Source organism: Centruroides sculpturatus, unplaced genomic scaffold (genome assembly GCF_000671375.1).
Source record: "Centruroides sculpturatus isolate CEXI.00-Female unplaced genomic scaffold, Cexi_2.0 scaffold76, whole genome shotgun sequence".
Classification (NCBI taxonomy): domain Eukaryota; kingdom Metazoa; phylum Arthropoda; class Arachnida; order Scorpiones; family Buthidae; genus Centruroides; species Centruroides sculpturatus.
In genome coordinates, this window is record NW_019384451.1 from 1,052,324 (window position 1) to 1,115,715 (window position 63,392).

At 32.7% G+C, this 63,392-nt stretch overlaps 2 protein-coding genes across 2 annotated transcripts in view; both read right to left on the reverse strand.

Moving 5' to 3' along the window:
* The window catches only part of LOC111620565, a 23,249-nt gene extending 17,848 nt beyond the window's left edge, over positions 1-5,401 (reverse strand). The window contains exon 1 of the mRNA XM_023362511.1: positions 4,899-5,401. Coding sequence (XP_023218279.1) covers positions 4,899-4,975 — 77 coding nt within the window. The 5' untranslated portion in view covers positions 4,976-5,401. The remainder of the gene's footprint in view (positions 1-4,898) is intronic.
* A 24,377-nt stretch (positions 5,402-29,778) lies between these two features.
* Positions 29,779-60,030, reverse strand: LOC111620566 (venom phosphodiesterase 2-like). The gene is made up of 18 exons (XM_023362513.1): positions 59,809-60,030; positions 45,397-45,502; positions 45,250-45,322; positions 45,019-45,184; positions 44,822-44,944; positions 44,633-44,742; positions 43,763-43,901; positions 43,567-43,675; positions 43,305-43,415; positions 41,132-41,285; positions 38,348-38,414; positions 38,177-38,264; positions 31,914-32,080; positions 31,647-31,838; positions 31,420-31,573; positions 31,140-31,347; positions 30,043-30,199; positions 29,779-29,967 (listed from the first exon to the last, which is right to left on the reverse strand). Exons 1-18 carry the CDS (start codon positions 59,845-59,847, stop codon positions 29,818-29,820), a joined length of 2,313 nt encoding a protein of 770 aa, XP_023218281.1. The 5' UTR covers positions 59,848-60,030; the 3' UTR covers positions 29,779-29,817.
* Positions 60,031-63,392: the final 3,362 nt, after the last annotated feature.

Here is a 63,392-nt window from a genome sequence, read left to right on the forward strand (position 1 = left end):
GTTTCGAATCAATTTTAACTCAGATGAGAATTGAATATTTTAGATTTATGACATTCGGGGATTGTTTTTCCTCTTTAGGATCTTATGCAAAGTCATAATATAAGCAAAAGTCATAAATCTTATACGAAAATTCTACGTTGCAACATTATATCCTAATATTACAAATAGCTTAGTTACGAAAAATGTATTATCCAACTAATTCTTGAAACATTATTACATACCGATTACTATCAGCTTTTCACGATTAATATTGCATTTTAATAAGAATCCATCGTCTTTAGTATCGTGTCACGTCTGAAGGATGGTTGTAATTCAACTCGGATATGCTATCAATCGTCTATTGTCAACGTGGCAATAACGTAGAGCACGTTTCGAAGAAGTTATAAAACAAATATAAAAATCCTTTTCTCTTTAATTCCAATTTAATATTAAATACCGCAGAAAAATATGTTTCGCTTATGCAGACGTCTTTTATTTTTACGACGTCTTGACCTATAAAAATTTCAGTTTTATGCCAAAAAAACTTTTTAAAATGCTTTCTCTGCCTTGTTATCAGAGAAATACTGTTTCGAGATAACATACTGTATATTCAGATATGGGAGGACGTTATGTGTGACGTTTGAAATCCTATAGCAAACTATGAGATTACAAATCGGACGATACAATTAGATCATATTATATAAATTTTTATCATCTTATTTATGTTTTCAATGGATATATTTTTAAAAAAATACTAACAAACGGGGGCGGAATTGAATAGCTTCGCTTCTTTGTTATTGTAATAACAGTTTTGAAATGAGTAAACAAGTATTTAATTTGTAATTCAATACACGACTATGTGACTAACCTTAAAAAATGGCAGTTTCCATATAATGAAATTTTGTATCTCGATACCGAAAACCTTCAGAACAAATTTCTTTAATTAAAAATAAATCGTGGCAATAGTAACAAGTTCCGTGTTAACATCAATAAATATATAATACTCCAAAGACGGAAATAATAAAATTGAATATTGGTTGATGTTGCGACATAATCGAGTACAGAAGTGTCACCCACTCTTCATTAGTAGTGATGCAATAAGAATTATTTTTACGGAAGATGACAAGAATACAAACAATGGCTCGGCAATGTAAGTAGGAAAAATTAAATATCCTTATTGTTCTTCCTAGAAGTTAAAATAAACAGATTAATAAGTGACAGCAGAGTAATAATTTCTATGTAAAGACGTAGGTGTATGTGTGTTTTTATGTATGGTTTGTAGGCATTGTGTAATGAGTTAATAATGTATATAAAACACAGAATGACATATTTAATTACTCCACGACATAATTTTTAATTACACATTTTCGATCAGTTTAATTTAACGATTATAAATTATCTCCGAATTCTATTCTGTGGGTGAGTTATGTACACGTATGACGTAACGCGACAGGTGCTTCAAAACACGCGAAACGTGAATGACGTCACATAGCTGTTTACATCAATTGAGTTTCTTTACGTTCGAAATATTTTCAACTTATTACCAGTCACGTTTAACGCGACGATTAAATAACACAAATACTTCTAAACATTGGAGGAGCGCATAAAAATTCCGACATATTCGAGAAGCGACTGAGAAGATCGCATTTTCGTTCTAGCAATGGTGTATATAAAAGATTAAGTACGTTAACCTTCACGATTTGACGTATAAACGTGACGAAATCCGATCCGATCTTCGTGTATTGCTAGAAGGAAAGGATGCGTTATCCCCTGGAAAGCGGTCTTCCCAGCGCAGCAGCATCAGCAGACTCCATTGAAATTTCCCTAAATACCAATAGGGGCTTACCTTTTTAATGTACCTTTTCCTATTTTACCATTCCCATTCGTCACACTTTTACTACTGCTGGCGATGCTTTCCGGTGTTCCTGCTTTTTTTTCTAACTGATCCGGTGGTTCGCCATTAACCATGATTGATTTGGGGATTTGTGACACGGCCGGGGGACTGTCACTTTCTTCGTTAACAACGTAAGGCGTCATTTCTTCGTCCGAATTATATTGACACACATTATTATCGTCAAATATGGAAGACTGTTATGATTTTTAAAGCACCACACAACACACACGAAGCACGTCTGCTCCCAATATCTCTGTTCGGCTCGTCACAGCACAGTTGAGATCGCAGCTCGAAGGACCAGTTCATTTGTTGCCTGCGGGGAGAAATGGCGGTCGACTCGGATGCGCCAGAGTCAGAAGATCGTTTGGTCTTCGTCTGCACAAATAAATTTAATGTATGAAATAAATTATATATTATTAACATTCGTATTTATATATGTAATAAAACGTATAATAAATTTATAATGAAAATCGCTAAGCGGATTTGCTACGAAAAATCGTTTGGTTTTCTTTTTATAATTGTGATTGACTCCGAATCACGTGCCACATTCATATTTTAATAATTGAATTAATAATTAATGAAGACGACTTATTAATAATTTCAATATTTTTTAATTAATAAAAAATATATTTTTTNTCATAATTTAAAAATAAAATAATTATTCGGAAAAAAGACATTTTAAAACCTCTACTGTGTTGCCATCTGTCGGATGTGAATAAAATTAACTCTTTATTTACGTATTTATTTTCTGAAATATTTGTTTTCGTTCACGTTCGTTAGATGGCGACATGAATCAAAACCTCTGGCGAAGACGAAAGTGCGTTGTAATTTTATTTTATCGTGTTAAGCCACATTACGTGGCACGAATTTTAAATAACAATAACATGAGATAAAATAAATATGTTATATAGAGAAGGGCGTCATCCAAATGCCAACATAAACGTAATAAAAAAGGAAGTCATTTTACCTGCAGACCTTGAACTCCACATCCCGTCTTGAAATTTGTCGGCTCGTCACGTGACCTGCGTTCACGTGATCCCAGCCTAGGAAACAAAAGATTTCACCGGAAACCGGAGAAAAGAGCAACAACGCCCCTTCTCATTTTTTTTAAATCAAGGCGACGTCTGGTGTCTTCTTCACGAATTTAATTTCGAAGCCGTCTTCTACAATTAGCCGCTGACCGGATGTCATTTGAAAAAGGTCCGGTTTCGCGAGGAACTTAAATGGAGGATTTGCATTTTACGAGTTTTTTTCTGTCGACCGGAGATATAACCGGTCGCTGCGTTTCTCCGCTCCATTCTGCCATTTCCGGTGCCCTTTTTCTTTAGTCGAGGGGCACCGAAGGGGGGAACACCATCGTAGACGTTGTACAGGGCCCCGACAAAGACGCAAAACTGTCGTATAAAATTGGCGCGTTTCTTCGAGATCTCGCCGCCATCCGTTAAAACGTCACACCTCCTAATTGCCAGCGCAAAAATAAACAAACACTCTAATTCGATATAGTAACACTAATTTAGCATATCGGAGCGAGAGAAATTATTTAAATGAACGAACAAAGGGTGACGTAAACCGAAGATAATGACGATAAGATAACCTTAACCGAAACCACGTGATCTATTAACCTTAATAAAGACGAGCAGCATTGCGCGCGCGAATGTACCGTAACGCATACGACTTCCTTCCCAGCGACCTTTGTTTATAGAAATTTCTGCCAACTGCGGCTCTGGATCCGTAATAATCTAGACAATACGACGTCTTTCCATAAGCGAATACGAGCCTGCATTTGTCGAATCGATAACCTTCAGGAGGAAGATAATCAGGAAATGTTATTCTGACTGACGTCACGTCGGTCAAACACGTGAATCATTTTAAAACGTTAACAATGAAACGAGTAACGGCTCGCCCGCTAGAATATATTGCTGACAGTGGTCATTCGCGTGACGAATTACTAAAATGGCAATTAACACCCACATTGTCTACCGGGGCGGTGGCGAATTTGCTTGTTAACTTAGCACTTCGAATAGGTTCCGTCTTTAAAAATTAGCTTCGTCTGTAGTGTTTGCGTACCGCAACACAACGAGATGGTTCTGGCTCGTTGCCCAAATCTCGGACTGAAGAGACTAGTCGATCGGTTAGACTCCTTCCTATTAGGATGCCAAAGACTAAAAATCGATCGGACGTGGACGAGCTCGCGTCGATAGGTATGCCACATTCATCGTGGCGATTACTCATCAGTCCATAAGCTAAAAAGTGGTCACGGAACCTTCTCGGGTTTATTTATCAAATAGGGGGGAAAGCTCTCCGTTAGTTTCGCGCGTAGAATTCCGGTTTAATCGATGGATGAGGGTGCAATTATCTTACGTCACGCGTAAGCGAATTACGCGCCGAGTTAGTCGAATGTTATTCCGGATCGCGAACAGAGAGGAAAGAGAGATTGTGATTAAGTCAGTCGTGAATCATCGACTCGATGCTCTTCGTCATTTCTTTTCGGCCCGCACCGTGACTCATGCCGATCTGTGGCATTATGGCATTGTTCGGTCGGCTTCCTAGCGCGTTACGGATGGACAAACGAACGAACGCCGGCATCCATCTTTACTATAGTCGTCTTCGGCGCGTTTTGCTTAACTTATCGTTATCGTTATACGTCGGAATGACACGATGTTTCTATTTCTGGACCGACCGAATAAAACTGCAGTGCAGGAGAGACGTATTGATTCTGGATACGACCGGTTTCCATGGTAACAACATCCTCGTCTCTTCCCGCCTTGACCCGTCCACCGGACACACTATTTCCAGCACCGGGTCGAGAACAGATGGCCTCGAAACGGACAGGGTAAACAGTGGACTCAGCTGTCACTTCGCGAGTATACCGGGGCAACGAACAATGGTCACCCTCGAAAGCCATAAACTTACGTGGCGTGCAACACGCGTCTATAGTAATATAGCAGCTGCGCGGATGATTCTAATGGCAGAGGTCCAACGGGGGTCGTGGAGTGCAAACTACAAATAAAAGATTGGTACTTACTTTTGCACCAATGCTGTGTTGAAAGGAGGCAAATATGGCAACTCTTCGTGATGGTCGTAGACTAGTGTTTCAACCATGGAACCCTTGGAACTACCGAATGACACCCTGCAAAAGACACAAAACAAAATACTTAATATTCATTACTCGACACAGATCGTTTACGTTCTTGCAACGCGTTTAACACTTCTTAAATTAGAAAGTGTGCAGCTTTGTCGCTAGCACGTAAACATAACAGTAAAGTAGACTATACAGGAGTTAGAACAGACTCGATGAGATAAAAATCTGCATAGCTAGTTTTGGCAATTTACTAATTAAAAGTAAGGAGGCGACGAGTCGAATATTAGGTATCCTTACTCATAAAATAGGCGTGGTAGTGCCTACGGCATCTTCATTTTGTGCCATTAGCTGCTGATAAAACACATAGAGGCTTATCGAGTCTGAGTCACCGAGACGAGATGGATTAACTGTCTGAATCATATAAAGGCCCATACTTATCACATTAAAAAGTAGACTCGAATTTTTTTATCTGACTTTTAGAGGGGATGTCTTTTGTTTCTGATCGACTTTTTTATTTTAATAGTGATTTTTTCCCTTTTGTAAATTAGAATTTAGAGTACAACCCCGACACGAATTCGGGATCGGTTATCGCGCCAAAGCAACCAAAAATATGAAGAATTCTCCGTGTTCCTCACAGAAAAAAAAAATTCTACCAAACAAGAATTACCACAATCGAAACGAAGTTGCAAAATAATTAATTCTTTGGCTTCTCGTGTCACGAGTTCAACGAGCCGTTGGTATGACGTGTCTATTTTTCGAACCATTCGGAGTCGGGAGGTCGAAAAGGAACGAACTTATGGGATAATTAGCATCCTTTCAAACCTGTTTAGGCACTTAACGAAAAGATCTTCAGATGATTTTCGGCTCTATCGGTCACGCGCTCGAACATCCTACCCACAATTTAATCTTCGACAAAATGTTACCTTCATGACAAAGAGAAATCTGATAACGCTTTACGAAACCGACGGTATAGATTTACAGCGTTTTTGTTCGGCAACATCGTTCGATACCGTCCAACGGTAGCGACGAATCTTCTCCTCGAATAAATAACCATCCCCCTAATGACAGCTATTATATTAGGGGGTGAGCTTCAGAGGTGGAAGAATGCATATTGAGTTCGAGCAACCGAAGCAACGTCGGGAGCACCCGCTAATCACTAAATTTCCATATTTCGTTATAAGGTGCAACCGGAAGGTTCATAAATAGTATAAAGGACAAAGGAAAAGGAAAATGAAAATGATGCGAAACACGAGATTTTCATATCGATCGATTTAATTAGTTTCGAATTCTTCCGAAGCGAGATTATATGATAATGGCCATTAAAAAAAACCATAGTCCTCGGATCTTTTTGATTCTTTTCTAGGCGTTTTGACCTTTGATCTGTAGTCGGCAATGCTTTGAATACGGTCTAACGATTTTAGAGAATATTTGCCTTAGGGCACGTACTGATTGGATTGTCAGAAAAAAAAGGAAAGAGCGAGTGTGAGAGAGGGTGGAGAGTTTTTAATGAACTTACAAGTGGAATCGAACTCTGTGGTATGCCTTTTGTTAGACCCCAGAGAATCTATCCGAATTAAGGTGGTTCGATAACCTTGATTTTCTTTAGACCAAACTTATTAATTAACCCGTCGATTAATCGATAGTTTTATTCTAATAATTCAATATGGGTGTGGGTCTACTTCACCTCAACAAATTAGAATGACTTTATGTAGGATCAATTTAAACCACGGGGAAACACAATATGTTGTGTCGCGGATTTTAATTAGTTATTTGTACTACTTTTAAGAAGAATTTAATACTAAATTAGTGTTACCTCTTCACACAGTGCTCGTAATGTAAATTTGTAAACACAACTAGAAAATTTCTCTCGAAGAGTAGCAAACTTCCCGCGAAGAGTAGAGAATTCGCTCTTCTAATTAAAGTTTTGGATATAAATAATGAAGGAATAAGAAAATTTTATATTAATTTCGATTACTTTCTTTATCAATTTGCAATGGTTGCGTGCGAACGGACTTCCTTCAAATGAAAATTTCCTTAAGCATTGATAACGCATCAGTTTGACAAATAGGAAATTTGTCACCATCAAAACGTAAAAAATGTGACTTTATCCGCGAAACACGCGCAATCAATCATTCGCAAAGCAGGAAAATAAGAAATGGCTTGTAATTAACGAGGGGAGGAGTGTAAAAAGAAGAAGAAGAAAAAAGAGACATGTCCCCCGCTTCTATAATTGACCGGAGCAGTATGCAAATGAATACTGCTAACATCCAGCTTCTGATAGCGACGCATTCGTGCAAAACAATCCATATAATGGCCTTGCGGTGGTTACTTTTGACCTCCAAACACTCGAAAATCTCTTCTCGACAGTTCAATGACCACTACAGCAGATCATACTCGAGTGCGTGCGAAAAGTATTCTTTCTCACTTCTCACTCCGAATCCGATTTTTAGTCGGGAAGGTCGCTTTAGTAACGTTTTAAGGAAAAAACAAAAAGATTTAAAGACGAATTCAAGTACTAATCCCTGTTTCGGTTGAGGGACTGATTGTCAATCCATTCGTAACTAATCGAAATCTCGTGCGACACAGATAAAAATTACACACAGCAGTTTCGATACTAAAAGCGCGAGGTCCTGTAACAAGAGATTCCTTCTTCTTGTTACCTCTAACTTCATAGTTAGAGGTAACAAGAAAATTAACAAAAAATTTGGTAAAAATTACACGAATTATTTAATGACAGTTATTCTGTATCATGATATTTACGGATTAAAGTAGAAGCTTAAAATCTCACCCTTTGCATCTCGTTACGCGAGTTTGTTTCGTGTTATAAGCTATATCATCTTATTCTATTACGCGTAATTTATTTTGTAATGGCAGATAGCTTTCATAACGATTCTCGTTATCGAGAAAAACATTTCCCTCCAGATAATTGCCTAATTGGATTAATTTGATAGATGAATATCGTATATATTCTGCTGTATTTTTAGAAAGGATTAACGAGTTAATTTTCATTTTTACTCGGTTTGCTACATTTTGCTCGGTTTTACTCGGTTTGTTAGGTTAGACTGACGCAACTAAAAACTACTACTAAAAACTTCACAACTAAAAAAATGTGCCATTAACTCGTGCCACATCAAGATAATTCGGAACATTCGGTGCGCAATACTTTCATTCTGTTAAAGAAATTCCGATCTCATACTTTTAGCTATAAAAAAACGTAATTATTTTATCACCAAATCACGCAATTTTAAGATAGTTTATGACAAACTCACTACACGAACCGATCTGACGATCGCATCACGCACATGAAATCTAGCACATACATACACACTTCCTAGTCTTTACAAAAACCAGATAAAAGCCATTATTGTATACCCGTGACTTTTAGATTCATTTGATTAACGAACTGCAAACGGCAGCGAGAGGTATTAAAATCATACAGGCAAAGAAGTGGGGAGAGAAAAAAGAAATTTATCAAGAAACCTGGTACAATGGTTGGTTTTATAAGAGCCCATCGAAAAAACCTTTCATTAATTATCTATAATTCACGGGGTGAACTTCGGTAGCCAGATAATGATCCGACTCTTCCACCCTCGCCGTGTAATGGGAGTGTACGTTTCTAGTCGAGTTCCGGGATCGTCAGCCGAGATATTCATTCTAGTGATTTTCGTGTCGAAAATGTGAAAAAAGAAGAAGAAAATATATATATGTATATGTATATACACATACATAACACACAAGTCAGTGTTATTGATAAGAGATGACACGAACCGGAAACTCTGGTATTCGTGTCTCGTCCCATCTCTTACCAGAGCAATCACCCGGCCGGTATCATGATCCATCATTCGAAATCGCATGATTATACATATATTTATCGAGTTTAATCTAGCAATTTTATAGAAGACCTTTCGGGAAAAAACACAAAGAATCGATTGCCAAAATCGATTAAGATCTAGCAACGTAAACGACATAAAAAAATTCTAGAAAAGTTCTTGAAATCTTCGTCGGGCTTCCAGACGTTAAGCATAAAACTTGTATATCAGATTAAGAACGTGATAGAGATGAAACTAGCGTGGGATATCAGCCAAAAAATATATCAAATCCTCTTTATTGCTGGAACTGTTAGAAATTTTCATGGGAAAAACAGCAATCGAGCTTAAAAACAGCTTTTAAATCAGCAAATATACGAGATGAAGACTATTTTTCTCCCTTATTTTCTGGTTTAATTAACGACGCATAATTTATTTAGCTACTTGAATAAATATGCTTTAAAATTGACTTCTTGAAGTACTCTTTTTTAATCGAACCAAATAAAAAATTAAATTCGTTTAATAAGATTTCAGACTATTAAAAATAATTCTTAAGATAAAACAAACCTAGAAAAAACCCTTTTAAGCAATTAACTGAAGGAAAGAAACAAATCGAAAAATAATTTCCGGTCTTTTAAAGCATTTTTTCTATATAAATGAATTAATTAAAAATACAACCAGTAGGCCTATTAGACAGAAAGATCTATTATATAATTTAATACACTATTTTCCTACTCTTAAATAAATTTATAAGAGAAGAGATGGGCAACAAGCAAACGTACTCGAGAGGATATTTTTTAATTCATTGTTAAATTAGGGCGTGGCCTCGTGTCGAAATCTTTTTACGTGTTTTCTCGTGTTTTGGTTTAAGAGTAAGGTTGACACGAATATGCGTGATCCGAGACGAATATCCCTTTTTAATGTCGGAAGAAGGTATTCAGTAAAGAATGTAGCCGAGTAAACAATAGAAAAGCTGTAAATATTCCATTAATATTTCAAACATTTTTCATTAACAATCCACTCCGGATAATTATATATATATATATATATAACACAATCATTTTTAATGTTATTCAAATGGTAAATAATTTACCATTCACAGGTACTTACCACATATTTACCAGTTTTTAAATTTTATTTTGCAATTTACAATTTATTATTTTTAATTAAATAAATAGTTCTACAAAACTTTCTTGAAACTTTTTAATAAAAATTATTTATTTAACTAAGAAAAACCCGTAACATCTATACTGTAAAAATATTTTTTAAATCTCGAAGAAGTTGAAAATATTTGTAATCGGTAAATAATTATAAATACAGTCAAACCACTGACAACGGCCACTGACAGGACATAAATAATGGCCGTTGTTTGGAGGTTATTTTGCATGTATTTTTGTTTTAAAAAGTTCCTAAAAGTGGCCGCTGTTTGTTATTAGGAGATTTGATAAGTTATAAATATGTGGAAAATTATTTATTAATACTATTCTACGGCATACTCGTATACAGCCACTTTCATCTTCACTAAATTGTTACAAAAAATATTTGAAATATTAAAAAAATATTATTAAATGTTATTTGAACGACTCGAATTACACAATGAAAGATGATGTACCATGTATTTTACACGCGATAGGACATTTCTTAAATGCTTTTACAGCATAGACTCCATTAATCTTTTAATTTAAATAAGAAAAAAATTGAATCTAGATACACCTTTTGCTAAATTATTACTAAGGTCTTAGTAAAATTGATTTTAAACGTTTAAAAATATAATTTATTCAGTCAACATGGCGTTAACCATTATCGAAGTTTGCTCATATCTTTGTATAAATAAATAATTTTTTATTATTTATTCCCTTTACAAATTTTAGTACTAATAAATACAAAATATAAATAAACAAATGAACAGACAAACAAACGAGTTCTTATCATCTTTAATTTTTTTACTTTGATAACGAGTTCTTCGGTTGGCAAAATATCATTAAATAAAACTAAATTAATAAAAATTTTATTCGCTTAACAAAATTTTAAGCCAAATAAAACTAAAAAAACGAATTTATAATTAGAAAATTAAAAAAAAATTCATTTTCTTTTAAAATATCGAAGTCATTTTTGAATTTAGCAAACATTCGTGTTGTTTTTTAAAACTTTAATAGCTTTAAATAAATAAAAATCATCAAAGTCTAATAAATATAAATCTATGTTTTTATTATATCATGCGAGATATTATCTGCAAAAATATAAAAATATTAGATTTTTAAAGATAACTTGGAATGTTTTATTACTTAACAAAATCGACAAAAAGTAACAATTAAATAAGTTTATATCTTAAATTAGACTTAAAGAGTATATTTGTTAAAAATCTTTAGATTTATGAGGCTTTAATATGATTTTTGTACATTTACCTTAATGATTGTGATAAATATTTATTTTTTAACTATCGATCATGCTGGTTTGCAGAAAACTAATCTTTAAAGTTTTAAAATATAGTATTTAAACATTAACTTCTAGTTCCTCCGTAGTTTTATATATTAAATAAATGGCATTAAATAAATTCGGATAGTTAATTTGCAACGAACGAGTTAAATTTAAAAGTTACTTTGTCCCAAATTTACTTGCATTGTTACTTCTCACCTTTAACAGGCTAACAGAGGGTTTGGTTTTTAAAGTTTAAAATGAGATTTCTTTGTCTCCCACCATTCATCAAAATGGCCGAGATTTTACAATTATGCTAAAGATAATGCAAGAAAAGACCTCGATAAAATAAACTGGTTGGTGAAGATTTTACTTCGAAATTTCCCACCTCGTTTCTCTTAATACTCTTGCATTTTATCTCACATTAATTATGCATTTATGGGAATTATTATTATTACTGTTATGAAAAGACACCAATGGTTCCTACGCTGCCTGAATACAAAATACTTTGCCCTCCAAGTTTTTAATTGGAGTGTCGAATTAAAGCATGCACCCCGCTGTTAAGTTATGCACCACACACCAAGAAATACAAAAAATTAGGAGCATTGACATTAAAAAAGGGAGACGGATATTATTGTTTTTAAATATTTTTTCTTCCCTATTACCAGAGTAAAATAATTTACAGTCATTTTAAGGAAGATCCTTCACAAATTTAATAAAGAAAAATTAATAATTAGAAAAATTCCATTGACATAAAACAGGAAATGACACAAAACGGTCTTTCAGAAGTCGTTTTGTGTGTTTATTTTTAAAAGAAGAGTGTTCTAATGTGTTTTAATCTAATTATTACACTTTGAAATTGAAAAAAATACTCATATTCAGTAGNGATAATTTTTGTATTGAGGATGAATTAATAACACAATTACAATAAAAATAAATAATTTTCGTTAAAATTATAAAAAAGTGTCCTCGTCTGACCTTTATTTTTAATTGTATTTTTCTATATGTTTTTTTACTTCGAATTTTTTATGATGGTGCTGGCAGTTTTACGATCTCATTAGGGAAGAAACTGTTTTGTTCAGTTACACTAGGCTAAGTTGACGACTTGTCTACGAATTTCTCCCTTTTTCCCTACATTTTTTTTAATGCTCTGTGATCTATTGACAAAATAACGGTACAGCTTTACGAAGAGGAATTAATTTTAATTGCATTACGCATAATATCGATGAATTTAAGCAGAAGAAACTTAAGTCAGAAAATTGGCATTTTGAATGATTTTCATGTTTGACCATTCACCGGAAATATGAAGACAATTTGAACTTCCTGTGAGAGCAATGAACTTGGTCAGTTTAGCAATAGACCTGTTTCTACATTATCATTTAGTCAGATAGATTGTTTAACTATTGTTATCGCATGACTTGAACGATGAACAGATTTGTTACCGCATTAAAAAGGAAGAACAACAAGAAAAAAAAAAGGATTATGTATATAAAAAAGCAAAAAAACGTAGTGGAAATAAGTGCCAAACCTGTTACATAACCTACAAAAGCTCCAGTTTTGAAAGTATTTTTACCAAGATTTATTATAGAGTCCTTATTTAACTTTTAAACTCTAATAATTTTGGATTTACACGTGATAGAAATATCTCGTAAACTACATATAAAAGCTTAATTATAAAGTTTTACTATATATCACAGATGTCATGGACTTTCCGCAGGCATAACCCACTTTCACCATTTTCATCAGTTACAAGGTAGTGAAAATGAATTATTAAAAATAGATAATACTAAAATATAAATATTTTAGAAATCAATCTTTTATATGCCATTGACAGGATATTTCTATCTTGTGTACATCAAAAATTATTAAAGTTGAACAAGTAGTTTATAATAGCTCTATATTGAAATTTGTGTGACATCCTCTCCATTTTTTCTCAATAGGTAAGTGATCATTTTTATATATTTCATCATATTGTTTCGACATAAGAGACCTAAATAAAATAACTGCAGGTTTAATTTATGGATTTATGTTTTACATACATGCACGTATTAATTTTCGAGCTGTCATAAATTAATTACATACATTTTTCAGCACATTATCATATTAAAGCAAGAAATTTACTGTTTAAAACGTGATTACATTACAAGGATTAGAAAAATGACATATATAGGCCTACGCATGCCATTTTTCTAATCCTTGCGTATATATGCCATATAGAAAATATGTTATTTTTGTATAATAGTCCGTGGCTCCATCTCTAGTCGGGAATTAAAAGTAATAAAAATGCATTTTTCTTTGACAAAATAAGGAAAAGACTTAATTTCATCATTGATTAAACGTTACACAGTTCTTTAATTTCATAGGGATAATAAAACAAAGATTAACATTCTCCCTTCTAACTCAATGGACTATTAAATAATAAAGTTTTTATCAATTTAGATAGCAATCTTTTATTGTATTTTGTGAACTTGGTCGAACATAAGATTCGTTAAATGTTAAAAGTTAATTGGTTGTTGCAAATCAAATCCGTAATTATTTTAGATAACATCAATGCGGGAGATATAGAAAGAATTTGTTTTCATATAAATGATTTAAATAAGAGCTTATCTCATTGTTATTCTACTATAAAAATGCCCTGTTAGAATCGCCTTGTTAAGAAAAGTTTTGGTAGAATAAGTACAGAATCAGTAGAGTAGAAAACTTTTATCCGTTTACAACCGAGTTTATCTAATATGCAAGCCAGTTTTAGTAAAAATTATATTCAAGTACTGTACAGTACATTGAAGACTGGAGTGTGTTTTATTATTAAATTTTATCAATATTATTAAAAAGATAATTGATATAACGTGAAATTTGTAAATTTTAGTATTATTTAGTTAAATTTAAGAAAATTTCTACAGTTAATTGCTCAGTTTAGATTAATACAATTTAATTACAGTTTAGTTTGGCATAGTTGCTTATTTTAGTTTCGGAACTAGTTTAATTGGCCATAGGATTGATGCAATTTATTAGTTATTTTGAATAAATATAGTTTAGTTGCTATAGTTTTGATGGATATAATTTAATTATCATAAATTTGTAAGTACAGTTGTACAATTTCTTATACAATTTGTTACTAAAAGTAAAGCCGACATTAATTACATTTTATTTTTGAAACTAATTTAATATTTTAAATTAAAATTCTGAACATTACTCATGATTCACGCCTTCAAATATTCGAAGACAATTGTAGATTTTTCTATATTTGTCCTTAATCTTTGAACCTAGCCTTGACGCCTTTACTTTCTATTCTACCCACATCGTGTAATTTCATTTTAATTTGTGTAATTTATATAATCTTTACCGTCAAAAACTTAATGACATTTTGTAAATTGTATGAAGAAGAATAATTTTTTTTTTTGTTATATCAAAAGAAGAAATCTTCAGTGAAAATTTGGGTCATCATAATACTTGGCCTTGATTATTGTTAAGTAAATTTAATAGGGCATAAACTCGTACTCGATTCTAACGTGTAACTCATATAAATTGCAAATTATTTTTTTAATTTTAAAATTTATTTTTCTTTTTTTTGGCATTTTTACAAATAGGTTTACATTACAGTAACGTGACATTTTAAATTAAAGGATTAGAATTTTGAAGGACGTTTAATTTGTAGTTATACTTTATTTTTAATTTCTCTGTCGTATTCATATGCATTTTGATTAACAAATGTGTTATATATCATAAATGTCTCGAGATAATTTTTTATTGTCCTTTTTTATCTATATTAATTTTTGCAGGTATTTCAAATTATTTACAAAAATTAAAGAAAATAGCATACACATTTGTATATTTTTCAATTGTTTTGCGATTATTCGGTGTGTAGTTTATTCTCTGATTTTGTATTTATATTATGCGATATATTTTACGATTATTCAGTGCATATTCTGCAATAGTAGTTGCAATTCGCGCTAAATAAGAAAAGGAAGATGCAATGTTTAAAATTATGCTTTTTAATGATATTTTTCAAGACTTGCGTGTCGATATACATATATAAGCCTATAATATACTACACGCAAGCCTTGAAAAATATCATTAAAAATGTAGTTTTAAACATTATATTTTTCTGTTTTTATTTAACGCGAATTGCAGCTATTACCGCTCATATTACATGATTTGAATATATTGTATTTTAAATTTTGGAAAAAAAATTTCGGTTTCGGTTCTTTAAAGATTGATTTTTGGAAAAAAAAATAATACAAATTCAAATACGGCACTTTAAAAATAAAAAATATCTGTAATACAGCACCTGCCATTCCCAAATATGTTGTGAAAAAATAAATGACTTAATATTAGCATAAATTACATTGAATGTCTTTGTAAATCTTTGACAGTTTCTCAAAAAACACTATTAAATTTTATCAAGATAATTTTTTAAAATTAAATTTATCAAAATTACTATATTAAATTTACTCAGTATTTTAAAAATAATATTTTTGAGATAAATCTGTAACGAAATGATTTTTATAATTTAATTTTATTTTGTCTTTTTTTTATTAAAGAAATTTTTTAGAAAATTAATTTTTTTGTGGATATTCTTTATAAAAGAATCAAAAAACGCGTTGCTAAACCTGCTACATAATTCCTATTTTAACAAAAAGGAATGAATTTAATTAACCTATATAATTATATAAATTCAAAGTCATATAGCTTAACGAGACAAAAGGTTTTTGTTGTTTTGTTAAAATGCAATGGATTTTTTTTTAGTTATAATCACAATAAAGAGTGACCAAAAAAGATCCACTTTTGTCGCTTTATTATTCAATTGAGAGTTATCCAAAATTTTAATTCAATGATCAAATGCATTTCAATTTTCAATTTGATTTATAATCTAAGTTAAAGTCGGTAGGATTAAAATTTATTTATCATTTTTTTCACTCGGTTAAGTTGAATTTATCCAAAATTTACCTATCAGTTTGCTAAAATCTTAACTCAGTAACCTAAAAATTCACCTATTACCTAAAATCTTAAGCAATTGCATCAATGGAAAGCGAGTTATCTGCTTATTTACCACACTCGTCTATAATTCTAACTAGTTAAGCAAGCACATTTTAATTTTGAATTTGAATAATAATTTAGGTTACAATATTCTATCGGCACGCTTATAAACTTTGGAAGGTCGTTTTCATATTTTACTTTAATTAGTATTATTTTAACTTTTCCGTGTATATTCACAATGACGTTTCTATTTAAAAATAGCGAAATATTAGCTAAATAGTGAGATCGGTTCGAGTTCCATAGTCTTTATTAAAACTTATTTAGGTTAAAAAAAAAAAAAAGACGATTATGTTAATTTTAGCGTGATGAATTGACTGGTTTTAAGTTAACAAACGAGTTGTTATTCTCCGCAAAGGTGAACATATTGCTGAAATTACTGATTTATATAACATATTGAAAACAAATAAATCAGATAGTCTAAAGATAACAATTCAGGAAATATAATTTTATCAGCTGTGTCTTGTTTTTCTTTACTCGCTTATCAATTTGACAAGCCGTAACTCTAATCTAATAAAAATATTTTAAATTTTTAACATGAAAAATGTTAACGTTGATTACGGATCTTCTCTAATTTCAGTATTTTGTTTATGATAAACATGTGTTTCCTTTTTCGATGAAAATTTGTATCCAAACAAAAACATGTGAAATGTGAAAAAAATAGCGCCAAGTAAAAAATTATGACAATTTGAATAACATTCAAATTTTTTCCTAGCAGTTTTTCTTTGTAAAGATAAGCTTGGCGTTTCGAAGCGGTACTCACAAGATTTTTGCGTGTTTTAATGTTTTCTACATTTAGCTTCGAAACGCCAAGCTTAACTTTACAAAGAAAAACTGCTAGGAAAAAATTTGAATGTTATCCAAATTGTCATAATTTTGTTATTTGGCGCTATTTTTTCACATTTCACATGTTTTTGTTTGGATATCAATTGCTTTTGGTTAATGATTGTGTTATTACAGCAAGACCTAAGACGACGACATAATGTACAGTAAAGTTCGCTCGGAAACGCGACGGTCGCCGACCGAACGCTTTCGATACGCCGCGCCGTTAGCAAAATCGCTGTAAAAGTTTTAATTTGCATAAATTTGAGCTTTTGTTATAATGGATAATGTTTTGAATAAAAATCATTCGTTTCTATGCAATTTTATCCTTTTAAGCATAAAATTAATCGATAAAAGTAAAATAGCTCTATAGGGAATCCTTGTGAACTTTGACATACCGATCCGGAAGTTTTTCCAGCACTTCACTGATAACTAGAAAGGCTTGAGTTTGATATTTGAGCTTTGTAGACCCAGTAGTTTTTTCTAGGAGTGACTGCAGTGCCGGATGAAGAAAAAAAGAAAATACAACTGTTTTGGCAATTTTTTGCACTTTTCGATTGCTTATATTTCGGAAACTCCTTTAGAAAAAACCTGAAATCCTGCACATTACTTACAAAATAATTATCTTTCGAACGAGATATTCAGAATAACTATAGGCCTTCGAGACGGAGAAAACGATCCCCGAAAATGGGCAACCTTTATTCCTGTATATATAGTCAGTCAGTGACTTTATCACTTTGCGCGGAGTTATTGCCTTGACTCTCGACGATTTTAAAATATAAATTTTAAATTTTCAGTTTTGGATCTCTTCTTTTATTAATTCATTAACATTCTGTAGTGTTTTTATGTTTATAAATTGCATTTTTGATCATGAAAGTGCAGGTGAAGCCTGGCAAAATACGAAAATGATATTAGAAATGCGATACTCTAATTTAGAAAGTTTACTTTGGCACATTTATTATTAACATGCATAATGAAAGTGATTTAAACACACTGAGTGCGTTACGTTCAGTAGTTTAATCTGCTAATATCTGTACTGCACATTCGTTAGCGAATTTTATACTACTGTGGGATTGGGATAGATGGAAGAAGAAATGCAACACATGGAGGATTTGCCAAAAAGAGTTGCCTCCTGGAAAGACTTTCTGCGGGAAATTGGCTCCTATTTAGATGTTACACACGTGAAGATCCGGAAATCGGTCCATTGATCGGGCACAAATCCGTGACAGTGTTCAGTGGTTTTACATCCGGTCAAAGTTAAACGCAACTGTGAAGGATTGAGTTGCTTTTCCAAAGCACTAGTGAGCAGTGGGCTTTGGCCTCAGTTTTATTATTTATTAAAAACATATAACATTGTTTGCCAATATACCACGAAACACAAAACATTTAATGACACTTTACATCAGAGATTTTTAATAAGATGTGAAAACATAACTTTCTTTAAGAAGCCATTGTAACAACAACAAAGTTATTTCAGTGGCGTTATCACAAAATGCAGCTATGACAAGAGCATCATACGAAATTTATTACATACTTGGTAAACATCTGAAACAATTTACTGGCGCAGATGTTGTGAAGGAATGTTTCATTAATGCTTCCCGCACACTTGAACTCGGGCACCCGTATATTGGAGCACGCCGTTTCATTTTATTTACTCAATGAAACCTTTACTGATGACGAAATTAAAATAAAAATATTTGTTATTAATCGAAAATTTGTTCTGGAGATAATGATTGTTCGGTCGAGTACCTAGGTATCGCTGTACGAGGTATTTGATTAACGTGATTTTAATATCGTGGGATTAATTAGTTGCATTAATCAAGGGATACCTGTATATTTACTGTATATTTTGTATAATGTTCGAAGAGCAGATTAAAGTACTTATACAGGATCCAAATTATTTTCTAAAAAGTTTTATATCATAAAGTGGTTGGAGAACATGATGTTGCAAGAAAGAGCTGTTGAAATGAAGCCTCATTTAAAGACATAACACACGAGCCAAAGCAGAAAAGACACAACCAACTTGCAAAAGCTTTACAGTAACACTAAAAGCATTATTAGATCTTATTTTCCTAGCTAAGTTGGCATTTTTTCAATCCATGGCTGCTGACATTGAAGATTTTCTCTTTGTGTTTCAAACAGATTTTCCTATGGTGTCATTTTGTATGACGAATTGAGTAGTATTGAGAAGGCACTAATGTCTGTATTTATAAAGAATTAGTGCTAGATACAGTGGCCACTTATTCTGCCCTAGTTAATGTTGACATTGCAAACAAAGAAAGTTTAAAACTAACCAAAGATGTTGATCTTGGGAATCAAGCTACCATTGCTTCAGTAAGAAATGCCATACACGATACAGCAATACTTCAGTTTAAGCAAGACTGTCATAACTGCTTAGCAAAGTTTACAGAGAAAATATTAGAGAAACTTCCTTTGAAATATAAGTTTACTAGATGTGCGGCTTGCCTATTCCCTAAGGCTATATTAGATGCTCGTTCTGAAGAAAAACGAACATCAGATGCATTGGGTGTGTTTGTGCTCATAACTGGGGTAGCGGTGGAGCAGCAAATGAAATTCTGAAGGATTATCAATTATTTTGTTCTGTAGAAGCACTAAAGAATGCATGTCAAGCATTTACTGTTAAAAATGCTAGACTATATCATATGTACAGTTCTCTCACTCGTGTTGTTGATAGTAAACATTTTATTTTCTTTGTTTACAGAATTATGTAAACAAAGAAAATAAAAATGAATAAATGAATGAATGAATTGATAGGTAGAAATTCATCTGTAAAGTGTAGTTTCTCAATTAACAAGGAGTATTTAATTAATTAATAACAAACTCAATTGTGTGTCTTGTGGCACTGCGTGTTTATGATTGTTATCACTGCTGGTGGATCAAAAAATGTTGAAATATCTAAACCACTTATTCTTGCAGTAAGAAATGCACATTCTATATATGGAAGCTTTGGAGAAAATAATTTCATCAAGCTGAAATCAAAAGAGCTGATGAGAAAAAATTCAGCAACGAGTTTCGTAACTTTCTCGGCAAAACATTTAAAATTGCATGTGGCGCCATCTGTTATGATATTTTATTTAAAAACTTTTTATATTATTAACAAATGGCAAAAAACTTAATTTTGAGGACAGAGACAAGTTTTATTTTTTTAAAAATTGTAAATACTATTAACAAGTAAAATCTTAATCCAACCCTACTCGAGATACGACTCCCTCTATCTCCCCACCCCTCGACCTTAAACCACCAAAATTTAATAGCGTCAATTCCTTAATACACAAACCTCCCTGCAAAATTTCAGAAAATTTTCGACAAAAGACAAGAGTTATTAAGCTTTAAAACGGGTGAAAAAAATCCTGCTCCCCACAAATACTAACATCCATACATACAGAAAAAAATCTTTGAATTTTTTTTTGCATTTCTCGACGTTTTAAGATCCTCTGGTTCCAAAAATGTAAGAATGTTTGTTTAGTTATGGCAACGCAACTCTTGGGCGATCTGTCTGGGGGATGCTTTCCGGGAGGTCTTTTTAATGGAGACTGGCCATCCCATCCGAGCGAGGCGCGAACCCACAACTGCACTCCCAGTGTTCAAGACCGGTTGGCCACTGGTGAGCATAAAATGTAAAAATCTTGGGGGTCATTTTTTAACTGTCATACTTTCCTTCTGTTATATAGCCTATAACAGCCGGGAAAGTAAAATCGAAAGAGCAATTATTTATTTTGACATCGTCACAATGCCGGGTTGCAATTTTTAATCATATTTTTAATTTTTTAATTTAAAATATATGTCCTCCACCTTAAATTAGTAGTATCGTGCATCTGTATATAATACTTTTCCTGTTAGCAAGCCCTGTACATCATACTTTTGTCGTTAGCAATAGAGTCATGCCATCATTTAATTCCTTACAGGGAAAACTTTTTGAATTGAAATAACGTGACTTCCAGTTTGCATCGGAAGTTCATATGCAGTTAATCGGGGCAAATTGCCTCTAAGCTTTCCCTATCTAGTCTCGTCTTTCTTCTATCTAACTCTGTTCTCGAGTTTAATTAAGGAAGACGGACAGACCGACGGACGACAATGGAGAATTAGGTCCACAAATTGCATTCCAGTTAAAGGTGAATTGAAGTCACTTTTACAGAAAAAGCAAAAAAAAAAAAAAAAATAATAATAATAATAAAATATGCAAGAAACTCCTCCTTCAGAAAATTGATGAACAGATAAAACTCTTTATAAAAATTGTAATTTGATTATTCTAACTATTCCTAAACTAACCGGAACTATGTTTAAACAATGATTAATTTAAACAGTACAGTATAGTAGTTTGTAATTCGATTCCTCTGTTTGATTAAACAGCATTTCATTTCCTATGTGTTTTTTCATTCATTGATATAAGCCTAATGCTTCATAAACTGGTAATATTTCACTCAATCTGGAAAAGTTGGAATTTGAGTAGACACCCTGAGCATTGAATGATGACAGAAAATGCAGAAATTTATCAGTAAGCTATGATCAAACTACTTTTATATTTATTTATATGCAAATAGCTACTTCTAAAAAAGTCATTTTCTAAACACTAGAAATGACATTGCATCGCATATTCTGCATGGACATTGTTCTTTGAGTGAAAAATCATTCTGTTGATGAAAATGCGATTTAAAAAAACGGAAAAAATCCAAGTTATAATTCTTTAAATTCAAATATATTGACAATAATGAAACGAGTTATATTCAACGATCAATTGAAAATATGATAATAAATGTTATATAGCAGTATTTATAATTTAGAAAAGCAAACATTCATTAATTGTTTGTTATATTTTACATACTGTATTTTTTTCACAATCCACCCATTTTGAGGTGCGCCTTCTAGAGCGTGTCACATGTGTTTTCGTGCGTGACATTTAAAAATAAATTAAGTACTGACGTACAGAGGGCGTTATCTCCAAAGCAATTTTTAAAATTTAGAATTTTATTTGATCACATAAAAACACATTTTACAAATTTGAAGATTGCATTTTTTCTTTTTTTGTTTTGTAGTTTTTAATATTTAACAAGTTTCTAATTTTTTTAATTAATTAATAAATTTTTAATTTTTGATTTTGTTTGCTTCGTGGAAACTAAGAGGTTTTTAAAAATCATATCCATTATGAGTTCAGCCAGTGATAAGAGAGGGAGCACGATTAGGATCGTATTAACCAATGGCCCGACCCCTAGGCCAGTGTTTTTCAACCTTTTTCATTGAGTGGCACACTTAATTGAAAAATAACAAATCGTGACACCCTTGACCAGCGGCGGATCTAGAATCTGAATAAGGGGGGGACTAATGGGCCAGATGAATTTTTTGCGAAAACGAATATTACGTGCAACGCAAAAGTGTTTCTACGTGTTCAAAATCAAAATTTAAGTTTCATTGAATTTTGTCGAAATACCTACATGTAAAATAATAGTCTCGCTATTGTTTTTTAAATATAGTTTTATTATCAAATATATCATCATTTTATATTATCATTTTATTGATAAACAATTTTTGTTACGTTTTTTTATACTATTTTGATGCATATATAAAATAAATATTTCATTATTTTTTTCTTATCTTTTTCATATCAATTTAAAAAATTTAAATTAAAAAAATGATAAAAAATTGTTTATTTGTCATCATTGCTTTTGAATACTATGAAAATATTGTAATATGCACCTACTTTGTGATTGAAACCACGCGCTTTTCAAAGTACAATGCAACGCTTTTTAAAGTATATACAAGACACAAGTGTCCACGTCGTTCTTTTCTGGTGGTTGGCCTGGTACTGGGACTGGGAACGTGAAGGCCAAGCAATGTGGTTTGGGCGAACTCGTGACAAGTCGTGCGTACACGTAGCGTAGAACGTTACGTTAACATGTGATTAGTCATAGTTTCTTTGCTTACTAGATATCTCTTAGCAAAATAGAACTGACAATGAGTTATCTTGAACTACACTTAAGTAAATTTCCAAGAAAATGCCTAAAGGCTCTAAACTTTGCGGCACCCCGGTTGAAAAACACTGCCCTAGGCTTTCAAGTATTTCGAGCCCCCTCCGGCACTTCACTATAGCTGACAGCTGAACCTGGTACTTTGGTACTAGACCGCAGTAAATACTGTTTTTCTTGATTTCTGTAAAACAGTGCAGTATTTGTTCCGTTTTTTACATCTTCCCGGACCGCGAAATTTCCGTTTTTCGGGCTCCAGGTCCGTTCATAGAGTGACTAACGGTTAAAACGGTTTGGATATGGCCCGACATATCCAAAACAAATCTCCCACAAAAATTCCTGGAACTCTAATTCAGTTTCGAATGCTGCAGATCAGTACGCTGACTCTAACTGCTTCGATCTTGGTCGTCAAATACATTACTTATTAGATTTAATCATTCATTTTTATATATACATCATCAACAGAATAGTTATGAATTGATAGATCAAGTAGAATTGTCTGATTACTGTGAAACTCTGCATACTGATTACAATCGTGGACTGATTTCACTCTTGGTAATGACACCAGAGTATTTTAAAATTGATACCCCAATATCCAATGAAAACTCTTATTTGATAAATTTGATGTTTTTTTTTAGTCTTTGCTATGTGTGAGCACTGAAGAGATATTTCTAAATTCTTACACCTAACTGATAGTTCTATCACTCTGTTGTGGTCAGGCACAATAAGGCGATCGATATTCTATTGTATCTGACCATCTTAGTACTTACAGGGCGGACAGAATCAAGAAAATGAAAAAAGAAAAAATTCTGGAAAATATCGGCATGATATAAAACTACACCGATATTTGATTAGGTTATGAAAATGTTGATTGTTTATAGAAATTTATTATTATCTTGCAGTGGGCTTTCGAGATCATTGGCGGCCTTTTACCAGTCTTCTCCTGGAGTAGTATGGTATTAAGAGCAATGTTCATTATAGTTTATAAATTATAAATTTATAAGGCAAAGAACACGGTTTTCTTAGCAACCCCTTAACAATAAACAAGACAACACGAACACAATAAACCATATTTATTCCTCGTTTTTCTTTTAGTTTAAGCCCGCTTCTCGTATTTCAAATTAAGGTGTGAATGTTGTGAGTGTCTGGTGTTATTGCTATACATATATATCCATACATATATATATATATAGCAATAACATATATAACTTATATATGTTATTATATATATATATATATAATTTAAGTCAATATTTCTTAAAATATTGTAAAATTTCTTTACCTTCCTTCAATTTGTGCTTCAAGTTGACGTATTTTCAAATTCGCCATATCCAATTCGTGCTTAGCTTTCCATAGTTGAGTATCACAAATGGGATCCTTGCATCTGTGATGTTTTATCATGTCCTGGGCCTCAAACACAGCACCCCTGAAACTCAGGGATTTTCCCATACTCTATTTTAAAATAAATAATACTGTAGAAATGCATTAAAAAAGAAAAAAAATGTATTAATTTGCTTTTGTAAATTGAATTATTTAAGATTCTGGATAGAAAGTCTTTACCAAAAGCAACTTTCGGTAGTAGAAAGTTTGGGGATTATAAATGGCGCATAGAGTAGATTTGTGTCAAGACTTTGGAAACGTGATTGGTTTGCAGCACTAAGANTTTTTTTCTTTTCAAAAGGTGAGAGTATAATAGCAAAGGTAGAAAGTGGGCAGAAGATGCCTAATGTTGCTGGGCAGTATGGCGTGAATAGGTCTACAGTAGGCCGTAGTTCAATCTTATTTAGGAAAAATACTGTATAATCAGGAAGACTCGAGCAGGTAAAGGAGTAACAAAAGTCACATCTGAGAAATAAAGAACATCGAAGAGTTCATAATGGAACCTGAAACGGATCTGACGACAAAAGAACGTCAAAAATTCTAGAATGAAGAACACCAAGAAACTCGGCGAATCTTCTTCTGAAAAAGAGGATTAATGCCGATATTTGCTATTAAAGATCTTTTGAAGAAATGGGAAGATGTCAGAACAACGGTCTTAGAATGGCATCCAAACCAGGTTGAGGCTTGGGGATTTCTACAATTGCAATCCTATTAATTACTTACGAAAAATCCTGAAGAAGAGAGAAAAACAATCTACATTAGACAGATTCTTTAACCCTTTCAAACGGAAAAAACATGACTAATAAAAACGCAAGATTGTGCATGTATGTATTTTTATTATTATGTATAAATAAACGTAGTAAGAAAGTATATATTTTTTTATTTTTGGCGATCTCCAGAACGAATTAATTAAATTCCCATTAAAACCTATCGTAAATCGATAATCGGTTAACGAACAATTCGGATAGCGAACAAAGTCTTGGAACGAATTATGTTCGTTAACCGATCACCCACTGTATATATATTTTTTCGATTGGTGAAATTGACAGTCCCGTTCGAGTCTCTCATCCCATACTTCTTCCTCCATCCCTCCACCGAAATATATTATCTCGTCGAGCAAGCAATGTCGCTCGCCAAATGAGTAAAACTGGCAATATACAAGCAGTATTACGAAATCTGGAACCGTTTAAAAACGCTTACAGTATAAGTGTGTATGTGTGTATTGCTTTAATGTGTATTGCTCCTATGATTAGCATGGTATTAATTGCTGAGTTTTCCGCCGATTCGTCATAAAATTGCGTTTCTCTTTCTTGTTTTTCGCTGTCGCTAACGTTATTGTGCATTTGCGTGAATTTTTCCCTTTCGTTCAGGAGTATACAAAGAAAACGGATCAACGACAACACACAGTATCTCTATTTCGATGACTTTAAATCGCTTATCCCATATTTCTGGATAACTGAATTAATTAAAGTTTTCTTAGAGATTAATCATTTTTATTCTTGTCCTTATATGCTGAAGAAGCCATGTTTGAATTATACACACCGAAAACGAGGCAAGGAGATAATGCGCAAGCATAGTACTTATATAAAGAGAGAACTTCAAATCGCAATAAAAATGAAATAGTGTCTGATATTTGCGAGAGGCTCGGACGGGCTGGCAGCATGGAGTTTTCTGGGTTTTCTCTATGTTGATGACGCCTGAATAGGGGCCAGTTTCCCATAAAAGTCCTCCAGAAGGCATTCTTTTCCCGCTCGTGATTGGGCCATTCTGTGGGGCCGGCTCTTCGGTCGCATAGCGACCAACCACAAGTCTCTCGGAGTAAAGGTGTAAAGCCATAAGACTCCATATGAACTATTATCTACTGAAAGAAAAAGAAAGAAAGAAAGATATTTGCGAGAGCGATATCGCTACGAAGTTCTCGCTGTCTGCATGGCCATAGCCTTAAGTATTCTTGCTTGGAGTCTCCTTACTATCTAATTTGGAATTAATCTTTTTTGGAAGCATGTCTTGATAATATTACTGTAGTACACAATTAATTTACACAAATACTTTTAGGAGCAAATATAGAGCATTTAATGGAAGTGAAGGTAGAAAAGCTTTGTTTTCAAAGAAATGACAAAAAGAGTTAATAAATAAGTTTTCACTTTTATACAGGACTGTGGAGTCGTAAAAATCTAAATCCTGGTCGAAGTAAAAATCTACCGACTCCGACTTCAACCAGGGGAAGACTTGTTACCAAAATAGACCCGGAAATTCTGACGTCATCACGTGATCTCAGAATAAAAGATTCAATAAATAGAATTCTAATAAAATAGAACGTACAAACTTTTTTATTTCAAATCTAAAACAGTCTCCTCTAAGTAATGACACAGTCAATATATAATTCGATAATTTTTACTTTTCCTGCTGTTATGTATAACAAAGTTCCAGTGTAGCGATCGGTCAAAAAATGACCCCTCCTAAATTTTTATAAGTTTGGACTCAGGACACCTTGAAATGTCGATATATGCAAAAGATTCGGATTTTTTTTTGTATGTATGGATGTTAGACTGTTTGTGTGAGGCACGATTTTGTTCGCCCAGTTTGAAGCCTAATCACATCTGTAGTTTTTAAATCGCAGTCGGATGGTTTAACACAAAGTTATTAAGCTTCAAAGTGGTTGAACTAAATCGTGCCCCCATACACATTCTAACATCTCAGGCGAGAACATCTTTAACGGGTTTTACTGTACTATTATAAAATGACAATTTTGAGGCGAGTTTTATAAAAAAAAAATTGTGGATTCTAATAACCAGTAAAATATTCATTAAATCCGACTACACTGGAGATATGACACGACTCCTTCTATGTTTCCACCTTGTCTACCTTTAATTAAGAACCAAAATTTAATAGCATTAATGCCCTTTTATACACGAGCTACTGTGCCAAATTTAGTTTCTTAAACATTACCCATTCTGAGATATTGTTTTACTATCTCAGAACAGAGAATAAAGAAATTAAACAAATTAGACGCCAACACACACACGAATTTTCCCCCTTTATTTGACATTTTTTGGGTTCAGGAGGTCTCCAAACGTGTAGATTTGCATAAACCTCGGAGGGTCAAATTTGACATGATTCCAATACTTTTCCGTCTTATATACATAATAAGTTGGGAAGTAAAAAAGGAGTCGGAGTCGGCGGATGTTCTGACGACTCCGACTAAAACACCAAAACTCCACGACTCCGACTCCACAGCCATGCTTTTATATTATCATCTACATAGTCAGTGCCATGAGCTGAAAGACGAAAATTATGATAGTTTCTGATTTTCGGAGCCTGGCAGATGATTTGTTAAGTTATGTCCAAGTTTTTAAGTTAATTTCTCCGATAGATCTTTTATTTTCTCGAAGAAATGGTCTTTAATACCTAAAACTGTCGAAGAACAGCTCAGAGGCCGAGCGGTAGCAACCTACCGTTCTGGAGGATCTGGGAGAATTCGTGTGGATTTAACGATTTTGGTTAAGATAATGATGTTATCCATAGCTGATAAAATTAATGTTTGTAAAAGTCAAATTGATTCGTTCGGTGAATAAATTTGCAAATGTCAGGATATTTGATGATTTACCTCGAGATCGAGATTCGGAAATATATCACCTTTAATAACAAGGCAAGAACTTGGGGTAAAGATTGAGAGTCGATTGTTTGACAATTAACGGTATCAAATATACTTACTGTTTGGATGATAATTGTCTGAAAAAATTATAAGTTTTATAAATAAACAGTGTCTACCTAGATTAATCGATGTCATCGGGGTTGAATTTTCCGAAATTATGTAATGAATTGCCCACGTTTGCGTTGCAAATTTTTTCTTGAAACTGCCACCGTTCCTTAATTCATTTTACATTGTTTCTTATGGAAAAATTTGTTTCGGTTTGAGAACAGATCGGTTTCCGAACAACTTTTAGGAACGAATTAAGTTCGTAAACCGAAGTTTGACTGTATTTTATTATGATTAGACTCGTTCATGATAAAAAGTTATTCAGTTGTAGATCTACTTTATTTATAATTATTATCTTTATATTTATCTTTTGGATAAACTGGATATTATTGTTGTCGTTTTGGACTACAGAGATCTGTTGCTAGTTGGCTCGAATACTTATGATTGGTAACAACACTATACTTGTGAAGTCTCGCTCCTCTGGTGATTCAGTGTTGAACACTCGGGTAAGAGATTTTTAGAATGTATTAGATCTAATTGTCATATTTATTAAATGGTCGTTGTTTGACCGATTTTTCGGCAAACTTTACTTAGCCTATTCTCTGGGTGCTTCTATGATCGATTTTACAATTGCCTATTTGATCGTGTGGCCGAGTTTAAAGCACATGTCCGATCGCTTATTTGTTCTAACGGATTTATTTTTTAAAATTCCCAGGGTTTTTTTCGTTTGCTTGATCCGATCTTGGGTCTCCAGAGCAGTAAGGTGACCCTTAATCATCAGGGCCATTCGGTTGGCAGTCTTTCCACTTCTAAATAGTAAGATAAGACCTGCTCTAACGGGCGGATTTAAGGGTGTGCTCAAGGCTCAGCTCCCCTTCTGAGGGTTTTCCCGAGTAAAGCCAGGCACCTAAGATAGTAAAAATTTTGTAAGGCATACATTGTTTCCTTTCTGTACCCTCTCTAAAGATTTCTTCCGCCATTGGCTCTTTGGTATCGTTATCTCGAATAACTGAGAATTTATATTTACTTTCTCGATTTACTTTATACAGTAGAGCGTCGTTTATCCGAAAGTCGGTTATCCGAAAGAATTCCAGTCGGCCTAAAGTATAATTTTTATTTGTTTTTATATTTTTCAATGTATTTATTTCATTTGTAAAACATAAAGAAATCATTTTTAACGATACAATAGCCACGATTATTGTTTTAAAAAGTTTACGTTAGGCTTAACATCGACGAAAATTCAACGCGAAGCGACACGCAACGGAGAAAAATTTCAACACGGGATAGGGTAATATATTTTTTCGTACATAATCGGTTATCCGAAAAATAAGTTATCCGAACAACCCCTGTCCCCAATTGATTCGGATAAACGACGCTCTACTGTAATTAAATTTGAATGCACTGCAGATAGACAAGGTTGAGCTTAAATTTATTGAGGCCCTAAGAATAACAGGCCTTTTCCCCTCCATTAAATAATGATATATATACACATTCGAGAAACCACTGTCTTAAACTATACAATCATAACGCGAGGTCCTAAGCTGCAGCTTATTTTGTTTATGTGCAAATTCGACCTAATTACAGAATTTTACTCTTAATATAATTACGATAAGTATATTTTAATTCATCGTGTATGTGTTTTTAAAATTAATGCTGTGTATACAAGATAACGAAATTAAAGGTAATTTTCGAGTAATAAATTACACAAAAAAATTTAATTCAATTCATTTCACGTTAAACCATTCGTAGTCAGTCAAACGAGTCTGTAAGGCTATTGCCGTATAAGGTGATAATGACGTAAAAAATTTGAGTCCAGTCAACACTTCTATGTCCTTAACGGTGGCGGAATGCTTAAGGAAGTATTCATTGATGTTCTGTAAAATATTTAATTAATTAGTTCAATAACAATAGTATTTTTTCCTGGGATTTTGAATGTTAAAATCTCTTACTTGGCAGTTTTCTGGGAACGGTTTGTGAGGAATCAAAAATGATAAAACGTCTAAATCTGCCGAACGACACGAATTCAATGGGACGTTAGATGCTTCGCAACGTGTTATCACAACGAAGAAATGAGTTGGTATTGGAATTTTATTGTTGTGACGTTCTCTGTTTAAAATATTATCAGATTTAATTACAAAGTTAGTTTTATAATAATTTCTTTAAGTAATGTTTTTAATCTATAATTAACTAATTCAAAAACATATATAATAAATATATCCGTCGCAATTAAGTATCCACCAGTGGTTGATAAACGTAAACCACTGAACACTGTTTGTTGGTCAGGATTCGCGCCTGACCAACGGGCGGCCACGAGGAGTTTTCTGGGGAGATTTCAAGCGTTGCACATAAATAGGGCCCAGTTTCTCACAAAGTCAGGAGGACTTTGTAGGAAACTCTAATCCCTTGGCAGATCTCCCTTGTGTATCTCAACAAACCAAACTAAACCTTTGCACTTAAGAGGGTAATTAGCATAGTTATCAAAATATTGAGATCATAATTTGAAGTACCAAGTGCCTTACTGTCGTGGAAATTTGATTTTAAAAAATTTTTTCAAATTTTTATGGGTACTAAGAGGGACCTTTGTTCTTATCCATCATGGTTTTTGCCATGCTCATAATTGAGGCAATCTTAGTGATAGACAGGCCTAACGGATCCTGGTCAATCGTCAAGGAAAAATTTTGAGCCGATTCAGATTCGAAACAGAAACCGCTCTCGATCTCCATAATTTATTGCGGGCAGCAGGATTGGAGCACCCTTTCCCAACCATCAGTTTTTATGGTTGACCCTACCCATTGCGAATCAGGCGTGCGTAATAGGCGTAATTGTGGCCAGTTATGTAGCCCCAAAATGCTGGTACATTAATCAATCAATATAAAATTGTAAATGCTTTGTAAGCATTGTTTTCTTTTATAGGATTAGGATACACGCGTGCTTATAAACATTTAAATAAAATGTTTTACATTTTTGAATTCTCGGTTTCGTGATTTTAAATCTTTCAAGAAATATTTCTATATATCTTCATAATTCATTAAAATTTAGTACTTACAGCAGTTCACCGACTGACATTTTTAACCCATTGCCTCTTTCGTCAAATGCCGGTCCCATTATAATATTCAATGAATCATATTTTTGCGTCCATTTACTTAAAAGTATCAAAAATTGTGTCCATATCTCCGAATGAAATGTTTTGTACATTGGCACGGCATTAGTCATCAATTGCACCGAAGATTCACTATTTTCAGAAATAGCAAATGCTGAAAAATAAATAGAAAATCGTATACTTCGTGAGTTATTAAAACATGATTAATGGTAAGTATGGAAATTACCTGGTGGAAATAAAGAACGTTGTTGTATTGCAGAATGATCTCTGTTCAGTATACTGTAATCTGTACAATTTGCTTGGTTTTCAAATGGAATTCTTTGATCTAATATCCAGCATTTTCCATGGAAAAATCTGGCTTCACCCGACATTATCGACGTCTAAAAATTAAAATATTATGTATAACTTGTATATAAGTGGACCTTCCCTCTTAATAATAATAATGAATTTTGCCTTTCTTGTAAGGGGAAAAGAAATCCAAGAGGGTTGTTTCAGTTTCTTATGAAATGCCGTAACGTAATCGGGATTCATCAAATGACAAATCGATGTAAATTCTGAATCTTTTATCATAGGTGCACCCCATGGTAGAATGACTTCTTGTTTATGTTTAAAATCTGACGGTGGAGAAATTTGATGTAAACTTCCCTATAAAAAAAGGGTTCTAATTAGAATAACAAACACAAAATTCGAATGATTGCATTAGTCAATTTAATGTCTTACATTTGGACAGTTACATCCTTTGAATTTTGAACTTTGCAAATTTGTAATAACGCACGCCGTGATAGCTTTATGCATCGAAGAAGCAGAAAGTGTCTTAGGATTATTCAGGATATAGTGCAAACTTCCCTTAGAACCGTTATTCGGATTCGGAATTACATCTATCAGTTCTAATTTTAAAAATATTTAAAGAAAAAAATTACTTCTGTATATCAAAATTCATCGATGTATAAGACGGCCCAAAAAATGAGATAACCAGCATAGCAATTTCTAGCATAGTAATTTTTTTATCGAACAAGAACACGAAGAATCCTGTTTGGAATACTTTTTACGAAGTTTATAAGTAATAAAATATTTAAATCAGACAGCAGCTTAGTTTCTACAATGGTTAACTGACTTTTTGGCCACTATATCAAATAGCTTGCTTATATATTCTACGAAGGAACATTTTTAAGTAAGAGTATGCTTTCTTGACCTCTATGGTATAAGATTGTATATTAAGGCTACTAGAATGAAATGATATAAGTTTCTTAAATTTAAAGTTTTAAGAAGCAGAGTTATCCATAAGTCAGTTAACTTTTGTAAAAACTAAATTGCTTATCTCCTATAGCTAATTTGGAGTAAATAGTTTATAATTAATAGTTTAATAATTAGTAAATAGTTTATAATTAATTTTCACAACTGCACTTGGGACGCAAAACAAACACGGTTAACTGACTTTTGAACTGTGCTTTGTAAGCTTACCTGCCATTAATTCGTAAAGTTCTATATTTATAAATGGTTCCACTAGAAGATTCTTCTTAAACGAAGGTCCGAAAGCTAAAAATATTGCCTGCAAATTTTCATTAAAAGGGAAAAAATGAATAATTTTCAAATTAAATCAAGAATTATCTTAATATTTATTAGAGAAATTACATTCATTTCGGGATGTAAATAATCGTATCCATGGTTTCCTCCTCGACATCTCCTCGCATCGAATTTACTACAAAATAGTATTACTGTAAAATTACTATATTATAAATTAGGATTATTATAAGTTTAATTTTATTGATGAACTTTAAGTTATTGTAAAATGGAATTACTGTATATTAGATTACTCTAACTGACAAGGTACTGTACTGTAAAATTTAGATGGATTTACAAAGTGAATTACCACGCATAGTTCTCTGCTGCTTTTTCGGAGTTTAGGACGAAAAATTCTACTAAAATCTTAGCACTTTTGTGTTTTCAGCCTATTCTCAACACAGTTTTGATCCAGTTCATTCTTGGGGAACCTACCAGTCGCTGAGTGGATAAAACTTAGTAAACTCGCGACCAGTGTTCCAGTGCTCCATAAGGGCCAGCTTCTCACAGAAACTCCTCCCGAAAGGCAATCCCTTTGGAAGATCTCTCACGTGTAGCGTTTCAGTATCCTGTTAAACCAAATTATTCTTAAGAAAGATGAGCTGGATAGAAACTGTGTGTCGAGCTCCAATAAAAGGAGGCAAAGAAATACGTGCTGTAAAGAAGTTGGAGAAATAAAGAACCTCGCTCAATCCTTATGGGTTTTGACTCTTAGAGAAATTGGTTGAATTCAAATACAAGTATGTTATAGTTCTTGACTAATGGATGTAAAGTCTCAATAGATACAAAGCTTAAAAATTACTTTTTTTTCTAAAACCGTTTGAATATATTACAGATGTATAAACAGAGTGATAGCAAAAGTCTCTCCCCGACCAATTATTTCAAAAACTAATAGGGAAATTACTTTCTTCACTCACGCTCTTTTTTACTTGTATGTTCGATTAAACTATTTTCCGAAAGCGACACTCAACAAGATGTAAATGTCATAACAGAAAACAGAATAAGACAAATAATGCTACGTAAAGCGTAATGCACAAAAAGAATTTGAATGTTAGAAAATTCTATAGTGAATGTGATGCTGAATGAGAACTTCTTAAGAAATTGGACTGAAGAAGGTCAAAAAATGCCCGAAATGCAGTCCCCATATGAAAGAGTGCCTCTTATTACTTTTGACTTCTGGAAAAACTATTTCATAAGTTTTATTGAGTAAATTACTATTCCAGTACTATTATTATTTAATGCATTCCTAAATATCTAGTGATATTCCGGAACAGGCTTTCAAATATGGCAGGAAAATGCTTCGCTGCATAACACAAATGCAATGTAGGAGTGGTTGAATCTGCGATTACTTTTAGATTAGTAGTGACATGGTGATTAGGTTAGAGCTGTTTTATTTAATGATGTTTTGATATATTCTGTTAAATCACATTATTTTTGTTTTTAAACAAAACAAAAATAAATGTGATTTAACAGAATATATCAAAACATCATTAAATAAAACAGCTCTAACCTAATCACCATTGTTATAACATAACAATGGTTGTTATAACATAACACGGAAAATTATTCTAATCGTGTTGTATTAAATTTGACCCTCTGGGTTTTTTTTTTTTTTTTTTTTGCAAATCTCGATGTTTTGAGACCCCTGAACCAAAAACGTCAAAAAAGGGGGAAGAATTGTCTTAGGTGCATGTTTGTTTCGTCTGGATGGAATAAAGATTAAGAAACGAAATTTGGTATAGTAACTTTTAAAAGCAGAATTGAGACTATTAAATTTTGGAGTATGGAACTCGAGATGGTGGGAAGACAGAGTTGTCATACATATCTCGAGTGGAGTCAGACTTAATGAAACTTTTACTCGTTATTGGCGTTTACAATACCTTTAAAAATGCGTCGTTATCCTCAAAATTAAGCCGTTTTGCCAACTGTTACGAATTGTTATATTAACAATTCGTAACAGTTGGCGCCATACACAATTTTAACTTTGAGCTAGTGTCACAGTGTTTTTTAAACTTGTACTTTTTTTTAAATGGAGATTTTTATCATATACCGTATCAACAAAATTACTCATTCTAGGCGTTTGTTATTACTTAAATTTCACATTCTAGTATAATTGAAAATGATCGGATTTTCTAATATTCTCCTTAATATCCTTTGAGTGCCTGAAGGAGCCCTTGTCAGCTGTTTTATAATCGCATCATTGTTAACTTAACTGCACATTCAACCGTTCCGATGGCCGGATGTCCGAGCAGTCAAGGTGGCAACCTACCGCTCTAAAAGACCAGAGATCGAATCTGGATGGTTCGAAAAATCACCTTATCTCCTATAGCTAATTTGGAGTAAATAGTTTATAATTAATAGTTTAATAATTAGTAAATAGTTTATAATTAATTTTCACAACTGCACTTGGGACGCAAAACAAACACGGTTAACTGACTTTTGAACTGTGCTTTGTAGGGGGCGAACAGAGTTAAAAAATTTTAACCATTCCCGCTTTTCATTTATGGTATGCAGTAATGCACTGCTACCCGTGTGTTGTGTAATGAAGTATTTATGTTAGTCATATTTTACCGTTCTTTTCGAGATCCTATTAATACTTGATATTTCGGAATAGATTGAAAGGTGCATTTAATTTTTCATCTACAATGATCTTCCCATTAATTTTTGAAATAATTGGCCAGAGAAGACTTTTTTACCACTCTGTACATATATCTATAAATTCGAACGGCTCTAGGAAAAAAAGTAGCCATTTTCGAGCTTCATGCCCATTGAGACTTTACATCTGTTAGTCAAAATCTCTAACATACTAAACTTTCAGCCAATTTCAGTGAGGGCCAAACCGTTAAAGATTGTTGGGATCTTTTTGATAGAAGTCAATTGTAAAATTATTAAGCTTACTTTTCTATGGCCCATCCTGTAGGAAGATCGATGATAATGGGTTCTATTTTATTATTATATGAATAATGATAACGTTTTGGCAGATCATTTTTCTTATAAACGAGTAATTCTGGTCTGTTGCAACGAAGGATTTCTACTACACTTTCAACAGTTCCTGAAATTTAACCATCTTTTTAATATACAGTATATATTTTGCAGTAGTTGTTGATAAGTATATAACTTAATGTTCAGTTTTACACCAGTATTAATATTGGTGTAAAACTTAACAGTAAGAGTATCAAGTAATAGAAGAACAGATATTTTCACAATATAATCAGTACTATTGATAAGATAAAAATTTCAAAGTAGTCCATGATAATAAGATCAGTAAATAATAATCCAGTGTCAATAAATAAAATAGTTTCTTACAGGATGAGATCGACAGCTAAAGCGAATATTCAAAGATTAATTAAACATGTTTATATATTAGGATCAAAACACACGATACTGTTGACTCCTGATTTTACGGACCTCAATATAATAGATTTCGAATCAATTCCGGTTATTTCCAAAGAATCTGCTAGATAAAAATTAGTAATTAATAACACCATCACTAAACACCTGTAGTTGCTGAGACATGTATTTGGTTATACACTAACGTTTTCACTTTTTACACTAACGTTGACTCACGCTTAATGCGTAAGTTTAAAACGTTAGTGTACAAGAAAATAAATGTGTCCCAGCAGCCAAAGATGTTTAGTGACGATTTTAGTAATTCTTTTTTCTACTGAGTGTGAGTTCGATTGAAAATTAGTACAGTAGAACCTCGATTATCCGGACTAATTGGGGATGAAGGTAGTCCGGATAAGGAAAAATTTGGATAATCGAAAGAAATACTTTAATTTGTCTTTTAATGATAATACAACACGTTTTCTTTTCGATGGCATATCGGTAATATTAAAATAAATACTGTATTTAAATCGTATCAAATTTTCAAGAAACAAATGTTTTATTGAATTTGGACTACTACTGACCAGCGCTAACAGACTACCTATTGTTTAAAAGGCCCTCTGGCGGCTCAAGAAGACGGATTTTATAAAATAAAAAGCAGTTGAAACTGCATTTTTATGAATAAAAATTTGACAAACTATTTATCGTTTTATGACGAGTAAAATTTTTTCGTCGCGTTCTCGGCTTTTAAGTAATGCATAAACCTTCGAGGCACGAGGCCCTTCGGACCGCGAGGCATAGGCAATGGCCCACGTTGCCCATGCCTTACGCCGCCCTTGGTCATAGAAATGATGTAATTTGAATATAAATTATTTATAAATACGTATGTCAAGATATTTTTATTACGACGCAAAATATATTTAAGAGTTTACGAACACTGTGCCAGGTGAGACGTTGTTGAAACAAAAAATGTTATGCATTCCATCACGAACGTAAACAGTGTCGTAATTCGCCAAGTGCAAATCAGCAAATTCGTAAAATTGTTGTTTATTTTGAACAATCCGGATAATAGTGGTCCGGATAATCGAGGTTCTACTGTATTTTGAAAACATTAAGCTACGATTACGATTTTGGAAAAATAAAGTAATTTTCTAAGGCTGATCTTGTGCCCAGTGACGGTGTAATAACTGTAGCAATAAAGAAAGGCCAACATAGTGCTCACAAGTATAAGCTATGATTGTTAGTGTCGTTAGACAACGCATTGGCAATTATTGCTTGTTATCATATATCTTGTATAAAGTAATTGATCGTGATATCGAACACAACATATAATTTGGCATTGGCGAATCGTTACTTTTCTCTATTAATCCGTATTCAACAGTATTTATTTATTTATTTATTTGTTGTAGAAAGAACTAGCAAGCGGCTGGATGGTTGAGACTTGTTGCTTTTTTTTAAATTCAATGCCCTGTGGGCGCTAAGAGGGTCTTTTTAACCCTATAACCCCATTGCGAACCTGATCGAACTTACATGATTCATCTGAGGAAAAGACTTCCTCTTAAGTTAGTATCCTCGGGGCAAAAAACTTCAAATTTAATTTTAAAAAGTGGGTGTCGCAAATATGGCTATAGCGAAAATGTAGGTTTTCGTAATGGAAGAGACAAATATCACAGTTTATAGTAGCCACAAGCTTTACCACAAATTACCAAATATATTTCAACTTATAAAAGATATCCTTACTTTTTCCTTTAGGACGGATCTTTCCTATAGGTCCAGGAGATAGGAAAACTTCCGAAGAATTGATGTAATTATCTAATTCGATAACTTTGTTGCAATCGCTTTTTGCCATTCCTAAAATAATTTTTATTTGTCGATCAAAGGTTTATTGTAATATATTGAAAAATATTTTTGAAAGTACTGTACAGTACATGTTTAACATCTTGTTTGTTTAATTAAATAAATATAAAATGTAAATTTGAATGGGGAAAACGAAATGTTTTACCNAGTAAATAGTTTATAATTAATTTTCACAACTGCACTTGGGACGCAAAACAAACACGGTTAACTGACTTTTGAACTGTGCTTTGTAAGCTTACCTGCCATTAATTCGTAAAGTTCTATATTTATAAATGGTTCCACTAGAAGATTCTTCTTAAACGAAGGTCCGAAAGCTAAAAATATTGCCTGCAAATTTTCATTAAAAGGGAAAAAATGAATAATTTTCAAATTAAATCAAGAATTATCTTAATATTTATTAGAGAAATTACATTCATTTCGGGATGTAAATAATCGTATCCATGGTTTCCTCCTCGACATCTCCTCGCATCGAATTTACTACAAAATAGTATTACTGTAAAATTACTATATTATAAATTAGGATTATTATAAGTTTAATTTTATTGATGAACTTTAAGTTATTGTAAAATGGAATTACTGTATATTAGATTACTCTAACTGACAAGGTACTGTACTGTAAAATTTAGATGGATTTACAAAGTGAATTACCACGCATAGTTCTCTGCTGCTTTTTCGGAGTTTAGGACGAAAAATTCTACTAAAATCTTAGCACTTTTGTGTTTTCAGCCTATTCTCAACACAGTTTTGATCCAGTTCATTCTTGGGGAACCTACCAGTCGCTGAGTGGATAAAACTTAGTAAACTCGCGACCAGTGTTCCAGTGCTCCATAAGGGCCAGCTTCTCACAGAAACTCCTCCCGAAAGGCAATCCCTTTGGAAGATCTCTCACGTGTAGCGTTTCAGTATCCTGTTAAACCAAATTATTCTTAAGAAAGATGAGCTGGATAGAAACTGTGTGTCGAGCTCCAATAAAAGGAGGCAAAGAAATACGTGCTGTAAAGAAGTTGGAGAAATAAAGAACCTCGCTCAATCCTTATGGGTTTTGACTCTTAGAGAAATTGGTTGAATTCAAATACAAGTATGTTATAGTTCTTGACTAATGGATGTAAAGTCTCAATAGATACAAAGCTTGAAAATTACCTTTTTTTTTCTAAAACCGTTTGAATATATTACAGATGTATAAACAGAGTGATAGCAAAAGTCTCTCCCCGACCAATTATTTCAAAAACTAATAGGGAAATTACTTTCTTCACTCACGCTCTTTTTTAATTGTATGTTCGATTAAACTATTTTCCGAAAATGACACTCAACAAGATGTAAATGTCATAACAGAAAACAGAATAAGACAAATAATGCTACGTAAAGCGTAATGCACAAAAAGAATTTGAATGTTAGAAAATTCTATAGTGAATGTGATGCTGAATGAGAACTTCTTAAGAAATTGGACTGAAGAAGGTCAAAAAATGCCCGAAATGCAGTCCCCATATGAAAGAGTGCCTCTTATTACTTTTGACTTCTGGAAAAACTATTTCATAAGTTTTATTGAGTAAATTACTATTACAGTACTATTATTATTTAATGCATTCCTAAATATCTAGTGATATTCCGGAACAGGCTTTCAAATATGGCAGGAAAATGCTTCGCTGCATAACACAAATGCAATGTAGGAGTGGTTGAATCTGCGATTACTTTTAGATTAGTAGTGACATGGTGATTAGGTTAGATTATTATTTTTCTTTTATTAACATTAATATAAACATTATTATTAACATTAATGTGATTTAACAGAATATATCAAAACATCATTAAATAAAACAGCTCTAACCTAATCACCATTGTTATAACATAACAATGGTTGTTATAACATAACACGGAAAATTATTCTAATCGTGTTGTATTAAATTTGACCCTCTGGGTTTTTTTTTTTTTTTTTTTTTTCATTTANAGGAGGAAGAATTGTCTTAGGTGCATGTTTGTTTCGTCTGGATGGAATAAAGATTAAGAAACGAAATTTGGTATAGTAACTTTTAAAAGCAGAATTGAGACTATTAAATTTTGGAGTATGGAACTCGAGATGGTGGGAAGACAGAGTTGTCATACATATCTCGAGTGGAGTCAGACTTAATGAAACTTTTACTCGTTATTGGCGTTTACAATACCTTTAAAAATGCGTCGTTATCCTCAAAATTAAGCCGTTTTGCCAACTGTTACGAATTGTTATATTAACAATTCGTAACAGTTGGCGCCATACACAATTTTAACTTTGAGCTAGTGTCACAGTGTTTTTTAAACTTGTACTTTTTTTTAAATGGAGATTTTTATCATATACCGTATCAACAAAATTACTCATTCTAGGCGTTTGTTATTACTTAAATTTCACATTCTAGTATAATTGAAAATGATCGGATTTTCTAATATTCTCCTTAATATCCTTTGAGTGCCTGAAGGAGCCCTTGTCAGCTTTTTTATAATCGCATCATTGTTAACTTAACTGCACATTCAACCGTTCCGATGGCCGGATGTCCGAGCAGTCAAGGTGGCAACCTACCGCTCTAAAAGACCAGAGATCGAATCTGGATGGGTCGAAAAATCACCAGGAAGTTTTCAGGTGGTTCGTTAGAATGTATCGGGTTCCGTCCCTCACCACCCGGCCGCCTCATTGTGGGCCTGGCCGAACTCATAGTGGGATTGTTAATTAAGAGAGGCCCTCTTAGAGCCACAGGTCGGAAAAAGTTTTTAAAAAATAAAAAAAGGGGGCGAACAGAGTTAAAAAATTTTAACCATTCCCGCTTTTCATTTATGGTATGCAGTAATGCACTGCTACCCGTGTGTTGTGTAATGAAGTATTTATGTTAGTCATATTTTACCGTTCTTTTCGAGATCCTATTAATACTTGATATTTCGGAATAGATTGAAAGGTGCATTTAATTTTTCATCTACAATGATCTTCCCATTAATTTTTGAAATAATTGGCCAGAGAAGACTTTTTTACCACTCTGTACATATATCTATAAATTCGAACGGCTCTAGGAAAAAAAGTAGCCATTTTCGAGCTTCATGCCCATTGAGACTTTACATCTGTTAGTCAAAATCTCTAACATACTAAACTTTCAGCCAATTTCAGTGAGGGCCAAACCGTTAAAGATTGTTGGGATCTTTTTGATAGAAGTCAATTGTAAAATTATTAAGCTTACTTTTCTATGGCCCATCCTGTAGGAAGATCGATGATAATGGGTTCTATTTTATTATTATATGAATAATGATAACGTTTTGGCAGATCATTTTTCTTATAAACGAGTAATTCTGGTCTGTTGCAACGAAGGATTTCTACTACACTTTCAACAGTTCCTGAAATTTAACCATCTTTTTAATATACAGTATATATTTTGCAGTAGTTGTTGATAAGTATATAACTTAATGTTCAGTTTTACACCAGTATTAATATTGGTGTAAAACTTAACAGTAAGAGTATCAAGTAATAGAAGAACAGATATTTTCACAATATAATCAGTACTATTGATAAGATAAAAATTTCAAAGTAGTCCATGATAATAAGATCAGTAAATAATAATCCAGTGTCAATAAATAAAATAGTTTCTTACAGGATGAGATCGACAGCTAAAGCGAATATTCAAAGATTAATTAAACATGTTTATATATTAGGATCAAAACACACGATACTGTTGACTCCTGATTTTACGGACCTCAATATAATAGATTTCGAATCAATTCCGGTTATTTCCAAAGAATCTGCTAGATAAAAATTAGTAATTAATAACACCATCACTAAACACCTGTAGTTGCTGAGACATGTATTTGGTTATACACTAACGTTTTCACTTTTTACACTAACGTTGACTCACGCTTAATGCGTAAGTTTAAAACGTTAGTGTACAAGAAAATAAATGTGTCCCAGCAGCCAAAGATGTTTAGTGACGATTTTAGTAATTCTTTTTTCTACTGAGTGTGAGTTCGATTGAAAATTAGTACAGTAGAACCTCGATTATCCGGACTAATTGGGGATGAAGGTAGTCCGGATAAGGAAAAATTTGGATAATCGAAAGAAATACTTTAATTTGTCTTTTAATGATAATACAACACGTTTTCTTTTCGATGGCATATCGGTAATATTAAAATATTTAAATGTATTTAAATCGTCATCAAATTTTCAAGAAACAAATGTTTTATTGAATTTGGACTATTACTGACCAGCGCTAACAGACTACCTATTGTTTAAAAGGCCCTCTGGCGGCTCAAGAGTACGGATTTTATAAAATAAAAAGCAGTTGAAACTGCATTTTTATGAATAAAAATTTGACAAACTATTTATCGTTTTATGACGAGTAAAATTTTTTCGTCGCGTTCGCGGCTTTTAAGTAATGCATAAACCTTCGAGGCGCGAGGCCCTTCGGACCGCGAGGCATAGGCGGTGGCCCACGTCGTCCATGCCTTACGCCGCCCTTGGTCATAGAAATGATGTAATTTGAATATAAATTATTTATAAATACGTATGTCAAGATATATTTTTATTACGACGCAAAATATATTTAAGAGTTTACGAACACTGTGCCAGGTGAGACGTTGTTGAAACAAAAAATGTTATGCATTCCATTACGAACGTAAACAGTGTCGTAATTCGCCAAGTGCAAATCAGCAAATTCGTAAAATTGTTGTTTATTTTGAACAATCCGGATAATAGTGGTCCGGATAATCGAGGTTCTACTGTATTTTGAAAACATTAAGCTACGATTACGATTTTGGAAAAATAAAGTAATTTTCTAAGGCTGATCTTGTGCCCAGTGACGGTGTAATAACTGTAGCAATAAAGAAAGGCCAACATAGTGCTCACAAGTATAAGCTATGATTGTTAGTGTCGTTAGACAACGCATTGGCAATTATTGCTTGTTATCATATATCTTGTATAAAGTAATTGATCGTGATATCGAACACAACATATAATTTGGCATTGGCGAATCGTTACTTTTCTCTATTAATCCGTATTCAACAGTGTTTATTTATTTATTTATTTGTTGTAGAAAGAACTAGCAAGCGGCTGGATGGTTGAGACTTGTTGCTTTTTTTTAAATTCAATGCCCTGTGGGCGCTAAGAGGGTCTTTTTAACCCTATAACCCCATTGCGAACCTGATCGAACTTACATGATTCATCTGAGGAAAAGACTTCCTCTTAAGTTAGTATCCTCGGGGCAAAAAACTTCAAATTTAATTTTAAAAAGTGGGTGTCGCAAATATGGCTATAGCGAAAATGTAGGTTTTCGTAATGGAAGAGACAAATATCACAGTTTATAGTAGCCACAAGCTTTACCACAAATTACCAAATATATTTCAACTTATAAAAGATATCCTTACTTTTTCCTTTAGGACGGATCTTTCCTATAGGTCCAGGAGATAGGAAAACTTCCGAAGAATTGATGTAATTATCTAATTCGATAACTTTGTTGCAATCGCTTTTTGCCATTCCTAAAATAATTTTTATTTGTCGATCAAAGGTTTATTGAAATATATTGAAAAATATTTTTGAAAGTACTGTACAGTACATGTTTAACATCTTGTTTGTTTAATTAAATAAATATAAAATGTAAATTTGAATGGGGAAAACGAAATGTTTTACCATGATCCGAGACTATAATGATATTGATACAGCCCAATAAATTTCTCTGTTGCAGAGACGTGATCATGAGTTCAATAAAAGAATCCAATTTTGCTAAAACTGCATTCACCTGTAACAAGAAACTATGTTAAGCGTTTTTTTTATTTCTTTATTATTATTATTATTTATTTATTTTTTGCTTGAATTCTTAACATACTTGTGGAGATTCTGGTCCATGTGCATGGCTGGCGTGATCGGGTTCGTTAATGTACAAAGTCAAAAAAGATGGTCTACTTTCCTCTGGTAATTCTAACCACGATAAAATGGTGTCTAATCGAGTTTTCCAACTAACTTTGCTATTTTAAAATATTAATTTCGAAAATTAAAAAGTAAGCAAAATAAAGTGTAGTCCAGAAGTCAGTTAATCGTGAATTTTCCAGTAATTTCTGCAACTAGGTCAGTGTGTTTTTAAATAATAATGACAAAATTTGAGTATTAAATATTTGCATATGGCCCCAATTAAAACATAAAATAATTAAGAGCCCTCCAGTGACCGGTAGATAAAACCGATGAACTCTGGTCACGTATTCGAGCCTCACCAAAGAGCTAGACGAGTGAAGTTTTCGTGTCTAAGGATGCGACTAGGAAGACGCGAATTTAGAGCGAGCGAGAGGTTGCGACTTGCGAGCGATTTAGTTTTCGCAAAGGATAACCATGCACAAACGAAAAGCGAGAAATAACGCTAGCGAGAGCGAATTTCTAGTTCTCGCACATATCTGACAGGTTTTGATACTGTATTTATCGCGTCTCGCCTCTTTTCGCCACATATTCTCGCTCTCAGAAAATTCGCTCGCTCGCGTCTGCACAGTCGCACCCTAACATCTAAATAGGGGCTCGTTTTCCATAGAAAGTCCTCTCGGGAGGCATCCTGTCATGCAGATCGTCCACATGTGTTGTCTTTACCCATCAGTATAATCTGAAAACAGTTAAGTGACTTTTGGGCCACCCTATAATAACTAGTCATTTAATTATAAGCTTGAAAATTTCACGAAATATTGATTTGCACAGAGCACGGAATTACACTTACTTATTATACTTAATGTAATATGTTGGTCGAGTTCCGTTAATTTTGATTTCCGATCCAGGCCAAAAATAAGTACCTGTTATCTTTCCTTGTTTCTCAGCCGTCACCCACAACTGTTTAATATGGTAGTTAAATTATAAATTCATTTAAAAGTATTTAAAAAAAAAAAAAAAAAAACTTAAAATGACGTACCGGTTCCGCTTCCCACCAGATGGGGTTGTAATTATCTTGTCCCCGTCTTACGCTGAACAATCTTCTAAGTTTTGGATCATAGATATTGTTGTCAATTATCCCGTGTGATTCAGGATACAACCCCTGAGATATTTTTTTCTCGTTAATTAATAACTTGCTTATTATCCATTCTAGATATTATTTACTTAAAATCTTACCGTTACAATTGAATAATGATTAGGAAATGTTTTTGTAGGGAACACGGGCTTCATGTATGGTGCACTCGCTCCACAATGAGCTAAACGTTTGAGCGTTGGTGTTTTGTCAAAATAATCTGGTCGAAAACCATCTAAAGAAATTAATAATAATGGGGGATTCCTGAAACTATAGAATAAGTTTAGAATAATAGTTTAAGTTGAGATTTTAAGAGTGAAAATTAAGGTAAATACTCTGAAGGGCAGATGTTCCTTTCGGGAAAACACGGCTGCTGATACCACGGACCGGTTTGCTCCGTTAGTTTTTCTGTTTTAAACAATCAATTATATTTCGTTTATAATGTTTAAATATAGAAAAATTATACATTTAGTATGAATTACCTGAAGAAGGTCCCGTGTTTAAATGCTTTTGTCCTCTTTGTGCGTAGGCGACGTTAACACCACAGAAATATCCTCCGATGAATATTACAACTATGGCTACTACCATCTAACAAGAGAATTTCAAGTTTACTTTACCTAAAACTGTAAATTCGTAATTCGAATTAAATACACAGGATGGTTCAAAATTCAGTTAATTCCGTTTTTTGTGTTTAAAGTACACTTATAGAAATGTAATTTTTCGAGAGATTAGACCAAGCTATTCAGGATGTCTTTCTCTCTCAAAATTGATAGGAGCAAGACAAAAAATATGACAAGGTATTTAATTATCCGAATAAAGTACTAATTTAGTCTTTACAACGGTTAACTGATTTTTGGGCAATTCTGTGTAATCTTTATAAATTAAAATTTTTGATATATGTTCAAAGGACATATCTGGCAGTTTAGTTTTTGGATTCTAATTCACTTTGTTCGAGTGAAAGACATTATTTAAAAAGAAATCATAACCATAAATTCAAAATATATCGCCGTATTGTACCTTATATCTATTATAAGATTGTCTAGAATCCACGAATGGCACAAAAATGGCTCTCAGTTCCTACAGAGTAAAAAGAATTTAAAGAAAAACAAAACCGATAAATAATTTTTGATGAGACTAATGTGGAGATATATTCTATAATTGAATTACAGTGTTATGTATTTAAATTAAATATGTTTAAAAACAATTATTTTCAGTTTTTTGAAGAGTTAAAAAGCAATTTAATTAATGTTTAAATATTTAATAATGCTTTTTTTATGTCAAAAATCTAATTCAAGTAACTCGGAATCGCCGAGTGCAAGTTAATTCAAGCAATCATTTAACCAAACCGGTTAGAAAATCATCCTTTTTTTCTCTGCTTACATTCGGTTGTTAACATTGTTGATATCTATCCAATAATTTTATTGTCTTAAAAACTAATAATTTACTCGTAGATAATAATAGGATTATTAGAATAGTTCTTTTAATAACATGTGGCTTTGTTTTTTCGTGTCGTACTAATAAATTTCATATAGTTCTGTACTAGGTTCTGTAGATGTTTTTATATTCTCAAGTTCTTGTATGCAAAATCTCACGTTCTCGCTGATGAAAAACCTACGACAGTAATTTCTGCTGTAGCTTTGTATTACTGAAGGAAAAGATTTATGAATCAAATTAATAATGTGTAAAATCTTCGAAAATTGTAAAGAAACGTTGTTTTTATGCAAATCCACGCAGAAAAAGAAAGCCAAAAAGTTATAGAAATTGAAATAAGAAAGTTTGTATTTAGAAATTAAAAGAAAGTTATGTGCATGAATATATAAAATTAGCAATGTCCTGTTAAATTTATACTAAATTAATAATGTAGTACAGGGGTCGGCAACCTTTCAGCGGCATAAATTACAATGTTATTCCGGGTGCCGACATGATTCTACCAATTTTGTTATATATATTATCAAAATTGGTTCGGTTATAATGGACTTCAAATTTATATAATTTTGAAGTTAAGTTGTTAATTGAATTATAATTTTAAATGTGAAGCGCATGCACAACACGTAGATGGCGACACGGAGCCTAAACGCAAGCGCTATAATATAAAAATACAAACAAGAGATTCGTTTTTAATTTACCACGGCCTACACTGAACTATGGCTTCCATTTAAATGTTTAATTAATAATTAAAACATAATTTTTACTACATTTCTATTCAATCAGAGTGTCACTGAAAATCATTCTGCGTGCCCTAGGTAGCCAACCTCTGATCTAGTATATTTCAGTTTATCCTTATTTTGTTCAATAACCTTTTGAGAGCTTTTGAATTCCTAAAAAGAATTCTCTCTGCTTGGTTGGCTGAACATCGCTTACAATCGCTAAAAAAAGTTTTAATAAGTAGAACATTATTTTAATAAAATCATAGTCAAATTTGGTAAAAGAACATTTTAAATTATAAAATTATATTTAAATTGAAAAATATGAAAATTTACATGAATATTTTATATACTTTCGGAAAAGAATATGCACTTTGTAGTTTTACGTGTATTAGTTAACACCAATGTTTGTGTATGCTTGTGTATGTGGGATATTTTCAAACGTTGGCCGTGAACGATCAAACGTTCATGGCCATTCTAAAGATTCGGATTCAAGTTCGGTCAGGAATTTTTATGATTAGTTTGATCTACTGTAGATATGTCAAGCTCATCTTTCGCCTCCCAGCCACCGTGAAACAATCCCATTGCCCATTATAGGTTCGATCATGATGTCGAACCCGAATGAACATGGGGAAAGTTCTAATTACTCGCAGGACGGAAATAGCCAAATTGTATGATAATATATACTGTAGAGCGTCGATTATCCGAATCAATTGAGGACGGGTTGTTCGGGGGAAAACCCCGATATTTCGGATAACCGATTACGTACGAAAAAATATATTAATCTATCCCATGTTGAAATTTTTCTCTGTTGCGTGTCACTTCGCGTTGAATTTTCGTCGATGTTAAGTTTAACGAAGACTGTTGTATCGTTAAAAGTTATTTCTTTATTTTGTACAAACAAAATAAATATATTGAAAAATATAAAAACAATAAAAAATTATACTTCAGAAGTTAATTTAGTATCAAAAACGTAAAATATTTGAGTAGCCCAAGGCATAGCCAAAGATTGCAGCGTCACAGCACTGGCGAAAACTTAAATTTGCGGACTGGAATTCTTTCGGATAATTGACTTTCGGATAATCGACGCTCTAATAGAAATTAAATTAAGACATTTCAATTATTAGAATTTAATACATTTCTACGGATTCAGTCTCTAGATGTTTCTTGATTTTATCTAAAAATTATAAAATATTAGATGGTATTCAAGCAGCTTTTACAGATTATTCTTGCACGATTCGTTTGTTTACAGAATCTGTAAATAAAACCACTCATGAGAAAATAATTGCTCAACTAATTAGCAATTTTAACCGGTTACGGTTCTCGAATAGAAATACTACTGCAGACAAAGAATTAGTTTTGATGTCATTTACTAAATTTAATTTTTCGTTATAAGTCAATTAGAAATAAAATAAAAATGATACAATGGATAGAATTCTAGAGTTCAGTAATATCTGTTATTGGAAAAATTAATATTAATGCTATTTAGGCCTAAGTAGTGATTTAATATTTTAAAATTTAAATTTAAAAATAAAACTTTTTAAATCTCTTTGTAAACCAATTGTAAGTTGCATAACAACGAATTCTTTGCTTTGTCTGTACAATAACGTCACAAAATCCAAGATTTTTAGTTTTAAAATGGATTTGACGGAAAAATGAATGGTTTTTGACTACAGAATTAATTGCATTTACAATAAAATCTCTCAATCGCATCCTCCTACATATTGGACACTTCTAAATTGAACTGTTTTAATTGAAACCGACAAACAACTGCAATACATAGTATAATCTCTCTGTATTGGTAGGTCTTTATGTGGAACCAATAATGTTTCAATTATGGCTGAATTCACTAACAGAGTTGAAAGTCAAAATTAATCAGTCAGAACTCACTCACTTGTAATGAATGCTGATTGAATTCGACTTTCCACTATCTGTTGGTTAAATTAATGCAGCCGTTAGAGATTTTATTACATATAATGGTGTTTTAAATTGAATTCCATATATATGTCAGTTATTCTGATGTCCTATTTTTAAGAATCAGTTGCTCTAAATTTTATTTAAGAATATCCATAATTATAGATTTATACAAGCTGAAGAAATATTAATTTTGTGTTTGTCAACCTTTTTTAATTGCCATCTCTTTTTTATGTTTTGATAAAAGAAAAATTTTATCAAAACATATAAAAGAGATGGCAATTAAAAATGTTGAAACGATAATGATTCAAAAAATGTATCAAAGCCGCTTTATCAGGCTACGCGCCCATTATAACTGACCCCATAGTAACGATTTTAAGAAGTTAGGTTGTCGAAGAAATTGCCAGAAATGATTAATTTTTACTTAGATTAAAATTAAGTTTCGATACAAAAATCCAATGGAATTAAACAAAATTTGGCGTACTTACTATTTCGTATTTTCGATGTAAATTACTAAAAACATTACCAGTTTTTCTCCCTTTATATTGTGTAATAAACTGACCCATATATATATACAGTATATCTATATATATCAATTAAATTTTTTTCAGACTAAACAAGAAAAACTAAAGTAAAATTGCAACATATTATTTATGACATCGGCGCATAATTGGCTGTATAATCTGCTTCGTTTTTACTTAATTTGGACAAGCAATCGGACGAGGAACGAGAAAATGACATCTTGATTTAAAGGTTTAAGTTCCAATTACGTTTGCCAACTTGGAATATGAGTGAATCACGTGAGTATGAACTCCCTCCTTAAACAAATAGATTTGTTAAATGAGTTCATACTACATGAAATCTTCAACACGTGCTTTCTTATTTTGTAATAGTTAATTTTCTTATTACAACTTTTGAACATGTTTTTTTAAACAAAAACGAAACAACCAAAACATTTTTTGAAATCGGAGATCAGAGTTTTGGGTAATTACTACTGGCAATTAACGAACGTTCCCACGATATTTATGTAGACTTAAATCGTGATAATGTTGTACTAGTCACCAAAGTAGCGCACAAAGAAATCAGTCTCGCAATTTAATAGTTTTTAATAATTTCATATATAATTAATGTGAAACATTAATAATCAGATTATTCTATCAACTATTGTAGCAGTAAATAGCCTACCAAATTTTGTACCAAAATTTTTGTACCATCTTTATCTTTTAAAATAAGTTATATACAAACATTGTGTGTTAGTTTATAATTATTGCAAACAATATTAAAGTTTAAGGCCTTCTACATGTGTTTTTAATATTATTGATAATTCCAGTAAGTATGTGTATGTACTGTAATATAGTTTTCAACGTTAAAAGGATTGTCTTTTCCACACAAACCTAAACACCTACGTATTCATGTATTTTATCTTTTAAAAATGACACGTTAAGTTGTTAAGTTGTTTGAAGAGTTATTTTTTGCTGTAACTAAAAGAAATCGATAACAAAAATCAAGAAATCGGTTTTTTGCATTGTATTTCTACTTTTCATTTGCAGGAAAAAAAGGGGAATAGAAACAAAAATTGAAGCAACACCATAGATAAGGATAGAAACAAAGACGAGTACATTATCAGTTGCATACAAACGCGAACAGAACGTAAACTTAAATTTATAAATTTCGCAGAGGAATAATTTCTAAATATCTAAATTATACTTGTAACTAACTCGTAGCTGGCAAATTATTTCAATAATATAATTGGAATGGGCTATTAATAACTTGCCAAAATCACCAACAAATAGTCGGGATCGAGACCGAACATTATGTAGATGAGCCTCAGTCTTCTGGGATCCTCTATATAATTTTAAATTATAAACTGATAATGTCTAATTGTAGCTTTAGGGTTATTTATAAATTAAGATAAAGCACGTATCTAGTCGATAATCCAGCACTGTCAACAAACTTGGAATTTTTCTTTAATTCTCTACCAGGGCTGTAGAGTCGCGTAAAAATCTACCGACTCCGACTCCGACTTTTCCTTACCATCCGACTCCGACTCCGTTTTATATACATAACAAGTTGGTAAGTAAAAGGGAGTCGGAGTCGGCGGATTTTTTGACGACTCCGACTCCGGCTAAAACACCAAAACTCCACGACTCCGACTCCGACTCCACAGCCCTGTTCTCTACAAAAGCATTACTTTATACTTTACGCAATAAAGAAGACTTTAAGTACAATGAAGTATATTTCTTTTGAATGTATAATACGAGTAATAAAGTATTATTAATAATAATAATATTTATATTATATATTATGGGAATTTATAAACAATTTCATAACGTAATGAATAAATGAGGCCTATATACAGTAAAGTTTACTTATAAGCTGTGGTTTAGACAAGCGTAACGACATAAAATAAGAGATGAAGTCGGTTATAAAAACTTGTTTAGCTTAAGGGCAGTGTACGCATGCGGAAAATTTCAAATAGAAAGGTATCGTGACAAACAGGAAACGTATTTTTTGTTTTCATCTGAAAGTTGCCTACATTCATAAAAAATTAAAAACTGTTATACTTCATTCTACTTTTTTAATTTTACTAGTTAATCATCATATTTTTTACAGTGTGTAACAAAAAAGTTATACACTTGTAAGCATATTCCATGTTTTCTTAACACGTCCAGTAAAACCTAAAATGGATTGTTGTCAATTAACGAATTTACAAGGTCAATCACACAGCTTCTGTTTTGGATAAGTCTAACTCGAAATGGGAGTGGCACACTCGGGTGAAGGATGAGAAATGACGTCCCGATCCCGGATTTGAATCTCAGTTTGTGACTAGAAATTTTGTGCTAAGAGTGGCAGAAACTCGTTTAAAATTTGCACCACGTGAATTTGACATTGTCATTCACGTATAACCCTAAACAGTGCTTTGTATCCTGTCTCCGTGAGAGGTCCGGGTTCGAAACTGGTCCAGATCGTATAATTGACATCACAATAAGGGTTCCTTACTCTTTATCCGTATTGCTTGATGTCATTGCTGGTCTGATCTACTGTAATAGACGTAACTATAACCAGACACTTAGCTAATAGTTTACCGATATCAGGTGTTAATTATTCAATCAAAACTTTTTGAATTCACAAATGTTTCAATGATATTTTCATTGGTGTGATAAAATCATGTATTAACTTCTGTTTAAAGTTTCTGATCTGCGAATTGAAATTCCGAAGTTCAAAGCAATGGTGCTATTTTTTTTTTAAACTCTTTCTACTTTAGGGCAACAAAAGAGCCTATTTTTAGCAAGCCCATTATGGGTTCGGCCAAGCTTACAATGGGGTGGACAGTTGATGACGGATGAGGCCAAACATATCCAGATAGATCACATCTCCAAAAATTCCTGAGGTTTTTCGACCTGTCCATATTCGATCCCGGATCCCTTAGAGCTGCAGATTGCAATCTTGGCCGTCCGGCCATCCATCCGTTTAGAAGTGATACTGTCAAAATATTTGCTTTAAACAAGATAAAAATATTTAAACTTTAGCATTTTCATCAACTTTTTCATATAAAGAATTGCAAAATAATTTACCAGAAATGTTAAAATAACAGACAAAATAGATGTATTCTGTTTTTATAGTATTTTGATGATCAATTTTCTGCACGGGTGAACAGAGCTTTAATTTGCAACAATTTTTATCATCACTACTTTCCACAAACAGAAATATACACCCACATAATTTTAATATTTTTATACAACACTAATTTGGTACACAAATAAGTATTGTAGGACATACTATTATACAATAGTATGGCCTATAATACTTATGATGGAAAGTTTACAAATTATAGGCCCGTAGAAGAGGAAGTGGTCCTGCCAAAAGGAGAGAGTGGTTGTCATGTTAAGGACGGAAAGCAATACCTAAAGTATTTTTTCCTCTTTCCCTTTATCCTAACTCCTATGAAAATGTCTGTTGGTTTGATCTGTATTACACACTAGCAGATATAGTTTGAAACTAGAATTATATTTCTAATATTGGCGGCAAAAATTGGTCGTTCCTATGGCCTATAGGAACAGGTTCGGCCATCCAGGTTGAATATGAGCATTTCTTTGTTTTGATTTTTGACTCCGACCTGGACACTAAGAAGGCTTTCTTCCAGACACCTTTCGATTCGGCCTGGTCCACAATGGAACGGCAGGGTAACGAATGCCCGAGTTATCTACGTCAGACGCACGTGAATACTTCCTGGTGGTCTCTCCATTCCCTATCATTGCATAATCACTCATTGCGTTATTTAACGTACTTATACTTGGATATTATTATACGCCAAATTCCCAACATAATGTTGTTTGCCACTGAATATTTCACAAAGGCAAAAAATAATATGAATTATTACCGTATATATTATCTACTAATTTCACGAATTATGAGCGTACTCGAATTCACGATGGAATAGGATGAAAACTGGAGAAATTTACCCAATCTATATATAAAGAGTTACTTTATTCCGGAAATTTCTAGAGAAAATTTCATCGCTGACTTAGTACAGTGGAACCCCGGTTAACGAACTTAATCCGTTCCGCGACTCCGTTCGTTAACTGAATTGTTCGTTAACCGAAGCAATTTTTCCCATAGAAATTAATGCAAATGTAATTAATCCGTTCTTGTCTCCGAAATTTTTGTGATTTTATTTGTAATATACAGCAGATTTTCTTCGATGAAAATGTAGGAAAACGTAGTATCTATCATTACAGCAACAAACATGTAAACTTTGTTTAATAAAATAGCACTGTACATACCTTCGTTTGTTGTAGTTGGTGGCAGAAAAGTGGAGATATACGAACCTTAATGCTTAGAAGGGGAATCCCCTCCAAAAAATAATGGGTAGCACTTCATTGGAAGATTCTTAGAGTCGAAGTCTCTTTCGGAAAAAAAACCCACCAGTGGCTAAGTGGTCTTCGTACCTTGAACACGGGGAGTTCGTTCGTGGGTTCGCACCTCGCTCAGACGGGCTGGCCACGTGGAGTTTTCCGGGTTTTCTCCACGTCTGTAACGCCTAAATAGGGGCCAGTTTCCCTTAAAAACACCTCCCAGAAGGCATTCCCCTAGGCAGATCGCCCAAGTGTTGCGTTGCCATAACTTAACAAACAAACAAACTCTTTCCGTAAGGAACAAGAAATTGATCTAAAGTTGATTGTCTTACTCTTTTAATCAAAATTTTTCTCAAATGCGATAGCGCATTGTCGTTTATATTGCGTTGTCGTTTTCTATTGCCACTATGACTTTTTTCTTTCTTGGATGCCATATTGATTAAATATATAAATCACAAAACTGAAAAAAGAAGTATAGCACAAACACTCGGAAAAGCAATGCTTAACTCGCGCATGCCTAACACCAACTAAAATTTGACACAAAATACCGTTACGTTCGTTATCCGAATTTTGTTCGTTATCCGAGACAAAATTTTTGCAAAATAAAAGTTCGTTAACCGATTTGGTCGTTAACCAGGACGTTCGTTAACCGGGGTTCCACTGTATTAGATATAGCACTTTCAAAACAAATTGCAGCTTTAAATGGAGAAACAAGCGTAAATTCAGCCCAACCATTTCAGATAATTAGTGTGATCTAGTGTGCTTTTTGTATTAAGAACCTTAATCCGATGTGTTTTGTAGCAGAATTAAATACGAGGTAGATTATATCGGCTTCTCAGATTGTCTGTAGAAGCACCAAGCAATGCTTATCCCTTATCAAATATTAAACATTTTCCCCATTCCTTCAACATTGAGTGCACGTAGAGCTTCTCCCGTAAGCAAGCTGTTTTCGCTTTTACTTCTGATCTCTTAGTTTTATCAAATTCGGCCATCGAAGTTTTGCTAGGACTTATCGTTAGTTCTATTTGTTTAGCCCAGAAGTTTGCCTGTATTTCCACATCTTTCTAGGACTTTCTGGCATTTAACATATCACGAATTAATTGCTTAAATTTTGATATAGATTTCATCAATGCATCTGGTTTTATTGTGCTGCCAAGGCAAGAAAGCTCTAAATTACTTCTTGCCGTTGTGTTATTTAAGCTACCATGTATGTACAGTAGTACTATACACTCGTTTTTGCCCAGTAGAGACCGAATGGATAAAATCACCAAAAACTGATAGTTGGTCGCGGGTCACACCTTGCCAGCGGTATTCTTCACGTATCTAATAATGGTACCCCAAGTCGATAATATTTTTGCGGCATCCCTACTTCTTTATAAACAGGGTATTTATAATTAATGTTTACTACATTAGACTACTCTGGAGACAGGGTAAAATCGCGAGAAGCATCGAAAGAAAAAAATCGCGAAAAATGTAAGGTAGAATTGGAGGATATGCGATAAATTTTTTGAGGTCGAAGGGATCCGCGATCGAAAAAGTTTTGGAAACACTGATTTAGAGGATTACTTCCCCCAAATGAGATAATTCGAATGTGTTCGAAATGTTTCTGCTGTAATCAGGTTATATTCCGTAAGACAAGAAATGGTAAAAAAATACCCGGTACTAGTGCAAGAAGTTTCTACCATATATACTATCGTATTATTACGGTTGCCTGATTTGGCGATTTTTTGTTTTTTCCAATAACGTGTAAGTTAAAATTCGAATTCGCGGCCGAACGCTATAAACTCAAATTTCGTATTTATTTACATAATATCTATTCAATTAAAAATAAATGTGACTTCTTACCTATACCACTGAATGGTCACTATAATTTGTCTATCTCCCTTCATTACTTGTATCGAATATTTTTTAGTGTAGAAACTCAATTTAAGCAGAAGAAATACCTAAAGTATCTTTAACCGTCATCGCTCTTTATACTCCTCGTTCTTTACGTAATAATAATAGTATATTTTTTAACACAATTTCCAAGTTGTTACTGTATACATAGATAGGTACTTTCTCCAATCAATCTGTAAAGAAACTTAGAAACTTAATGCGGAAACAATAGAATTTGTGGAATCCATCGGCAATTCCCATACTTATACTATATTTACATCATATAATTCTCTAAAACTTTTTTGCAGAATGTGAAATATATTATAAAAATTGTTTTAGTTCCATTTTAATCATTTCCATATGTTTGCATCGAATCCCAGGATTTTCTGGAGATATACATTCCAATTCTAATAAGTATCAACATGTCCCAGGCGAGTATGTTTTTATGCGTTTGCAATGATTTTAAAAAATATATTTTTTTCCATCTCACCATATGTTAATTTTAATCCTTTACTTTTTAGTAAGAACATCGCTAAGACAGTTTTCTTCTACTTTTTCTTATATTCGCCAAGCTGTTTTAAAAGCTTTATACTCGTATAATACTCCCGATTTTATTCCATCAAAACCTTGTTTACCTGGCGTACCTCTTTTATTGTCTTAATTCCCAAAGGAAATTCTTCATCTTACAGACCCAGACCTTTGTCTATAACTCTAGCTGAGAATTTTAGAAATCTGTATCTATTACTACATTTACTGTCCAGTTGGGACCATACTAAATTCCATCCAACACTGTGGCATCCGATTTCGATCCAACTTCACAAAATTAGTCCCTATTCATGTATTTCAAGAGTAAAGACTAAATACCTGTCGTACTACATAAAATACTTAAGAGAGGTCAACTCCGATTTAGAAACTTTACAAGTTGATCTCAGTATTTTATTCGCCTCCCTCGACACATAAATCTGAAAATTACTTTATCCAAAAAAGTATTTATTCACTATTAAGAAGTCTAAATTATTATACATTTTACATTAATAGGCTGTAAATTAATTATGTTCATTCAAACAGTGACCTTGGTGTGATCGTCGATGAAAAATTAACTTTTAAACATCATATTGATAAACTAGCAAAAAAAATTCGCAGTCAGAAGTGGATAACACTACGAAACACTAGCCACATAGCTTTTTTTTGTTTTTTTTTTCACTGTACAACACTTAAAAAGGAACCACTTTTTCCATAGAAAACCCTCTGAAAAACACTCCCTTTGGCAAATTGCCAAATATTGTGTTGCCATATCCTATTAATCTAGATTCGTGTTCGATGGGGAATTTCGTACAGTTTTCTTTTCAAAGTTTATTTCGAATTCGCAAAGCTTTGCACGAAAAGTATTTCTCAACTTTAATTAATTAACGAATTTTTTTTCTTTTCTGGGGAATATAACAGAAAATTCAACGGAATTTCCCAAGTGAAACATTACTTATCTGTTGCGAAATGATAATAGTTACGAAAAAATCGACAATAATCATTTTCTTTATATAAATTTTTTAAGCTTTCGTCATATTATTTTAAAATCTGTATAGAGGACAGGTGGCTGAGGCGATTAAGGCGACAACTTAAGATCCGGCATAGAATCGCTGGTCACCCGCATTTGTAGGCGTACAAGAAAGACTCTCTTACAGGGCGAGAAGGGCCCAAATAGGAGAAAACAGCGAGTATAAATCCTACTTAATACACTTATGTATTTAATTTAATAATAAAAATAATTAATTTATTATAAAACAAATAAAAAATGTAAATAAATAATTTTAACATAATTTCTTTCTAGAAATTTGCTTAAAGATTTGTTACAGAACTAAGTAAAAAAAATTCATTAGGCAAATATCAAATGAAAATAATCCAAATAAAAACTTTTAAGGTATAAATCTATTTTTTACGATTCAAAAGCACTTAAATTTCCTATATTCAGAATGTAGACCTATTTACAGTATTACAACGTCTTGTTTCCGAGAAATTTACTCAATTACACGTACCGAACTTGATATTAAATTATTATTATTATTATTATTGCTATTAAACATATCTTGTATTTCATATCTTATAATCATATACGTAGTATATTTAAGTATGTTTGTTTACATCGGCGTGTATGTACATAATTAATTAGTATGTCATATCAATGTAAACTCGTACACTCTACACAAATTAACGAAAGTCTGTAAAACTTATCAGTTCAGGAAGCCCTTTAACTCTACCCCACTAACGAGTTCGAGTTCTTGATCAAGATAATTGTATAGTTTTTATAATTAATTAAAAATAGGATTACCGGCATATCGAATATAAATTTAAAAAGAGAAATTATAACAAAAATCTGTTAGTTATTAAAAAATATCACTGTTATATTTATCATAATTATTAACAATTCAGTTTTTTTTATGTTTAAAAGCTTAAAATTTATAAAAGATTTAGTTATTTATAAAATAAAATATCAAACCTTAAACAACGGAAATCCAAGAAAAGTACATAATACTTAATTAATGGCTGCTGGCCACTTGCCAGTATTAACTTCGTACTCTGTTCTGCAATTAATATTTATGTTTATAATTCAGCTGTTTTCCCCGCTGAATAAATATTTGAGATTAATTTTTCAATAAAATACATATGCGGTGACTTTCCAAAAAAGTAATTGTTCGGTTACGTTTTTGCAAAGCCTGATTTATATTTGTGGCCCTAAACTATGGCATGAAACAGGCCCTCTCCTTCACCAATATACCCACGCTCCATTATCAAAAGCACTTTAATATATGTACTGCAGTTTGAATGTATACTGTAAGTTGCTTTTGATAATGGAAGTAGGACCTTCGTAGAACGAGACCCTAAGATATAGGCTAGCTTTCCTTTTACCGTAGGCCTATATAAATCCGGGAGTAGTGGCATCTACATTTTATCGTTTATAACATCGGCACGTAACTTTTAGTAGTGATTCAAAAATCACTACTAAAAGATCGCCCTGTATAACTAATTGGCTAATTAGTTAATTAGTAATATAGTAACAAGTAGCCTATAAACTCTGTTCGGGACGCTGTATGCGAACACATTTTTGTGTTCTTGTTCTGCTATTTTACTGTATTTACATATAACCAAAATTAGGCTATATCTCTATATAAAATATACAATTTTAAATTTCGATGTACTGTACTTATAAAGTAGACGTTTAAGTAAACGTAGAGAGTGACGTAAATTACTCTCACGCAAAGAAACTTACCTTCGTTGTCCCTTATATGCAGATATTATATTACAAAGGTAGAGGTGTTGAATGATGGGTGACAAGATAATACTTCCTGGAAATTCTTCAACTTGTTTATCCTGTTGTGCTACTTTTATTGGAAGATTACGTCCCCTAATACTTGTACTCAATGATCATAAATACCATAAATGTTAACGATTTAATATTGTTTTATAAACGTTTTATTTGGTTATTTGTGCATAATTCCCATCAACCGGGTAATCAGAAAGTCAATTAGCACCTTCACAGGATGAGTATAGTAGAACCCCTCAAGTCGAACATCCTAGACACCCCTCTAAATTGAACTCTCAATTGGAACCGGCGAACATCTGTGGTATATTATCCCCCCTCTATCCGAAACCCCTCTCTGTTTTCTGGAATCACTACACCATTTTTTAAAATAACAAGTGCTTCTTTACATAGTGTTGAGCCTAACTTATACATTTAGGAATTCACGAAATGTAGATAACAAGTAACATATTTTAAATAAACTTCGTCTTTAACTTCTCTCTCACATAACATCAAATACATCCTTAACTAAGATTGGTAGTCGAAAAAATTGCACACTCTTCATGCGTAACAGCAACAACCTTTCCAGCAAAATGCTGTCACAATTCAACGATTCGACTTTTATTTCTACATCTTTGGCCAAAGAACTTAATTGAAATAGTAACGTGGGGTGTATACAACACATCCGGAGTTAATTATTTGCATGGAGAATAATACGTTTATAGCATTTTATAGACTCGACATTAGTATAAGACATAACTTATAGGATTTATGTATAAAATAATAATAATAATAATAATTGACTATACTCACAAAAGCTACCAGAGCTAGTAGTGTCTGTCTCTCCATCATCAACCAAGTTCAACTAACTGCAAATCTAAATTAGAACAGTGATAGGTCGTATAGTTTTGTCATAAAATAAATAACCGTACTAGGTTAAAGATGTTCCGTAACGCTTCATAGATTTTTCTATACGCGATACGGTTATTTAGTCTTTTATTCACAATTTTTCCAGTTTTTCTAGACGTTAAAACCGCTACTTTATTCCTCAAAATACTCTAATCGAACCGAATTCGTCAATTAATATCTTAGCCTTTTCGTGTATCATTTAAACTTTTTCCAATTAACGCCTAACTACATTTACAAGTTAAATATAAATTAATCTGACCTTACTGTTATTTTCGTTGAAATCTTATTAATAAATTAATTAATAGAAACTGCGTTTGCTTGTAAGTTTCCGCCCCTGCTCGACGGTATAATCCCGTTATAATGTTCTCACAAGTAACGTCTTCTTTAATGTTGCGCTTCTCGCTTCTCTAATTTTACCTTTTTTTTATGTGGTCTTGTGCATTACGTCGTGATACTTATAATTTGGTAAATAATCTCAGAATTTCCCGCATACAAGGCTTCGTATTGGTTGTATTCGGTGTAAAATAGGGAGAAGTGCAAGTTTAAAAAGGATGATGAAATTATTCAATTCAATAAACTTTTTATTCTGTTAAAGCAGTGTTTCTCAACCTCTAACGAATCGTCGCCACTTCAACGTAGGATCGCTCCCTTCAATAAAACCGTTACGTAGTATCGCCCCTTTCACTTCAAAATTCCGATGCCGAGGGCCAAGGCTAACGCCAAATTCGTACTGCATTGAATAGACTAGTGACTAGTACAGCCATGGCCAACATACGACCCGTCTAATAAATTTATGTGGCCCACGATTAATCTTTCAACATTAGCTACTCAAGTCCGAAAGGCTCGATGAAAAATTCTGACGCCTAAAAAAAATAAATAAATAAAAAATAAAAGGTCAGCAACTCACTGTGCGTTTAGAGTCAACCCTCCATTACAAATCTCGTAAGTACAGAGTAGAATGTTGATCAACTTTATTAAAAGAAAGAATGTTGATAATACATGATAATGTGAAAAATGTATCTGTAATCTCTATGTACTGTACAATTTAGTCTCTACGGGGTGACACCACAATGAGATTTCGCACTACCTCGAAATCTTCCTAGGGCGGCCTCTGGTTCGGCCCATGAAAAAGTTTTCTTTCCAATTTGGCCCGGGGGCAAAAACTGTTGGCCACCCCTGGACTAGTATAATGTTATTCGTTTAATTATTGTACGATATAATGAATAAAATATCTAATTATTCTTAATATAATGTTTTACTATATTGACCAGAAAATTGTTTTCGCCCCCAAAATATAAATTGTTACTAATCGCNAAATTCGTACTGCATTGAATAGACTAGTGACTAGTACAGTATAATGTTATTTGTTTAATTATTGTACGATATAATGAATAAAATATCTAATTATTCTTAATATAATGTTTTACTATATTGACCAGAAAATTGTTTTCGCCCCCAAAATATAAATTGTTACTAATCGCCCCCTCAACATGGAAAAACGCCCACACGGGGGGCAATATCGCCCCCGTTTAGAAACACCGTGTTAACCCATAAGTACCTATTTTCTTAGACTGAACGCAAATCGATGCAAAACGTCTTTATACAAAACTTTTCTGACTAAACATGTTTAAAACTTGCTTAAAACTGTTTTTTTTTTTTTCAATGATTTACATAAACTCAACGCACACTGATCAAACGAAACGCAAAAACGTGATAAATCAGAATTAAATGCTTTTAGATAAAACGTTTCATTAAGATATTTTTACCCGAAAGAAATAGTTTGTCGTCAGACACGTTTATACACGTTTATACAAGTTTAAGCATGTTTAAATCTGTCGGACTTTTGTGCGCATGCGTTTATAGCTGACTACACGCTTTCCATGTATATAGGGAGTGCACGTGACGTCACACGACTCCGCTTACTAAGCGCGTGCCATATTGGTTGCTGTTGGTTTGGTTGTCGACTTCGACGTGATTTATGTTTGTAAACTTTACTATTTGTTTTAATATTTGTTTTCTTTGTTATTTTAGTTTTAAGTTTACCTTATTATTATTTTATGATATTCTGTCAATCTTAAGTATACTATATATTCACTTATTGTAAAATTTTTCCTGGTAATGCTTTACAGCAGAGCCAGGAAATGTACATAATACTGTACCTAATAAATTAAAATGAATGAATGAATGTCGACCTCGATATTGTCATCTAACTCATATTTTTTCAAATTTAATTTTAATTTATTATGATTCATTACACTACCAATTGAACTGCAGTTAGAACTAAAGATTCTGTAACAAACAATTGAAAAAATTGTCACAATTTGTTGTGCTTTAATATATTTATATAAACAGTGTCGTTCCATTTGATTAATATAATTTTTAATAAAAATAAAACAATTTGTTATTCGGGGGTGGAAATCTTTTGTCAACTGAAGTTCCAATAATATGTAAAATAAATAAATAAATTTTGATATATTAGTCAAATGAATTACAATATTTATTCAATACTGTAATACTTTTTGGTTTCATTTTTTTGCTTAAAACTGGCAATTTTTACATCAAACTAAACAATTTGCTGTACAGTAAAGTATTTTATTCTATAAAATTTATACATTTTCTGAATCTTTTCGTGGGAGTAGAGCTGGCTGGAAAGAAAATTTTTTTACAATTAGCTCTGGTAAAATACAGTGGAAACTGGTGGAATCTCTATATCTGCTCTATACACAATTTTCATAACAGTTATTCTAATCTGATCTAAAGAAGACCACAGCTTGCTTCTACTCTGTGCTAGTGTGTTTTCTTTAATAAAATCAATTTCTTCATCTGTCAGATGAAAAGTTTCAAATACTGTTCTGCAGTGATTTAACAGCTGATCCCAGGGTAAGGCAGCTTTTTTGGCATCAAATAGAGTTGTAAGTGGGTTCTTATGGTAAGATGAATTGACGTGGTTTGTAAAAGAATTAGAGTAACCTGGCATCATCACTGACAAAATTGCAGCAGTTGGATTATGAACAGAAATTTTTTTCAAAAACTGTTCAAATTCTCTCTTACTAGGTTTGTTTATACAAGTATTCCAAGTTTTATCACTTGACAAATACGGTTTTTGTATATATTTTTCTTCAAGGCATTGCCATTTGCTTGCAGTTGCAGCTGATGTAAAGTTTATTTTTTGTAGTGGTTTATAACCACAATCTTTTACATGTGGCACTATCCAATTATTTGGTCGGTCAGTACATGTCTGGGAGATCTTTATTTTAATTCCTTCTATATTGGCAAAAAGAATAATACCAACATGAGAGCAGGAAGAAGATTGTCCAGCCACGCAATTGCAATGCCCAGTTATCACCTCTTTATTTTTCTTAGCTAAAACCCACACTACTGAAGCTGGCTGCCATAGATTTTGTGAGTGATTAATTAACCTGTGTACAAAAACCATGTAAGAAACTGTGCTATTTACTTCTAATAATATATTTAAACAATAATAGGTT

Coding starts and splice junctions, on each gene's coding strand:
- LOC111620566 (XM_023362513.1), bottom strand. CDS start 59,847: ATGATGGAGAGACAGACACTACTAGCTCTGGTAGCTTTT. Junction 44,743..44,821: donor TCTGGTGGGAAGCGGAACCG/GTACGTCATTTT, acceptor CATATTAAACAG/TTGTGGGTGACGGCTGAGAA. Junction 43,416..43,566: donor CATTATAGTCTCGGATCATG/GTAAAACATTTC, acceptor AAATTATTTTAG/GAATGGCAAAAAGCGATTGC.